This window comes from Carlito syrichta, unplaced genomic scaffold, assembly GCF_000164805.1.
Source record: "Carlito syrichta isolate Samal-C Ts95f unplaced genomic scaffold, Tarsius_syrichta-2.0.1 Scaffold309193, whole genome shotgun sequence".
In the NCBI taxonomy this organism is placed as follows: domain Eukaryota; kingdom Metazoa; phylum Chordata; class Mammalia; order Primates; family Tarsiidae; genus Carlito; species Carlito syrichta.
In genome coordinates, this window is record NW_007253289.1 from 97,742 (window position 1) to 169,830 (window position 72,089).

Here is a 72,089-nt window from a genome sequence, read left to right on the forward strand (position 1 = left end):
CCTACTTTGACCATGTCCCAGTACTGCCAATCCTTTTCTTACAGTATTACAATAAATGTTCAGGGTCTGCTTATGAGTGAGTAAGTGCCATACTCAGATTTTTGTTTCTGTGATAAATCACTGAGTATTATTGACTCTAATTCCATTCAAGTTGCTGTGAAGTCCATAATTTTGTTTTACTTATGGCTGTGTAATATTCAATCACGTATATGTGCCACATTTTCTTTATCCAGTCCATTTTTGATGGGTAGCAAGATTGGTTCGATGTTTTTGCTATTGTGAATAATGCTGCAGTAAACATTCCTGTGCAAGTATCTTTTTCATAGAGTGATTTGAGTTGCTTTGGGTATATTCCCAGAAGGGGGATTGCTAGGTCATATGGAAGGTCAATTTTTAGATTTTTTAGAGTTTGCCAAACTGTTTTCCACAGAAGTTGTATTAGTTTACACTCCCACCAACAATGTAGAAGTGTTCCCTTTTCCCCACATCCTCTCCAGTATCTGTTGCTTTTTTGAGTTATTTATGATGGCCATCCTGACTGAAGTTAGGTGATTATCTCAGTGTAGATGTAATTTGTATTTCTTTGATGATTAATGAGGCTGAGCATTTTTTCATATATCTGTGTCCATATGTCTTCTTTTTGAGAAGTGTTTATGCATATGTTTTGCCCACTTTTTTAAAAGGGTCGTTAGATTTTTTTTTTCCAGCACGTTTGTGTTCCTTGTAGATCCTGAATGTTAAGCCTTTGTCAGATATACAGTTGGCAAATACCTTTTCCCATTCTGTGATCTGACTCTCCACTCTCTTGATGGTTTCTTTTGCTTTGCAGAAGCTGTTCAGTTTGATGAGATTGCACTTGTCTGTCTTATGTCTTATGGCATGGGCATTTGGGGTTTTGATAAGGAATTGGTTGCCTATTCCAATTTCTGTAAAGGTGTCTACTGAGTTTTCTAAGATTCTTATACTTTGAGGATTTACATTTAGGTCTTTGATCCATTTAGAGTTGATTTAGATTTGGTCAACCAGTTTTCCCAGCACCATTTATTCCTCTCCCCAGTCATTGTTGTTGGAGTCTTTGTCAAAGATTAGTTGGTTGAGAAATTGAGGTTTTGCTCCCAGAATCTCTTTCTTGTTCCATCGGTTTATATGTCTATTGTTGTACCAATACCAGACTGTTTTGATTATTGTAACTTTATAGTAGAGTTTGAGGTCTAAAAGTGTGATACCTCTCACTTTGTTTCTTTTGTTAAGGATAGTTTTGGCTATTTGTGTTCTTTTATGTTTCCATATGAATTTCTGTATTGTCATTTCCTGGTCGGAAAAGAATGAAACTGATAATTTAATGGGTACTGCAAAACATTTTAAAAATCATTTTGCTCCCTGTCACACCTCTTAAGTGCAGATATTTCTTTTTGTTCTCATGTCAGTCCCTCTATTCACTTCACTATGTTCTATCTTTGAGTGGCCCCTCGTTCTTTTATGTAGTTTCTACCATTTACATATGATTACCTCTGTGCTAAAGTTGAATAAATGTTTAATTACAGACACTATATCACTTATGGAATTAAATCTTAAATGTCTCCAGACAAGTGTTTCACAGTCATCTCAACTCACAATGCTCCTCTTGCTACTCTGAATATGCTCTTCTTTCTATAGTACCCTTTACTCTATATGCATGCATACATTTACATATAATTTTATGCATGTATGCATGCACACATTTATTTATTCATTTGAGATAACATTTCATACTTTTCTTTACTTAAATTTATCTATCCTTAGTATATTTTCTTCTCACTCTGAATGTGTTCAAAAACTGATGAGTCTTACATCTATATATACAACTAAAATTGCTAATAAGCAAAATAAAAATATGGAGTTGTCAAATGTACTTTGCCTTTTGTCTTCCTATTCTTATTTCAGACTCGGTACTACTTCCATATCTCTATTAAATTTTTTGACATATTCAATAGAATTTTAACAATTATTTTAATGACCTTAATTCTTAATAATAATAATACCTATGTCAGGTCTGGATATCTTTCTATTGATTTTTATCTTTGTTGTGTCATATTTTCCTGCATCTGTGCACATATTATTTTATTGCATGGCATGCATTGTTAATGTCACCTTGTTGGGTATATATATATTTTGTTTGTTTGCTTGTTTTTTGTTTTTAAATTGGAGTCTAACACTGTTGCCCAGGCTGGAATGCAGTGGCATGCTCATGGTCACTGCAGCCTCGACCTGCTGGGCTCAGGTGATCCTTCTGCCTCAGCCTTCCAAGTACTTAGAACTACAGGCATGCACCACCACACCCGGTTAATTTTTTGATTTATTGTAGAGATGAGGTCTCACCAAGTTGCCCAGGCTGGTCTTGAACCTGTGGGTTCAGGAAATTCTCTCACCTTGGCCTCCCAAATTGCTGGGATTATAGGCATGAACCACCACACCCGGCCCTAGAGGTATAATTTTTAACTTACCATAAATTATTCCTAAAAACAATTATTTATAAACCTATAAATATCTTTTTTCTTTCCTTCATATTTTTAATTGGCAAATAATAATTGAATATATTTATTTGCTACAAACTTTTTAGTGTATATACATTTATATAGTATGTATATATAAATATATGGTAGAAAGATTAAATATAACAATTATATGCATCGCATCTCCTATTTGTCATTTTATTGTGGTTAAGACATTTAAAATCAATACTTCAAGCATTTTTGAAATACACTGTCCTTTAATTTTAACTATGATTATCAAATTGCGATCACTAAAACTTATTCCTCCTGTCTAACTGAAACTTTATACTCTGACCAACTGCTTTCCTTTCCCTACTCCTTAGATATTCTTTACCTTTGTTCTGGTATTGCATTTAAATTGCCTCTAAGCAGTTTGATCGTTAAGGTCTTGCTTTTAAGATTGATTGGACATGGCCAGAGAACATGTAGTTTAGGACTAATTGTCCCACTACTAGGACCTGATTTTTCTATGTACTCTCCAATACTCTGTGACCAATGAGTTATTCCAGACTAGCTAGGAAGAGACACTTATTCAACCCTTGCTCAATAATAGACCTGTTTCCTCTAATAATTTGGAGTGGTTGTTTCCTTTACCTCAGGTAGTTTTCTTTCACACATGCAGCAATCAATACTCTGACGAATATTTAATGATCTTTTTTTCAGATATTCAAGGTTCTCTCTTGTACATTTCCTTCTTTTCCTGTCTCATGAACTTTAGATAACTTGATTTTGGATTTTCAACAATGATTCTTCAACTTAGGGAGTTTGTAAGCTCTGTCTGACTTTCCTATCCGTTTATCATGGCCTAGAAACTCTTTCAAAGTGAGCTGCCACAAATTTATGACTTACCTTGTTTACTTTTCTGTCTCTCAGGTATCACAGTCCTTTTTTTCTAGATATTCACTGTCTTAGAAACACTTGTTTCATATATTTTGTCTATTTATTTTGGTTGTTTCAGGTAAGAAGGTAAATCCAAACCTTCTGACTTCATTTTGGCAGAAAGTACATTCATTTTTCCTTGAGCAAGTATATGTTAAATACCTTTTAAATACAAAGCACTATCTTAGGCATTTGGGATAAAATAGGGAAAAAAGATAAAACATTAAAAGGAGAGCAAAAGTGATAACCCTGAGAAAGACACAATAAAATTGTGAAAAGAGTGAAAAACTTACAACCAACAGCTTTATAGGAAGAAATGAAAACTTTTAATGAAGTTACACTAACTCAGATAACATAGATGACACTACCCCTCTCAAAACTACATCACAATGTTATAAAACAATATATTAATAACGAGCAATTATAACAACAGTAATGATAAAGTTTCCAACCTTCAACTTCTCAAAAAAAAAAGAGAGAGAGAGAGAATTACATTTCAAAAGGATTTACCTCAAAAATGACCTAAACCAAGTATTAGGAAAAACCATGCTAAAGATTACATCACATGTTAGTGATTGACAGTAGAGGTACGACTTATTTCATGCTTGAAAGTGTGATTAACTAAAAAGACTCTTGGGTATTGAGTTTGGCATGGCCTTGGTTTTGTGTAATTATTTTTGTGGCATCTCATGTGATGCATACTGAAACTACTATCTCATGAGAATATTTTGCTAGCTTCTGTCTGGCCACCTCCCTGCTGTGATTCCTTGTTGCAACAAATCACTTTGATGCTATAAGAATCCATCAATTCCCTACAATGCCAAAGAGAGTGAGACTGTGAGAGCAGGGCTGTGCTGTTGAATTTACTTGTGAGCTCTTTGAGTGGGTGCCCTTTTATGGTGAGTAGATCACACAGTATATAAAAATAACTGGTTAACTTATTTCTACTAAAATAACAGAGGTGGGGCATTGCTTTCCAAAGATGTGTAACTGAAGTTTTCCTTGTATTCAAAATGAAAAATCATGGAAGCTCAGAGTCCTTTAGAGAGGAAAGTAAAAGAAGTTTTGGGAAAAGATGACAGAAGACGGAAACCTAACTGAGGAGACAAGAAGAGCTTTTCAGGAGCTAAAGTTTAACTGGTGGGGAGTCATAGTACTGTTTTTGACTCTGGAGAATGATGAGAGAAATTATATGTCTTAAAATGATTTTTTAGGGAAGTTGGAAGTGAGATATACTTGATTGGAGCAATTAAATATCTTTCGTTTCTCCAGGAATAGTCAGTGGAATATCATTCTGGCTAGGAGGGGCAACCTACCAAGAGATTAATGGAAATCCAAGCCAAAGTACTTGGAAACTGAGCCAGTTGACAAACGCTAGAATTAATATTCGTATAGTATGATATACCTCTCTTCTTTCACTTTCAAGTTAATAGCATCTACTCTTCAGGGCTACATGATCCCCAATGGGATATATGACCCCCAAACATTTTGTACATCAAAGTTTAAAATGGATCCTAGACTACCAGTAAATTTTATGTCTTTGATAAGCATTAGCAAGCAGCATAGGCTGCAATAGGTATCTCTAAAGTATTTATTTCCTTTTTGGGGAGACAAGGTCTCTCTCTGTTGCCCAAGCTGGAGTGGAGTGGCACAGTCATAGCTCACTGCAGCCTCAAATGCCTGAACTCAAGCAATCCTTTCACCTCAGCCTCCCAAGTAACTGGGACTACAAGTGTGTGTCACCATGGCTGACTACTTTGTTATTTTATCTATCTATCTATCTATCTATCTATCTATCTATCTATCTATCTACCTATCTATCTATCTATTTGTTGTAGAGATAGGATATTGCTATGTTGCCCAGGCTGGTCTCAAAATCCTAGCCTCAAGTGATCCTCCCAGCTTGGTGTCCAAATGTGCTTGGATTACAGACATGAACCAAGATATCTGACCTAGTTTATTTCTTTAAACAAAATTTACTATGCACCTTCTATATCCAAATAGAGCTGAACTGCCCTTACAAAGATATATAAAAGGCACAATTCCAATTTTTAAGGCATTTAAAGTCAAACTGAATTAGGCAAGCACATGCAGAAAACAGTTGAAAGATAACATTAAATCATATGTGGTCCATGTCAAATATAGGAACAGAATAGTACATTCAGTGGGAATCAAGGGCTGGGGAAATTCTTGTAATGTAAAAGATTCATGGAATTATTTTCAAGGAAGGCTGAATATGAAGGAGCTTCTAATTAGTGCATTTAATTACATTTGTTTGAGATAAAGCATGATCACATTTGAGAATATATTCAGAGCACATATGCATATTTTGATGTGCAAATGAGTAAGTTATATCTAAAGAAATGAAGCAATGAATATAACTAGATTAAAGAGTGTCTGGAAACTAATAAAATTAGTTGAACCAAAATACATTCTTATTTTAAAAATAACAGAAATATAGGAATAATAAATATGTTTAAAATGAACCAGGCAGCAATATGGACTAAGTATATGCTTGAGTTTTACGCTAGTTGTTGCAGGGTTGTTTTTTTTTTAATAGTGGTCTTGATGTTGGTAGTGGTTGTCTCAACTGTGTCAGTGATAAAAAAACAGAAAGGAGAAATGAATATAAAGAAGAGAATGAATTCTAAGATATTCTGAAAGAATGTTGAAACCAAGGAAGACAGGATTATGCATGTGTGTATATATATACACATATATATATGAACATGTAGTATCTATGTACATATGTATGTTTAAAAGAAGAACATAGTGCATTATAATAATTAAGAATTTTGACTTATAAGAAATGTATTTTTTTGTTTGTTTTTTTAGTTGGAGTCTCACTCTGTCACCCAGACTGGAGTGCAGTGGCCACTCCTGGCCACCGCAGCCACGACCTGCTGGGCTCCGGTGATCCTTCCGCCTCAAACTTCCAAGTAGCTGGAACTACAGGCACACGCTACCACGCCCAGCTAATTTTTTATTTATTGTAGAGATGAGGTCTCTCCAAGTTGCCCAGGCGGGTCTCGAACCTGAGGGCTCAGGCAATCCACTCACCTCAGCCTCCCAAAGCGTGGGATTACAGGCTGAGCCACTGAGCCCGACTGTCCTGCCTGTTAAACACTATATGCATTACTTTTGAATCTCCCTTCTCTAAATATATATGTCTTGTAAAAAGGTGACTGAAAATGAAAGTAGATGAGAACATAAATAAAGTAACCAAGAAAAAGGCTCAGTTCTGAAAATAAAATGTTTTAAACATTTGGATACAAAATAAAATTATGACCTTAAAGTTCATTTTTGACTTGTTTCATAATTGGGTATGCTAGGCCAAAGTAATTCTATTAGCTCTTAGGTTTTAAGAGGAGTTATTCATAGCACTAACTCCAGAAAGTTATTCAGTAGGTTTGAAATCCTAATAAGGATGAGTTTCTTCACAAAAATTACCTAGGATAAATACTGTCCTATATGAGTTAGATGTATTTGCTGTTTCTGTCTTAAATTTTATGTTTTATTTTATTTTTTTTCTCCCAGTAGGAACATTTGGAAGCTGATCTGGGCTGGATTTCAAGAAATTTTCTCATGGGACTTAAAAACAGTAGCTGGTTTCAGCCACCTAGTCTCCTTCTAACGGGCATCTCTGGACTGGAGGCTGTACAAATATGGATCTCTATCCCGCTGTGTGTCATGTACCTCACTGCCCTCCTAGGAAACTGCACCATCCTCTTTGTCATCAAGTCCACCTCCAGCCTCCATGAGCCTCAGTACATCTTCCTGTCTATGCTGGCAGCTACGGATTTGGGTCTGTCTTTGTCAACTCTACCTACAGTACTCAATGTCTTTCTCCTGAATCACAGGGAGATCAGGTTCCACTCCTGCCTGACTCAGATGTTCTTCATCCATACCTTCTCCTGCCTGGAGTCAGCCATCCTGCTGGCCATGGCCTTTGACCGGTTTGTAGCTATTCGCAACCCGCTACACTACACGGTGGTTTTAACTCCGCCTAGGATTATCCAGACGGGGCTTACTGCTGTGGTTAGGGGTGTGGCATTGATGGTGCCCTTGCCAATCCTGCTGAAGCGACTGCCCTTCTGCAAAGATGTTATTTTGTCCCATTGTTATTGCTACCACCCTGATGTGATGAAGCTGGCCTGTGGTCCTGTTAGAGTCAACATGATCTATGGGTTGTCCCTTGTCATCTGCTCCTTTGGAATTGACTTTATGTTCATCGTTGTTTCATACATCCTGATTCTGAAAACAGTTTTGGGTATTGCTTCAAAGGGTGGTCAGCTCAAGGCACTTAATACTTGTGTTTCCCACATCTTTACTCTCTTCATCTTTTATGTGCCTCTCATTGTGCTGGCTCTCATTCATAGGTTTGGTACATTTACATCTCCTCTTCTTCATGTCACCATGGCCAATCTCTTTCTTTTCTTGACTCCTGTCCTTAACCCTTTGGTTTATAGCTTAAAAAACAGACAAATAAGGTCAGCAGTACATATTTTATTCAAGGGTAGGAGGAATTTGCTCAAATAGTCAAGTATGGCTTAGTGAAGAAAGATACTGTGGCCATCTCTTTCTTTTTCATCTATGTTTCTCTCTCGGGAATATGTTGTCGCTTCAAGGTATGATTTTGTGATAATTTAGATTTTCTTCTTCTTGTCTTCCAAGAAGATGATAGTATTTTTGGTTATTGTCTAAGTAGAAAATCTCTAAATGTGTTGCTTTAACACATTGTGAAATGAGACTATTCATGGAGATCAGTGTTCAATATATAATTTTTAATTTTGTTTTTCTTTTTAAAGAAACATAAATATATAAATTTAAAGACTCTAGAAACAAGTCAGGCAGATTCATCTTCTGTAAAACAACAACAACCAAGATTGGTCAACTCACAGGAAAATAAATACCATATACTTACAATTTCGAATTATCCTTCCTAAAATATTATCCGCTGATAAAGAGGAAACATCAAAAAAATTTTAAAAACCCTCTATGCTTTATTCAGTGTTCATTGGACATTGTAAATTAAATGTTTATTATTATATAAAACTTGATCTTTTCATTGAAAGTTGATCTATCATTCAATGCATGAATAATTAAACAAGCTGTGGCGTGTTTGTGTGTGCATGTGTGTATGAGTGTGTATTATTCTGCCATGAAATTAAGTGAATTACTGATAATGCTACAACATACATAATATTAAAGAACATTTTGGTAGGTAAAACAATCAACACAAAAGGCCACATGTTACATGATTAAGTGTATAAAAATATTCATAATAGAAAAATGCATAGAGACAGAAGTTGATTGATAGTTTCCAGAGTCTTTGAGGGAGTGGTATGGTAATTGGTTAATATGTATTAGGTTTTATTTTAGAGTGATGAACATATTTTGTAACTAGATAGAGGTGATGGTTTGTAAAAATTGTATGTGTACTAAGTTCCACTAAATTATTCAGTTCAAAGTAATCATTTTTACATAATATGAATTTTGTTTTAATTTAAAAAGGTCATCAAATGTTTATGATTTAATAAGACTAAAGAAGCAGGACAATTAAATGGAATGTCTGGTTCTAAAATGAATCCTGACTATGGAAAACAGCTCTTTAAGAATATGATTAATCCACTGACAAAACGGGAAAACAGATGGGAGATTATTTTGTGGTTATCTAAGAAAATACATTTATTCTTAAGAAAAAAACATTGAAGTATTGAGGAGTAAATACCAAAATGTATGTAACCTACACTCACATAGCTAAGGAAGAAAAATAACTTGTATGTTAAAAGAAGGTTGGGCAGAGAGAAACAGAGAACTCATGAAAAAGTTCATTCTAGTTCATGAATATAAGTAAGTGCAGCAAAATTTTAACAATAGGTGAGACATGGTAAAGGTTATATGAGTACTCTCTGGATTATGTTTTTACTGTAACTTTCCTGTAAGTTTTAGATTAATCTCAAAGAAATCATAAAATATGGCAACCCCTTCAGGTCCCCTCCCACTGTGGGAGCTTCTCTGTCTTCTCAATAAATACTGCTTAAAAAAAAAGGAAATCATAAAATATCCACATATCCCTTATCTAACTTAATACATATAGCATCATAAATATCATTGAAACACCCTATATGTAAGTAATCTTCCTAGAAATAGTCATTATCCTAAATTTGATGCTTAGATTTCCCAAATATATTTTTATATTTTTGACTCCATATTTTAGATATACACCTAATCAATATATCTGCATAAATAACTCTCCAAATATAATATTAAATAAAGATAGAAAAGCACACAATGATTATATAGTACAAAAATACGTATGCAATATTTAAGACCATGCAAAACACTAGCTATTACATCTCTCCCAAGACACGATATCTATATTTCTTTGTCACAGCTTACTCAGGTCTTCTACATTTGACGACTGGGGAATATACTTTGGGAGGGAGAAATAATTTCGCAGATTGAAATGGGAGTGCTTCTTGCCTATTCAGGCAGATGGGCTGAAAATAGTCTCAGAGAAGACACAATAACTTGCTGTGGAATGAAGAGGGAAAAAATGGACATTTGAAAAAGAAAGGACTATGCATTTGTGTAAAAAAAAATATGGAGAAGATAATCCTGACTAAGCCAGCAGTCTTGGAAAGGGAGTGCCTTGGTATTTATTTCTTTTCTCCATTGATTATGGTGTAAACTCACAATAGTGGTACTTTTTTCCCCCACTTGTTTATAAATATATTCCTGGTGTCTGTATAAGCGCCTGGCACATAAGATATGGGAATGAATATATATTGGCAGATTTTAACAAGTTACATTGTGTCTGTCAAACTACTAGTCTTTTTCCTTTATTTTTTTCTATCTTCTTTATTTCTGTAATTTTTTTTTTTTTTTTGAGTTGGAGTCTCACTCTGTCGCCCAGACTGGAGTGCAGTGGCCGCTCCCGGCCACCGCAACCTCGACCTGCTGGGCTCCGGCGATCCTTCTGCCTCAGCCTTCCGAGTAGCCGGAACTACAGGCGTGCACTACCACACCCGGTTGATTTTTTGATTTATTGTAGAGATGAGGTCACGCTGCCCAGGCGGGTCTCGAACCCGTGGGCTCAGGTAATCCACTCACCTCAGCCTCCCAAAGGCGCGGGATTATAGGCTGAGCCACCGAGCCCTGCTTATTTCTGTAATTTTTTAGAAGCTAAATAATGTTTCACATTTCCTGGATCTCGAACTATAAAAATAATTGAGAAACTTTGGGAAACCAAAGCAAGAGGAATGTCTGAGCTCAAAGGTTTGAGATCAGCCTGGGCAGCTTGACAAGACCTCATCTCTACAATAAATCAGAAAAATTAACTAGGCATGGTGGTGCATGACTGTGGTTCCAGTTACTTGGAAGGCTGAGGTGGAAGGATCATGTGAGCCCAGCAGGTCGAGGCTGTGGTGGCCATGAACAGCGTGCCACTGTGCTGCAGCATGGATGACAGTGAGACTCCAACTCAATAATAATAATAATAATTCCACAAATTACTTTTGAGTCAAGTGGAGTTTATTTGGGGAGGCAAAAAATAAATGGTTGATATATAGTGTATAGCGTGATGGAGAAAAAAATCAGAATTTTATGGACTATATAAAACTAAACCAGGCACTAAGAGTCCAGAAAGGTTTACTGGAATTAAGGATTAGGGTTAGGTTTAGGGATAGGGGTTAGTGGTTAGGGTTAGGGTTAGGGTTAGAGTTAGGGTTAGGGTTAGGGTTAAGGTTAGGTTTAGGGATAGGGGCTAGGGGTTAGGGTTAGGGTTAGGGTTAGGGTTAAAAGCACAACAAACACTATTCAGTTGGGAGAAAGTTGCTTGGACATAGGTAACATTAGAAGCATAAGCTACGACATAAAAGTGAAACAGAGCTCTTTGCTAAAATATAGCACTACTATAAATGACACTTTAAAGCAGCAGTTCTTAACCTTTTTGACATAAGAAGCCAGTTTTTTGGAGGGTAATTTTTCCACAGACCTAGGGGGGCATAGTTTCAAGATTATTCAAGTGCATCACATTGTGTACTTTATTCATACTATTACATAATAAAGAAATAATTGTAATTATACAACTCACCATAATGTAGAATAAGTGGGAGCCCTGAGTCTGTTTTCCTGCAACTACATGGTCCCATCTTGGGATGATTAAAACCAGTGGCATCCAATGTGTGTTGTTTATGTTCAGTCTACTCTGTAATGTTGTTCTGCTGTTGTCAGTGCTGAAAACCCTGTTTCACAAACAGAAAATGTTGTGAATAAAAGCAGGCTTTTCAGTGTTTTTGTGGCAATTGCAGGATATTCTGCCTTAACTTTAATCCAGAATGTATGGAGATTTGAAGTTATCTCATACATACCTTTAAGGCCACCATCATTTGCAATCTCAAAAAGTTGCCCCTTTTCTATTGTGGATAAAGTTGATTCACCTGGTTTCTTCAGAAATGGGTCATGGATCCATTTCTTCTCAGCTTGGGGGACTTTTGTGGTTGGGAAGTAATGCTCAAACTCTTTTGAAAGCTGAGACAGGTGATTATGCACCAGCTGGGAGAAAGAAAGTCCTGGCTCAGTCTCTTTCAAAATCTCTGCTAATGTTTGAAACATGTCAAAAATCCCAATGTTCACACATAGCCCCCATAATTCCATTTTGACTTTAAATGTATGCACTGTATCTGCTGACTTTGAATGTATGACTGTATCTGAGTTTATGTTGACAGCTCAACTCATGAGTTGAGTTCAATGAGCTGGTGGAACTCATGTCAGTAAACAAGTTTTGGAACCCATTCTGTGTCACTGAAATGTGCTGCCAGGGTTGTCTGTTTTTCTAAAAGAATTCTTTGGGGTTGTTCTCATAACTCAAAAACTCTGACCAGTGATCTACCTTTAGAAAGCCATTTCATTTCTGTGTATAAGAGAAGACATTTATGCTCTGTGTCCATCTCCTCACAAAGCTGTGCAAACAGATGTGAATTAAGAGCATGTACTTTATTGTATTTATTTATTTATTTATTTTTGAGTCAGAGTCTCACTCTGTCACCTAGGCAGGAGTGCAGCGGCACACTCATGGTCACCGCAGCCTCAACCTCCTGGGCTCAGGCAATCTTTCCACCTCAGTCTTCCAAGTAGCTGGAACTACAGGCACGAGCCTCCATGCCCGGCTAACTTTTTAAAAAATTTACTGTAGAGTTGAGATCTCACCAAGTTCGTCAGGCTGGTCTTGAACCCCTGGACTCAGGCAATCCTCTCACCTCGGCTTCCCAAAGTGCTGGGATTACAGGCTTGAGCCACTGTGCCTGGCCAATGCCATGTACTTTAATATGGTTGATAATTTTAATCACATCCTGTAAAACAATGGTATTTTTTTCAGCTGGCCAGTATTTCCCTATGTGTGACAAAGCAAGTAGACTCACATTCAGAAGCAGCCTCTTTGACTCGAGTAGTAAAACCAGAAAGCAGTCCAATCATGGCAACTGCTCTGTTAGTGCATACACCCACACAAAATGACCAATTCAGTTTTTCTGATGTGTAATCATTCAAAGACTTGAATAATTCTACAGCTAAGGTATTGGTTGGCAACAAAAGTGCACATAACATAGCCATATACAGGTCCTGCTGAAAACTATGCTGTACAAAACAAGGATTATTGCCTTGTTGTTAACATTGGTAGACTAGTCAACCTGGATTACCCACCATGATGACTCATTAATCTTCTCTAACAATTGTGCCTGAATATCCTCTGCTGTTTATTAATTTGTCTAATTGTGGTGCTAGCCAAAAGAGGAACACATGTCACCCTTTGAATTAAAATTGCTACTAGAGGCAGGATAAACTATTCCCCAAGAGTAAAGGAATTCTTACTTTATCAATGTGACTGGCCACTAAGAAAGATGCTCTCAGTACAGACACATTTGGTGAAGTGAGGGACTTCACTCATCACTTCTGTTCTTCAAGTTTACTTTTTTTTTTAAACCCCAAAGACTTGTTTTTTAAATTCAGGGTTCTTGGTCTCTATGTGGTGAAGCAGCTTTGAAGATTTTATGACATTGTTGGACAGCAGGTCAGCATATATTATGCAAAACAGTTTTGAGAAATGTGAATCATCTCTTATTGCGATAAACCCATACTTTAAGTAGGGTTCTCAGTATTTTCTTTTAAATTAAGCGTTTTTTTGTTTTGTTTTGTTTAGGATTTTGGGGGCAGTTTTAGGGTCTTCTTCTAAATCATCATTGGGTCCTTCCACTTTTCAAAGAAAATGTCCAATAGTATTTTTTTTACTTTGGCTACGGTTAGCTTGTGGGCTTACCAAAACTGTGACTGAGAAAAGTTCACAGTACAGGAAGAAGGTATAGATGGAAGTGGTAAACGACTAATAGGTTGGCCACACATAGACTAAAATAAGTGTTGGATTCTGACTTAAAGCCTACCATCAGATGCAGCTGTACAATCTAAGTACATCAACTCACTTGCCACTCACTGTCAGGTTTTTGATATGAGTCTGCAAGCAATTGATTTGTTATGGTCTCCGTGCAGTCAAAACTCACTGCTAATATGAATCAGTATTTGCAGCTGCTCCCCAGCACTAGCATCACCGTCTCAGCTCTGTCTCCCATCATTAGTCATTAGATTCTCATAAGGAACATGCAACCTAGAACCCTTGCATGTGCAGTTCACAATAAGGTTCATGCTCCTATGAGAATCTAACGCCACCACTGACTGACCTGACAGAAGGCAGAACTGTTTGTAAAGCGAGTGATGGAGAGCAGCTATAAATACAGATGAAGCTTCACTAGCTCATCGACTACTCACCTCCTACTGTGAAACCCAGTTCCTAACAGGTCATGGACTGGTACCACTCCAGAAGACCACCCTAGGGGACCCCTGCTCTAAAGGAAGGGTGACAGAGGACAATGGCAAGGAATGGATATTAGAGTTTTAATCAAGGCTTTACATTTAATTAATTAACATTAATTTGTATATTGATTAATCTTCTATTAGCCAATTATATATTTTTTCAGGGCAATGAAATATTCTATTGCAATAGGCTGATGCCCACTATCTTAATACTACTCTTACAATAGCCAGGGCCACCCTGATAATCTGTTAGAAAATCATTTTGCATAAATCTTTTGAAATTACTGAGTGATCAGCTATTGTTAGTATTTTTTAATTTTCAATCTGCCAAATGGAGATTATCTTATTTTGTCATTTTTAATATTTAATAAATTATTCTCTCCTCTTTATCTCACACACATGCATGCTCACGTACACACATGCACACTCACTAAAAATATAGAAAGAAAATAATCAAAGTGATTCTTCCAGTTCTCAGTCACTCAATCTATAACAGAACACTATTGATGGCAAAAAGAATTTTTAAAAATTTCTCAACATGATTATATAAAATGCAACAAGGGAAAAAAAAAGGCAGTAAGTAATCAGACAATAATATAATTTATGAAAACTAAAGTAATAATGTTTTATGTAGAATAAAATTTTTAAACATTGGTGGGAGTATAGAAAGAGTTTTCTTGTATATGTCTCAAGAATAAAAAAATAATGCATGCTCTTTAATTTGGAATAAATAGAAGATAAAATCAATTTTTGTTCTTATGAAGACATTGGTGCAGGAGAGAAGGGAGACAGTTAAACAAATCTCCAATAAAGAAACTAATATCTCACCTAAAGGAATGAGAGAAAATAATGCTAGCAGAAGAAAATAAATAACCAAAAATCAGAGCAGAAGTAAAAAGATTTGAGACAAAAATAAATACATAAATCATACCAAGAACCAACAGATAAAAAAAGCTGGTTATAAGCAATATTAATAGACTACTGACTAGAGTAATAAAAAATGAAGAGGAAGAAGATGAAGGAGGAGGAGGAGGAAAGAGGAAGGGGGAAGGAGAAGGAGAAGGAAGAGGAGGAAGAAGAAGGAGAAAGAGGAAGAGGAGGAGGAGTAAAACAGAAAAAAAAGAGACAGAAAGTACAATAAATACAATCAGAAATTTAAAAGTTGACTTATAAGGAAATACAAAAGAGTCTCAGAGATTACTATAAGCATCTCCTGTGCACATAAGCTAGAAAAACCCGAGGAAATGAATAAATTCTTGGAAGCATACAACCTTCCAAGATTGAAACAGAAAGAAAGTAAACCTTGATCAGACCAATAATGAGCAAGAAAAATTGAGTCAGTAAAAAAAAAAACTTACCAATTAAAATAAAAAATAGTTCTGGACTGGATGGACTAGATAGATTCAGAGTTGAATTCTACCAGTTGTACAAGAGAGAATATCAATTCAACTGAAGCTATCCCAAATAATTGAGAAGGAGGTACTTCTCCCTAACTAATTTTATTCAGTCAATGTCTTAAAATTTAACTTTTATTTTTATTAAAAGCAAGCAATATAAAACTGAAGAAAACCACCAAAATTAAATTATTTAAAATGTTTAATGAATTGAAGAAAAATAAAAAATAACAATAGAATAAAGAAAATATTAAATCTGCTAGCTAGATAAGACTAATATCAATATACTTATATTAAATATAAATGCCTAGAATGCTAACATAGAGTAAAAGATTTTGAGATTAGGTTAGAAAGGCAGATCAAACAAAATTCTGATTGAAAAATAATAATTTAACTGCTGCTACTACTATAATAGTTATTCATAATAATAAATATAAGGTATAATTAAGATAAAATTTAGAGAATGGAAAATAAATGACTTGAAGGTACTCACCAAAAGGTAGCTGGAAAGTACATCACACAAAGTAGAAAATTCACAGCCAGTAATATTATTAGGGTTAACAACCAATATTACATCATTATAAAAGTATCAATTCTCAAGGAGATATACAATCCTAAGTGTATATGAATCTAACCACACAGCTTCAGATTGCATAAATTTGAAGCAATATAAAACAATAAAACAAACTCAAAGGAGAAATATAATAATTTACATTATAATTGAAGACCTCCACACTTCTCTGACAGTAGTAGACAGAATGAGAAAAGAAAAATAAATGAAGAATGAAGATCTCTGAGACACAATAAATAATAAAATGAAACCTCTCTGGCTTACTGCATTAAGGAATTTACGAGAGCACATAACAGAAATAGGAAACTGAAAGGAAGAATAATTCACTCTGAATGATGAGAAGACAACCAGTGTATATAGAAACATAAAATTATCTAGCAGCTATCAAAGTAAATTTCACAATATCTGACATTCAATAAAAAATAGCATGCATGCATAAAGTAATGAATGCCATTTAATACAGAGTAAAATCAATGTATTCCAGTCCAAAATTGGCATTAATGTTAAAAATAGCAGATGAAAACCCACATTTTAACTAAAGTGGTATTTTTTATACCCACATATTTAAGTAAAGACCTGAAAGACATAAAAAAGACCTAATTATTGCTTCTAGAAATGAAAACTAAAATGTGTTAGATGAAATATACATTAAATAATATTAAAAGCAGATTAGACAGTGTAAAAAAGATCAATGAACATTTATATAACAATAAAAATCAAATTGAAACAAAAAAAGACAAAATTACCAGTTAAATATATGGTAAGAAGAATAAAGGAAATAACTAATGTCAGAGCAGGCACAAGCTAAATAGAATACAAAAAATAACACAGCAATATCAATGAAAATTTTTTAGAATTAGAATACCAATAGAATTTACTTCAGATTGTGCTAATATTAAAAAAATAATAATGAAATATTGTGAGCAATCTTTTGTCAATAAATTTTTGCACCTTAAAAGAACTGAAGAAGTTTAATAATAGATATAAACTGCTTTTAAGAATAAATAGATAACAATTATAACTAAATCTATTAAAGTCATTAAATGTTGAGTTATAAATTCTCTCACAAAGGAATCTCCAGGTACTGTTTTTGCTTCACTTGTGATTCTCACCAAAAATTGGAGAAGAAAGTCATATCAATTCTGCACAAAATCTCCCAGAAAAATAGATGTATGTGGAAAATTACAACTCATTCTATAAGGGTATCTTCAAAGTCAGGCGACTGCTTTAAAATAAAATTAAAATGCAGATAAATATTCCTCAAGATGATAGTTGCTAAAAATATAAAATAAATAGCTCAGGAAAAACAATCCACCTGTTTTAACCTAAAAACATCAATGTAACACGCCACACAAAGAGATTGAAGACAAAAAGTACTACTGTAATTTTGTAGTTGCAGGAAAAAATAAATAAGTACTCTTTACTGAATTTGATTTTCAAGCCCAATGGCACACATATTTTCCCCTATATTTTCTTAGTGATTTACATTTAGGTCTATGATCCACTTTGGAAATGATGTTTCATCTGTTTGTATATTCAAAATTTACTGCAGACAAAAGGCATATGGAATGGCACAGAGGACATTAAAGACTCAGAAGGATGGCGTGAGAAAGGGGAAAGGGATGAAAAATTACCTATTAGGTACAAAGTGCTTCAGTGAGGGTGACTGGTATACTAACAGTCCAGACATTTTCACCACTATACAAAGCAGTCATGTAACCAACATTCATTAGTAACCTTCAGTCTAGTAAAATAAAGTTAATTATTTTATTTATTTATGTATTTATTTTTACCTCACCCCAGCCCAAGAGAATTATTTTTTAAAACAAAAGATAAAATCTAGATTGAAATACCAAAAACATTACTGTATATGGATGCCCAATAACCCAGTAGCATGTTTTAGCTTTATTGGGGTTATAATTAATAAACAAAACAATTATATAAGTTTAAGGTATACATGTGTTGTTTTAATATAAATATATTGTATGTAATAATTTTCACAATTGAGCTAATCAACATATCCTTCACTTTATATAGTAACCATTTGTGTGTGGGGGGGAAGCTTTAGAACTACTGCTTTAACAAATGTCAGTAATAAAATACATTCTTATTAGCTATGGTTACCAGATTGTAAATTAGATACCTAGAATGTATTCACCTTTAATTGAAAATTTTATCCTTTGACCAACATTTCCCCATTTTCTTTGCTTCTCAGTCCCTGGCAGCTACCATTCAACAGTCTGTTTCTCAAAGTTTGACCTTTTTAGTTTCTACATGTAAGCAATATCATGAAACATTTGTATTTCTTTGTCTGGCCTATTTCACTTAGTATAAGGTTCCTGTTTCATTCATGTTGTCGCAAATGGCAGGATTTTTCTTCTTTGTTAAGATGAATAATACTCCATTGTATAAATATACTAAATTTTCTTCAGCTATTAATCTGTCAATGAACATATGTAGTTTTTATAGCTTGACCATGGTGAATAATGCTACAGTGAAGTGAGAGTGCAAATCTCTCTTTGAGATTCATATTTCATTTCTGTTAAATATGAATTCAGAAGTGCAATTAATGAGTAATACTGTGGCTATATTTTTAATTTTATGAGAAATCTCTATACTTGACTTCAGAGACATGTGTGGAAACAATTAATTTAAAGAAGTGGCATGCGATGATTTATACACTTACGAAGATTTCTAACCCAGAACATATAATATACCTATCAAAACAAATTATTATAGGAGAGACCATGGAATTCACAATAACTAATGTATGCCTCTGTTCAGTGAACATGTACTATCTACTTATGTCAAGCACCATATTTAGATGCATATAAGTATAAAATATCTTTCAACCACATTTCACAAAATAGCAAGGAGACACACATTAAAAAAGAGTTGAACAATTATGACATTTATTTTATTGTATTTTATTATTTTTTCGTCAAGTTCTCATTCTTTGCCCAGGCAGGAGTGGAGTGACATAATTATAGCTCACCATAGCCTTGAACACCTGGGCTCAAGAAATCCTCGAACTTCAACCTCCCAAGTAGTTGGGACAAGTGTGTGCCACCATGCCCAGCAAATTTGTGTGCGTGTGTGTGTGTGTGTGTGTGTGTGTGTGTGTGTGTGTGTGTGTGTGCAGTCACACACATACAGATAAGGTTTTGCTCTTGTGCCTACATTGGTCTCCAACTCTTGGGCTCAAATGATCCTCCCACCTCAGCCTTCCCCACCATGCTCAATTATATTTTGTTTCACTTTTTGTAGAGAGGATATCTCACTATATTGTTCAGGTTGATCTTAAACTTCTGACCTCAAGCAATCCTCCCGCCTCAGCCTCCTAAAGTGCTGGGATTATACGTGGAAGCCACCACACCTGGCTCTATGTAATTAATTCTATGTTAGAAAAATAAGTAAATTATCTTGGAAAGAAAGAATTCATCCTGCCCTTAGAGGCCAGGAATAGATTCATAGAAATGTTTACTTTGACTGACTCCCTATCAAGTAAAAATAGTATACCTTGAATGTAATTTCAGTTCAATGTCATTTTTATATTTATTAGATTTATTAACTCCCCTTTTCCAAGGCTATTATTTACAATCTCAGCTGTATACTAAGGAAAATGTCTAGGCACTCATATAAATTAGTTTTATTATATTGATACATTTATCATTATTTGAAAAGAAAATCACTCCCTCCTAGAAATAGTTCTCAATTACCCAACTACAGAAATCATTTTAGTAGCCTTCTGTAAAACTCCATTTGTATTCTGATATCCTCTATTTATTCATAAAATCTCATAACCAAAGGACCTTACATCATATTGCTTTTTCTATTTAATATGGGAGAGATGCTGAAAGTATTGGGTAGTAGACAGAGAGCTACAGGAGTCTAGGCTTAGATAGACTACTTTATTACTATTTGGTTATTATAAAAATGTGGTAAGCATGCATAACTGATTTTATTCTCCAGGTAAGAGCTAACATTGTCATAGATAAAGTGAATAGTATCAAATATTTGTTTAGTAATTCTTCATTTAAAATACATGCCAGTTATGGTTATCTTATGTATGAAAGACATAAGAAATAACATATTGTGAGATTCAGAAAAATAGAAATTATGAAGTGTAGGATAAAAAGATAACAATAGAAATTACTGTATAAAAAGATGCATGAAAATAGAAAAGAAAATAAAGTCCAATTTTTAATGGGTGAATAATTTAGGGAGATGATAAACAATGTGCAATGTGCAAAAATGTCCTGATTCCACTTAGCTTTTATTGTTTCTCTTGACAAATTTTTGTGTTTTGCAAAGTTTGGTTACTTTTAGCCAGTCCCTTTTTGAGGGAAACTTAGGATCCTTTGGAGGAAGTGAAAGAAACAGCTACAGTAGCCAATAAAAATGATCTAATATCCCATCCTCCTGAGAGTAATGCCAGATATGCAGCAGTACACATCTGAAATTATACATTTTTCTCCTTTTGGGATGAACAGAGAGTCCCAGCAGTCTGGTCTGAGACCTAAATCCCATATGACCATTAGCAGTATTGTTTCTGCATAAAAGTTTCTACTCTTCTGTCACCCCTAGCCACTAGCACTGGAAATTATATGTCTAGACAACCTGTTTTTTCTCTAAAGGACAAAGAACCAGATCTCTATTTTAATGAATGTATGCCACTCATGGAAATTGTATTATATTTTATTTTCTTTCCCAAAGCAGATCGATATCACTAGATATTAGAGGATTACTAACCTATGAAACTTATATTTTTCTAGAAATATTTTTGATCCCTTTTTAATGTCTCATTTCTCTATCACAGACTTCAATAGTTCCAGATTTGTTCTCACTGGTTTTCCTGGCCTAGAAATTCACTATCTCTGGCTCTCTATCCCCTTCTTCTCTATCTATGCTATGGTCTTTCTGGGAAACTGCATGGTGCTTCATGTGATACGGACTGAGTCAAGCCTACATCAGCCTATGTTCTATTTTCTGGCCATGCTGGCCCTCACCGACTTGTGCATGGGGTTGTCCACCGTGCACACGGTGCTGGGGATCCTGTGGGGGCTCATTCGGGAGATCAGCCTGGATTCCTGCATTGCCCAGTCCTACTTCATCCATGGTCTGTCCTTCATGGAGTCCTCTGTCCTCCTCGCTATGGCCTTTGACCGCTACATTGCAATTTGCAACCCACTTCGTTACTCTGCCATCCTAACTAATGATAGAATTGTGAGAATTGGGGTGGCAATCTTATGTAGGAGTTCCTTACTCATACCTCCAGTCATTATCCGCCTGAAGTTCTTGAATTATTGCCGTCCTCACATCCTTTCTCACTCTTTCTGCCTGCACCAAGACTTAATTCGAATGGCCTGTTCAAACATTCGCTTCAACAGCATTTACGGGCTGGCCCTGGTGATCAGCAACCTATTATTGGATGCAGTGCTCATACTTATCTCTTATATCATGATCTTACATACAGTCTTAGCCATTGCATCCCGGGAGGAGAGACTCAAGTCCTTGCAGACCTGTGTATCTCACATCTGTGCTGTTTTGGTTTTCTACATCCCAATCATTGGTCTGACCATGGTGCATCGCTTTGGAAAACACCTTTCACCACTGGTTCATGTCCTCATGGGCAACATCTATATCCTTTTTCCACCCATGATGAACCCTATTATTTATAGTATCAAGACACAACAGATACGAAGGAGAGTCCAGAGATTGTTCTGCTTGGAAGGAGCCTAATTTCAGATCAATGTGAATTTATTTAGACAAGTAAAGTTAAAAGGAATCGAAGTCAGTAAGTATATAAAAGTAGATCTAATGATGTCTATTTTAATAATACTTTCATATTGCAAATACTTTTGTTTCTATTTTGTCACATGATTATTAGTCGGTGAAATTGACGTGTTATATTGTGATCAATTTTATAAATCAGAAAGTACATGTACAGTGGACTGACAATTATATTAATGTCTGAGGCAGATTAGCAATTAAAATGTATGCCTTAAGATGGCTAGTTGATTGAGGATATTTTTGAATCTACTCATTATGGAAAAAGTAAAATTTGCTGACTAAAGTTCTTCAAGTAACTACTAAAAGATCAACCATTTTGGTAGTCCATTTTTTACTCTAAGCAACATTCTTATTTATTGTTTATTTATAACTCTTGCTAGTTTAACATCATGGCCAAAGTGATGTGAATATCATAGAGAGACTGAACTATTTGGATTGCTTAAAAAGTAATAAAACAAACATGAAAAAAGTAATCTTGATGCTACGTTTTCCACCAGCCAAACAATATTTCCTCTATCAATTTGGAAATGTTACGAATCATTTTTAAATGTTTATATTGAGTCTATACTTTCATATGTTCTTATCACACTTAAATCCTTTGCCTTAGATTTTAAAAAAATAGTCTAGATTGTTACTATTACCATGAAATGTAAATATATATCTAATTTAATCTTTCTGTCAAGGCTTTGAGGGAGATGTTATTTTGGTAGATGGCATGACTCCCATGATCCACACTCCCTATTCACCTGACCTTACCCCGAGGTATTTTTTTAGTTTCCCAAGATGGAAAAAAAGTCCTCAGAGGGAATCATTTTGTCAGTGTGGGAGAGGGGAAAAGGTAGTATGTAATAGGATTTGGATATATTCTTTGTTTTAGTTTCAAATCTCATGACAGCCGTCCTTTCTATCATTCTTCCGTACTTCTTTTCAGTATGAAGTTTTTAAATGGTTATACAACATCATAAAATATGTATATAAAAACTAATAGTAGAAAACATACCAGAATAACTTGTTAATAATGATAAACTGCACATATCTGGACTCTTGTTGGTATGTGTAAATATCTTCAATATATCATTTTCACAATGATATGTATATAATTTATTTAATATTTTGAGGTATATTTTCAAGCATAACTACAAACATTAATGCATTCCTATTATATATACAAGTGGGACCCCAAAAAACCTGGAATTGTCTTTTGGAGAATAGGTCCCCAGCTAGGTAAGTATTCTAGGAACCCATTGGCATCAGTGTACCAGTTAGTATTGTTGTGAGAGGTTGTATTCGGCTTCAGTGAATTTTTTTTTTTTAGATTCTTTCAAGCGTTTGCCCATTTCGTGATGAGTGATTTATCAGTACACCTGTCTACACTGAGTTGAGTGTTCAGTAGTTTTTGACTAAAAACAGCATGACTCTCATGGCCCACCCTCCCTATTAACCTGATCTTACCTTGAGGTATTTTTTTAATTTCCCGAGATGGAAAAAAAGTCCTCAGAGGTTAACGTTTTGCCAATGTGGGAGAGGGGAAACAAAAAAGACAGAAGTAATAAAAAGCATCAAAACTGATGAGTTCAAAAACTGTTTTGAGCAGTGGAAAAAGCGTCTCAACAGGTGTATTGTATCAAATGGAGGGTTCTTTAAAGATGACTGAAGTTTAAACATGAAAGAATAAATACATATTTTTTAATAAATAAATTCTGGATGTTTTTTGAGTCTTTCCCCCTTATGGGCACAATTTTATGAACTTTAAACAATACTTATAGTTATGAAACCACCACTACAATCCAGATATAGAATATTTTTACCACCTTCAAAAGCGTCTTTATAAGTGTTTTTGGTCAATATCATATCACAATACCAAATTACTGGTAGCCACTAATCTGATTTCTGTCATAAAGTTTTGCCTTTAAGAGAAGATTATGTAAATCAAATCATAAATAATGTTGTGTTTTCTGTCCAGATTGTATCACTTCCAATTATGCTTTTGAGATAATTTCTTATTGACTGTATCTGTAGTTAATTTATTTTTATTGTTGAATACTATTTTGTTGTTTCGAATAATCCAAATTATTTATTCATTAGTTAATCAGCATTTTACTGTTTTGTAGTTCTCATTTTGAATGAAGCTGTTATAAACATGCATATTATAGGATTATAAAAGATTTTTCTAAAATTGATAGTTTATTTTTAATGTTGATATATTTATTATTAATAATACAGTAATCACCACTGAAATAATAATAGTAGTCATTAAAATAATACTTAGTTTATATTTATCAGATGCCTGATATATGCCAGTACCTTGGAAGCCTTAGGTAGTGATTCTCACTGTTAGTCCTCAGAGCAACTCCATAGGAGAAATCACAATCATTTAATTTTGCAGATGAGAAAATTGAGATAAGAATTTTAAATAATGAGAAAATAATGATGGGGCAATTTGTTTTCACAATTAGCATTTTTACCAGGGCTATTATTGTTTCATTTTATGTTATAGTTATTTCTTCATTGTTCTATTTGTTTATTGCTGTTGGTGTTCTTGGTGTGAGGTAAGAATTTTAAATTATATATTGATGTAAATATATGTTATTTTACTTCAAGGGGCCCTATTTATATTAATGATTGTTTCAACCAGCTTTCCACTTAAAGGTCAATTAATCCTTCTGAGTTTGAAAAATATCTTTGCTGCATTGTACTTTAATCTATTCAAATGACTTTTTGTCAATTGGAAGCTGATTATGGGGGGGCCAGCCCCCCAAAAGAGATTTAGAGGGTCCCTGGAAGGTGGGGCAGCGTCGGTGAATATTCTGAAGAAATAGAAGGGAAGAAAGAGACTGGACTCTGTCTAGTGCAGAAGCCGATTCTGTAGTAGGGATAGATATTAAAAGAAAGCAAGATGGAGGTATAGATATAAGGAGGAAGAAAGAGAAAGAAAGAAAGTGGACAACTGTTCAGTGAAATGAGCAGAAGCCGCTTATTGGGACCAGCCGTGAGTCTTTTATCCCAAACTTTCACATGTTAAATCACAAGACTTTCACATGAGCACAAGGCCAGGTGGGTGAGGCACATCCCCCACCCACCAGGCGTTTTCCCAAGCATGAGGAAGGACAATCCCAAAGTTATCTCACTGTTCCTCATGCTTGGTTTATATTCCTCAAAAGCAATATAACTGACTAAAATCCTAATACCTTTCTTATCTGTGCTAATTTTACCTGTACTATAAACAACTCTTAAGTATGGCTTAAACCAGTTCCTAAAGAATGTGGCCCAGCCCAAAGTTTGTGCTGGGCCATTTCTGGTAACCCTAGATAATAATCTATACCATCTAACGCTGGAAACAGCCTTCTAAATGTATATACTAATTTTATAAATATATTTTTAAATCTTATAAAGAAGCTTGTATTATGTATAAGGCTCCCAAATGTGATCTGAGTTTGAACTGTGTTAAGTTTAAAGCCGAAACCACAGTCTGTGAGAAACGGGAACATTGGATCTCTAGAGTCAGTCATGCCTGTCATATTCTCAAAACTTAGATCATAAAAGTCCCTGCCAGTGGGTAACGCTAAACAACAAAGAAAGGAGAAGGGAATGGGCCTTCAGCTCCTGAACCAGCCTGGTGGTCTCAGGGTCCGCAACCCGCCTGGATCCCTAATGCTCAGGCAGGCCTCCACGGCCGGCTCCCAACAGCTAATATTTTCTGCTAGATAAATTCTTTTCTCTGCAGGTCTCTGCCCACTCATTCCTATGTCATTTTTTTATCACCTGCATTAAGGAGGAAGCTGACATCTCCCTCTGAGGATTGGGTGAGCACACTGGGGGGGCCTTTGGCCTAAATGCTGTTACTTGACTGACTCAGGTTGGAAAATTTTATCTTACCTCCTCAATCTGTGTGGAACTCCTTTCTTTCTGCATCTTTTGCTGAATATTAACTGGTTATTTCTCTTGGATTCAATTAGCAACCCACTCATAACCTTGTCTCTTACTTAACAAGTCCTAAACTTTTACTCATGTTCTCTTCTCTTACCCTAACATTTGTTTTTATGATCTTCGGCTATAGTCATTTGTCCCTAGTCAAGATAACTCCTTTACTTCCCTAGCAAGCAATCTCCATACTTGGTATGTTCCCTATAGGACTGTAAATAATTCCTAAATCCCTTTGTGCCTTATGAAAAAGGACAGAATAAGAGAGTGCTCTTCTTCTCTGACTAAACATGCCACATGGTCACTTTTACACCAATACTGCACTTTCATGTTATCATGAGATATTATGCGAGGAAATCTTCCCCAGATGTTCAAGCAGGAAATAGTGTATAGGTATTAATGTCTCCTTGTTTGTAACTTCCCTCTCTAAACACATCGAGTTTCTATTTTTCATACCCTGACACTTTGAACAAGGGCTAGAGAATGTGCAGCTGGAATTGGGACCCCCATGATTATAATTTTCCTGTTCTCATTTCCCATCTGTATCTTACCCATCTCATGCTAAAAGGATTACCACTGCTCCTCTTCTGTATATTTAAGAAATTTCCTCTTCATTCAGACTTCATCTCTAACTGTTTTGTTGAGTACCCTGTGGCAGAAGTAATTAATAACAGTAGGAGTCTAGAGGAAGAAAACGAAAATCAGGAATATCTAAAGGCAAAATGTATTTGTATTTTAAAAATATATTTTACAAGAAATATATATACATTCTTTGTTTTTATATTTATATATCCATATATTTATATAAATACTTTGTTTACAGCTATCTCTATTCCTAAGGTAATATATTCCAATTTTGGAAAACATCTTGCAAAATAATGTTAATTAATCTTTGACAAAAGAGACTTTTTTTACTGTAACACTTTTAAAATAACTGTCAACTTAAAATAATTTTGAAATTGTGCAAACTAAATTTTGTTACTATACTTAAAAATGATTATTAACATTTTACTGAACATGTCTTATGTTTCAGATACTATTTTAAGTACATTATATATATTTCCTCAATTAAAATACATGAGCACATGGATAAAATAACTTCCCAAAGACTTTGTAACTAGAAGTAATGTAGCAGATTTTTTTTTTTCCGAGTGGGAGTTTCACTGTTTTTTCAGGCTGGAGTGCAATGGCGTGATCCATCATGGCTCATCACAATGCCTGGTAATTTTTATTTTTTGTGGTGACAAGGTTTCACCTGTTGCCCGGCCTGGTTTCAGACTTTTGAGTGTAAGCAATCCTCCCACTTGAGTCTCCCAAAGTTTTGGGGTTATAGGCATGAGCCACTGCACCTGGCCTGGAACAAGATGTGATTACTAGCAGTCTAACTTCACAGATTGCATTTTTTAAAAAAAAAAATTTAATCCTCATGATGATTTTATTTTATTTTTTTCCCTTTTAATTTTTATTTAAAATTGTGGGGTACAATTCAGGGCTAGGTATACAAATATTCACTGTGCAGTTACCCTTATCCATGAGGTGTGCCACCTCCTTCCCCAGGTAGATATTGACTACTGTCAGTCCCACCTCCCCACCTCCCTACACCCCTCCCCACAGTTTCCCACCACTTTCAATCCTTTTCTTATAGTTATACGGTAGGTTGCACTTTTATTCATAAGCTTACATTGTGTCCTAATGCCTAAAGCATATATTCCCTGATTAAGCATATAAAAATGATTGCACTTGATAAAATTATTTAAAGTCTAATACCTTTTCATTTTAAGTTTTACTATACTCCTCTATATTCTTGGCACAGATTTTGTCTTGTAATTTCCAATAACAATTAGATTTCCCTAACTTCTCTAATAACAGTTCCTTTTCTGGAATACATTTCCCCAATTTCCTCCTGATATTTTGGTGAACATTCTAAAGTACATATCAAGTAATATGAAAATTCAGGTATCCCGAGCATTGTAATGGAATGTTGTTTTGAGACTCCATGCAAGGAGAAGAGATGATTCGGAGTCATTTAAGTCCTAAAACAACCCTTACATAGATCCAGGACAAATGAACAGTTCTTGAAAGAACTCCATTATTTTTCTGAATCTCTGCTGACTTTTCTAGGGCTGGTATTTCCTCTTGGAATGAAAAACTTGATAAATCCACTGTAGCTAGGACCTGGCTGATTCTCTCATTCATTCACTGGCTCTCACAGTTCTCCCTGTGTCTATGGTTACACAACTTGCCTCTTACTATGCCAATTTTATTGTTCAAAGTTATACAATTGGATCTTGGACCATCTTAAAAATTATTGCCTTTGTAGCTAGCAGTTTGTTTCTTTAAACTGGACCTCTCACTTTAACAAAAGTATCTTTACTTCCATTTTCTGGTTATTGTCTTTTCTGTGTATTAGCTTATTTTTAGTTTTGCTGTTGTCTTGTGGGGTTTTTTGTTGTTTTTGTTGTTTGTCCCTCTACAAACCTAGAGGATCATTGAATAGTCATTTTTGAATTATATGAAATTAGAAATAACATCAAGATAGTTCACACTGTGCCTGATTGATAAAGTATTTGACAGTGATCCATGCTTTATTAATTTAACTTGATCAAGAATAGTGACATCGATAAGATTCTAGGTCTGGGCGTTAAGACGTTGAGATACAGGAAATCTTGAATCTGCTGACAGTGGCTCCTGGTAAAAAGGAAACTTCCTGTAACTTTTCTTCTGCCATGTAGGTCAATGTTGCAGCATCCAACCAAAATTGTAACTTAAACTGACCCACAGCTTTTAGAGGTCTGTGCTTGCTAATGGTATTTGTGTTCAATGAGTATGGCTGCCATCTTTGCTAGATGTTAAAAGGAATATGTAAAGAGTTGATTAGAACTCATAAGGTCCCTATCTCTACAAAAAGACACTTCCAAGAATTTGAAAGATGAAAATTTCCAAGATAGTGATCTGCAAAGCTCCCAGTATTATTTTCATCTCAAATATAGAGTTAAGGAAAATAACTGCCATATGTGGAGAGAGGGAAGGGTTTTGTTTGTGAAAGATATTGCTAACCGTTTTCTTACTTTATAATGATACAGTTTCAAATTTAAATCAACATTAAAACCTTGCTGATGTTTGACAGTGATCTGGTAATAAGTATTCATAAGCAGGCATAACACTATTCTTGGGTAACCCTCCAACAAAAACATCGTAAAATAACCTTCATATGAATGATAGAAAAATTAGAGACAGTCATAAAACACCCTTCAAAGAACTCTTTCTTAGCTCAAAAGAGTATGGTCTGGTCAGGTGGTCAGACATGTCCATAGATACCAAATATCCTTTCACAAGCCAGAGAAATGCCTCCAACCCCCAGTCTTGGATCTGCTTAACTCATTACCCTGGACAGGTGCTGTAACATGGGCAGGCATAGCAGGAAAAAAATCACAGTTTCTCTCTTCTGAACCAGGAGTGTGCTTAACCTGAAACTTGAAACTCAAGGTTCACTTCATGAACATAGCAGTCACCTACTGTTTAGTACAGAATGTAGGTACTTTCTACCTCCTCTACTCTGCAACTGGAGACATACATAGGCTCTGCTAGATGGGTTGTCTCTCCTTGGTTTAGGTCCCAGCATTAGCCCTGTTGCTAGCTGTATAGCTTTCGCTATGCCAGGAACTCTAAAACTAGGAAGGACTGGGGAATCCAGGAAAATGTGGTCTTCTGAGTTCTTGATTCTTTTACTAAACTGAGAAAAGACCCATGATTAAATAGGTGTGTAGGAAGAACATCTTTCTGAGGCAATCCTGGAGATTTAACAGCTCTTGTCGGTGGCATCAACCCCCAAGAAGACTGCTCTGACAAACACAAACACATCAAAGGAAAATGGAATGTTGTGTTTTTCACTTACTAAGTGTAAGAATTTTTGTGAAAATGTGATTCAAGGAGCAGGAGAGTCTATTTTTTTATGTTGATAGAGACAAACTTCTTAGGAATTTATTACCTCTTGAAAAATAGCACATCATTCATACAGGAAAAAAATAACAGAAAAAATTGTCAAATATTTGTAAAACCATGTTTTTCTGCATTAAATCTGAGTTGACTACAGGTATATAAAGAAATACACAACTCTCAATCCCTGCTTGTACTCTAGTATAGGAAGACAGATATATAAATAGCAAAAAAAAAATCTCCTTTATTATCTCCTTTTTATCAATTCCCATTGCAACAAACTTCCCAACAGCAAGACATATATTCTGATGTATCAGTTATATAAATCCATAAATATCCAAAATATTAATGTTTTCCCTTGTGTAGCTGAGAATATTGAAGGCCAGAAACTTACACTTTGCTCAACTGCATAAATAACAAGTAACAAAGCTGACAATTAAATTCAGGTCTCCCCTTGCCAAATCTCATGTTTTTTTCAAGACAATTCTTTGTTATTAATAAAAATTTAGAGTGATCAAGTAAAATAAGAAATAATTCTTCAACATAATAATAAAATCATTCATTTGACTTTAGAAAATGTTCAGTGTAACCTATTATTTTCTGTATGCAAGACAATATGTAAATAGTATTGAATTATATGGGTTATTCTAATAGATTATACTTACAGTGGATGATCAAGATCCAACATTTTGAAACGTACATACTCACCTTATCCAGAATTGCAACATTAAAAAGAAGAGACTCCATTTGGAATGAGTAAGATAGTTAAGTGTGAAATACAGTTATTTGTTTGTATACCTTATATAGTATATTTATAGACATAGATAATCCTTTATTCTTTTAATCACACAAACATTACAAATGTTATTATTTTTCCACTGGGTGATGATATAATGCAAATACCTGGGTGCAACATAATTTAAATTATTGGCATTTCTGAACGATGTGTCAAGTATTATATAAGGTAAAATGTAATTAAATTATTAGAAAAAGACCAAGATCATAGAATACAAATACAATGCAAAGGAGAATGAACCAAGACCACAACATAAAGACTGTTAATTTCTAGGACCTACATATGAACTTCAGAGATTATAAATCTGGCCATCTCTGCCTAATATCATTAAAACTTTGCAGGTTAAAGTAACTTACATTTATCTGAAAACATTAAATGAAAGATTTTCCCCACCCATATTTTTATGTCGTGCAGGTTTCTTAACTGTGGAAAATGCTTTGATGGAAGGATTCTCTGGAAGTGATCAAAGTGATATTTTATTTACACTCATATTCTTGTAGCCTAGGAGACACTGAGATAGGTTCTTAGAAATTAATGCCTTCTAGCTATGCTAACAAACCATTGTTTGGACTTAAAAACTCTAGAAGTATACTTTAGAACTACTTCTCTGAGTGAAAATGTCCAAAGGAAGATTTTACCTATAACTTAATGTTCCTTCACCTGTCAACACATTTTTTGAAGGTTAAAACTTTAGACAGTTACAGGAACACTTATTTGAGAAGAATTTAAGTTTAGAAAAAAAATAGGCAAAGAGACAGACTTAATAATGTATGAGATGGCTTTCTGTATTACTTCACATCTGACCAGTTGCCATCTTCTACTCCAGACACTGCTGCAACAACTAGCTCTGCTGAAGTTTTCATCAGTTTCACTCAGATGTTATTAGATAGATGTATCTTTCTTGTACCTGTAATTCTGATCCTGGTTTTTTCTGATGCCCACATGTAGTTTGCACTCAGAAATCCAATCTACTCCAGCAACACAACTGATGATTCAGGATTAAAACTGTTAAGGGAATCAATGTTAAATAGTGGTTTTAGGGGACTGAAGAGGCAATAAGACACATAGTGCATCAATACCAAGAAATTTTTTAAAAGTCATGACATTACAAGTTCAAGTTGTGTTGCTATGTGTTCTTTTTCTCATGTGAGAAGAAATCAGCCAGAAATATTACATATCATAATAAAGAACACAAATACATTTCTTGAATCTGAACTGTAAAAGTTGAAACTTAAATATTGTGAAGACTCTTCACATGTACCAATTTGGATAATAAACTATATATAAATATCTTTTTTTCTACCTATTATTAGAAGTTGTTAGTGATAAAATGCTATACCTCATGTAAACCCATGAGTTTTGTGGTACATTTTTAAATCAAATTGTTTATGATGACAGAGCCCCTCCCAAATAGAATATATTCTTCTAGGTCCTTTTATACTTTATGAGTGGGCCTGCTGGGGACCATTGTTATGGGGTTCATATTAACTTCTAGTGAGAAACTGGCACTACTTAGGATAATTCTTCTGAATAGAAAAGGCCAAAGACATCAGTATAATCTGCCTGGCTCCCCTGTTGGCACAGACCACTGTCAGAAATAGGATAAAGCTATTACAAAGCCAGATTAAGCTTTTATTATGGGTATAGAAGCCTGAAATCTCCAGTGCCTTATCTCTTTATTTATTGCCTTTTTGTCTTTATTTTGTTATTATTTTATTTTAGATTCTGGAGGTACATGTGCAGGTTGGTTACATAGACATTTTGCATAATGGTGAAGTTTGAGCTTCTAGTGAACCCATCATCCACATAGTGAATATTATATCTAGTAGGTAAGTTTTCAACCCTCACCATTCTCTGATCCTCCTCAATTTGGAGTTCCAGTGTCTATTATTTCCATCTTTATGTCCATGTGTACCTATTGGTCAAATCCCACTTATAAGTGAAAGCATGCAGCATTTGTTTCTGTTTCTGACTTTTTTTACTTAAAATAATGGCCTCCAGTTCCATCCATGTTTCTGCGAGGGACATGAAATTATTTTTAATGGCTGCATAGTATTCTATGGTGACTATATATCACATTGTCTTTCACCAATCTACTATTGATGGACACTTAGGTTGATTCTATGACTTTGTTGTGAATAGAGCTACGATACACATGTAAGTGCAAGTGTCTTTTTGGCAAACAATATATTTTCCTTTGAGTAGGTTCTCAGTGTTGGGATTGTTGGGTTGAAAAATACTTCACTTTCTGTTCTTTTAAATTCTCCATGCTAATATTATGCAGTCATAAAGAAGGACAAACATATGGACTTCGCAGCAACTTGGATGGATTTAGAGTCTATCATATTCAGTGATCTATCACAGAAACAAAGAACAGAGTACCATTTGTTCTCACTCATAAGCAGATATTGAACAATTATCATAATACAAGAAAGGGATTGGCATTAGTGGGAAACTGCCAGGGGAGGAAAGGGCACACCTCATCAACAAGGATTCCTGCATAATGAACAGTTGTATACCTAACCCTGAACTGTACCCCACATCTTTAAAAGAAAAGAAAAGAAAAAAATTTTTGTAATCTCTATGCTGCTTTCCTTACATGTTGAACTAATTTACATTCCAACTAGCAGTATATGTGTTCCTTTTTCTCTTCACATCCTTATCCACATCTGTTATTTTTTTGTCTTTTTAATAATAACCATTCTGACTAGTGTGAGATGGTATCTCATTGTGGTGTTCATTTGCTTTTATCTGGTGATTAAGGTTAAGCATTTTTTCAATGACAGTTATCCACTTGTGTGTCTTCTCTTAAGAAGTGTCTGTTAATGTCCTTTGCCCCACTTTTCAATGGGTTTATTTGCTTTGTTGTTGTTGTTATTGATGAAGTGTTGGAGTTCTTTACAGATTATGAATATTAAACCTTTTTCAGATGCATAGTTTGCAAATTTTTATTCTTATTCTGCCAGTTGTCTATTTACTTTGTTGATTGTGTCATTGACTGTGTAGAAGCTCCCTAGTTTAATTAAATCTCATTTCTCAATTTTTTGTTGTTGCTGTTGTTGCATTTGCTTCTGAGGTCTGAGTCATAAAATATGATTGACAAATAAGTCCAAAGCTCCCTTTAAATTTTTTTTCAGTTTTTGGGATCAATATAATTTTGATGAAGCACAAAAAACACCAGAATGCCTTCCTGACAGAATGGGGACCTCATATTAAATTTCAAAAGTCCAAAGAGACTTCTCAGCGAATAGTCTTTCTAGGTATGTTAAGCTTTCAAAGATGTGGGACAAACACTAAGAAGAAAACACTTTTGAATTATTGGTTTATTTTTTTGAGAGGGTGTGCAATGATTTGTCCTCTTGTGGAGTGCAATGTAGTAGACAAAATTTCCAGGTCAGGGTATGATAGAAACATTTATTTAAAAGCAGTGTTCAATGCCAGCGAGAAATGTATGTCAAGATAAGAAGGATATTGGCTTTAAAAGTGAGATCTAATAGCTGGAGCACCAAAACTGAACCTTTGTAGAGATCATTAGTGGGTCTCGGTAAAGCTTCAGAAAACTGAGGTAAAGAATGAGCCAATGACATCAATCATGTTTCATTATGTTTTGGTAGGAAACATAAGCTATACATAATTCAGCAGTGAGTGTATTTTATGATTCAAGGAAGCCTCAGACAGCAAAGACAACATTTTGTGTTGGCTTTTCATTTCAACATAATGAGTTTAGATAGAAAATATGTCAATATACGGATTCAATTTTTAGTTGATTGAATGTATTCATACTAAGATTGTGTAAGGCAAACAGACTTTTTCTTAACTCAAAGAACATGATTTGCCCTTAAGTGGGAGATTATTTCATAGATACCCCTACTAACCACTACTTATATATGTGCTACCATCAACAGTGATAATGTTGAGAACTGCAGAATTCCAAAAAAAGTTCCTTGCTTTTATTTTAGATATAGTTGAACATTTTTCACCTTGTTAAATATAAGACTTAAGATTCTGATGCAAGTGTTTTTATGTTCTTAAGTAATTTGTTAAATTGGTAAACTCATTTTAAAATACTTGTGTATAAATTAAGATTTCAAATTAGCAAAAATGAGAATTAGGTGCAATTACATTGTCACGACAAACCTAAGGAACTAGAACATAATAACTATTACTGCTAGTTTTAAAGCAAGAATGTTTAGATTAATAGTTACCTACTATACTTTATTAATATGTTACTTAACATTTGTGTTCCTCAAGTATCTGTAAAGTAGAAATGACACTAGTGGCAACTAATTAAAGTAAAATGGAAAAATATGCAAAAGGTCATAACAGTGTTTGACATATAGGAAGCATCTATTAATTTTTGTAATCAATATAAATAAAAGTTTTTACCATAAAAGTTAACTATAAAAATTAATGGGCTGTATTGGAGTATAATTTTATAATGATCCGAAACCCCCTTCACTTCCTGATTTAAATCCAGAAGCCTTAAATTTTAAAACATCATAAATTTTGTTACTAAAGGTATGTAAGAAAGATTATACTTGGCTCAAGGCCACATAAAAACAAAATATTATAATTTTAAGGATTGATTTACAGAATATAAAAACAATATATCTGGACAATGATGAATTCATTACCATACTTCATAAAGTGATTCTTCAAATCAAAATCAACCTCATAGATAAATAGACAGAAATATTAAACACGAATGATATAACGTACACTAGGTTGATTGGTCATTTTCCTATTTTTCTTCTCTTGTTTCTCTTCACTCTCCACCCCTCTTTTTTTTACATTTCCATTCTGAATGGTTTGGTCCTAAAAACCAATGATTGGAGTGCAACAATGTAGACATCTATGCTGGTATCTATGGGTTTGGAAAGTGGATATCACCAATGGACCAGATGTGGGAACTTGACAATTATGAGAAGGGTTGCCCTTGCAAGGGGCATCCCAGCATGGCATGTCAAAGCAAGACAGCAAGTAAAGAATGTCCCATGGGAGTGGAGGTAGGGTGTCAGTCTGGCATGGAGGATGGATTCTAAATGTACAAATAATAGACAGGAGGTAAAATGAGGACAACCAGAGCTTAAGAAGGGTAGGGAAGGCATCTAGATACATGTGTATGGTGTGGAGAAGAGATGTGGCCCAAAGCAGAGTGTCAGAAACTGTGTGAGGTGAGGTGTTATCCCATGGTGGGATGGCAACCTGACATGGAGTGCTGTAACCCAAGTAGGATGAGGTGTCATCCATATATAGTGGGAGGAAGCCTTGTGCTGGATATCAAAGAGCTATTCGAGAAGGAGGAAATTAGTGCTGAGGGTTGACAGTGGTAATGCTAGTTTGGTCACATGTGAAAAAAATTATTAGACAAGGAAAGTTATTAAACCGAATTGTTGCCAGGGTTTTCACTGACAGATAAGGAATTTACAAAATTTTTAAAAGGAGACAATTACAATCCTTTGGTGTTGGATTAGACTAGGTTGTACTTGTACACTCATAATTTACAATAGTATGAATATATATATTAATGTAGAGGGGAATATGTATGAAAGTGTCTATATCTATTTATCTATATCTATCTATCATCTCTATCATCATCCATTTATCTATCTTCAAGCTTTGTTCATAGAGAGGTTTTGAGAGTAGTTACACTTCAATAGTAGTGAGCTCACCTAGCACCCAGATTTCGTTTCTAAGTATTAGTCTTGTCTAAAAATGAGTAGGACTCTTTTAAGAAATGGTTGATTTCAGACTTAGTCTATGAAAAGTGTAAGACATTCATGAAACCTTGTGTCAGAAAGCAAGGAATTATACAAATAATGGTGGGGCATGTCGAAAAATGGGGAAACCAACTTGAGGGGCACAATTTGCCAAATCTGGATTCAGTTGATGACCTAAATATTTAATGTAATAATGATATTATTGATTACAAACCACTGAACAAAATTGGGCAGTGTAACATTTATATAATTGTTTTATTGTGATTGGGAAAAAAATATATCCTTTACAAGATCAATCTTTCACTTGTGTTTTTTTTAATGGTTTCTCTCCTAATTTTTTAAAAGATCTTTCTTTCAACCATTTGCTGATATACCTTTTTCTTTTTGAGTTGGTATCTCACTTGGTTGCCCAGGCTGGCATGCAGTAGCACCATTATGACTCACCATAGCCTGGACCTCCTAGGTTCAAATAATTTTTCCACCTCAGTCCCCGGAACAGCTGGAATTACAAGCACACATCCCTTATGAGACTAATTTTTAAAATTTTTTTATGGAGTTGAGGACTTGCTATGTTTCCCAGACTGGTCTCAAATTCCTGAGCTCAAACAATCCTCCTACCTTGGCCTACCAAGGTGCTGGGATTACAGACCTTAGCTCCTGTATCTAATTGATACACAATTCTTTCTTTTGTGTTCTGACTTCTTCCTCTATCACATTCCTTGTATAGGTTCAACTTTTTAGAAATTAATTTCCCTTTACAATAGCTACAAATTTTCTTCCATGCACTTTATACAACTACTTTCTGGATTGTAAAATCTGATGCTTTGAATTTTTAAAAATTCTTTTTGCCCTCTTAGTTTAACCCTTGTTGAAAACATCTTTCAATGGCAATATAATAGTCTTGTTATGTCAACAATAGGAAATCTTTCTTAACACAATTTTTTTTTTTTGAGTTAGTGTCTCACTCTGTCACGCAGACTGGAGTGTAATGGCACAGTCATGATTACAGCAGCCTCGACCTGATGGGCTCAGGTGATCCTTATGTCTCAGCCTTCCAATTAGCTGGAACTACAGGCACACACCACCATGCCCAGCTAATTTGTTGTTGTTTTTGCCATGTTGCCCAGGCTGGTCTCGAACTCCTGGGCACAGGCAATCCTTTCGCCTCTGCCTCCCAAAGTGCTGGGATTGCAGATGTGAGTCACCACTCCTAGTCAGTGCAATTGTTAACGCATTTTTCTCTTTGTTGTGTCTCTTAAGTGCAGACATTTCTCTTTGTTCTAACAACAGTTCCTTACTCACTTCACCATACCTTTGAGTGATCTCTTGTTCTCTAATGCAATTTTGATCATTCATACACTAGGACCTCTGTGTTAATGATAAAGAAATATTTAATTGCTGACATGATATCTCTTATAGGATTATGTCTTAAATATCTCCAGGTAAATATTTCCCAGAAACTTCAGTTCAGGATGTTCCTCTTTCCACTCTGAATATGCCCTCCTCCTATAGTCTCCTTTATTGAATATGCATACATACATACATACATATGCATGTACATATGCATACATATATACACATATACATATGTGCATGCATGTTCATTCCCTTAAGATTATATTTCCTACTTCGTTTTTATTTAAACATATCTATGCTTGGTACACTTTCTTTTACTTAAAGCATTTATGGGCTCTGTTTGGGTTTCCTTTCCACTTTTGCATGACCCAGAAACACTCCCAAAACAGTGAGCTGCAACAATTTTAGGACTTACCTTGTTTGTTTTTCTGTCTCTCGGGGATCACAGTCGTTACTGCCAGATAATCAGTCTCAAAAACACTTGCTTCATACATTTTGCCTAATTATTTGCATTGTTTTAGTTGGGAAGGTAAATCCTGCTTCTCATTACCCAATTTTGGCAGTAAGTGGAAGTTCCTGTTATTCATTCTTCATTGATCACGTGCATATTGACTGCCTTCTATATACTAGGCCTTGTCTTAGGCATTTGGAATTCAGTATGAAATAAAAATTAAGCATTAAAAAGAGAGAAAAGTTGTGATCCCAAGAAAGACATAACATGTTTAAAAAGAGGAGCAAAATACAACCAAGGGGTCCACAGAAAGAGAAGAAAACGAAAATTTATAATGAAAATGTTGACTAACATTTATGACACTGTACGTCTCAATAGCCTACAGCATTGCAATATTGTAAAACAATATAATAATAATAATGAGCTTTCTTAACAGAGGTAATGAAAGAGATGGTTTTCAACACTCATCTTCTCGGAAAAAAAAAAGTAGACAATAACATTACAATATGATTTACCTCAGAAAAAACTCAAAACAAGTATCAGGGAAATCATTGCAAAACAAGAGCTCATCATATGCTTGCAATGGACTGTAGAGATACTAATGATTTTATGCTTGAAAGTATGATGCATTATAAGGACTCTGGGGTATTGAGACAAGTGAGTTCAGCATGACTTTGCTTCCAAATAATTGGTTTTGCAGCATCTCATGTAAAGCATATTGAAATCACTATCTCATGGGAATATTTTGATAACCTCCCTCCTGCCATCTTCCATCTAGGATTTTCTATTTTTTGCAATACTTAACTCTGGTGCCCAGCAGATGCCTCTATCAGAGGCTTCTAGCATCTCATAAGAATACATCAACTCCCTGTCAATGTCAAGAAGGGTGAGACTAAAAGAGGAGAACTGTGCTGCTGGATTCACTTGTCTACCCTGTCAGAGGGTGCTGACTTCATGGTGAGGAGATCACACTATATGTACTAATGATTGTTTGGTTTATTTCCACTAAAATTAAAAAAGTGAACATTTTCTTCAGGACACATTTAACTGAAGTTTTTCTTTTATACAAAATAAAATGTCTTAGAAGCTCAGAGTCTGTAGAGAAAGAAAAATGGGAAAAAGGTAAAATAATAGAAACCTAACTGAGAAGCCAAGAAGAGCATTTCAGGAGCTAACGTTTAACTGAAGGGAAGTCATAGTCCATAAGTTCATATATAGTTATGCATAGGTGTTGTTTTGGGCTCTGGAGAGAAACTAAGAATTATACATCTTTAAAGAAACTATGGGGGAGGTTGGAAGTGGGCTATACTTAATTGGAGCAGTTAAATTTCTTTTGTTTTTCCAGAAATTGTCTATGGAGTATATTTCTGGCAAGGATGGGTAATCTACCATACTGTTCCAGAACAAAGTACCTGGAAACTGAGCCAGTGGACAAAAGTTATAATTAATATTTTCTGTAGGATGAGCTATTTCTCTTCCTTCACTTTCAAGTTTATGGCATCTACTCTTCAGTTCTAAATGATATGGCCCCCCAAAACATTTTTTATATCAAAGTTGAAAATAGATCCTGGATTACTGGTAACTTGTTTTGTCTTTTCTAGGCATTAGCAAGCATCTGCTGCAGTAAGAATTTCTAAGTCATTAATATATTTATTTAAACAAAATATTCTATGTATTTTCTATGTCCCAATAGACCTGGACTATTTCTACTGAGACAGGCAAAGGGTGCAGTTTCAATCTTGAAATCATATAAAGTCAATTTGGATAAGGAAAATGCATGTAGGAAACAGTTGAAAGGTAACATAAAATCATATATAGTGTCAATTATAGAAACAAAGCAGTATATTTGGTAAAGATATTCTTGTTATACGAAGTAGTCATGGGGATATTGTATAGAATGTTGAATTTAAGCTTCCCTTTAAACAATGGATTTAACTACTGTTTTTTGTTTTTTGAGTCGGAGTCTCACTCTGTTGTCCAGGTCGTGTGCTGGGGTGCAGTGACCTGAACATGGTTCACCACAGTCTTGACTTCCAGTCTCAGGGAATGCTTCTGCCTCAGCCTCCTGAGTAGCTGGTGCTGCAGACAAGCACCACCACACCTGGTTAATCTTTTTAAAAATTTATGTAAAGATGAGGTCATGCTAAGTTGTCTAGGCTGGACTCAAACTCCTGGAGTCAAGCAATCCTCTTGTCCTGACTTCCCAAACAGCTAAGATTACAGGCATGAGCCACCACACCTGGCTGATTTAATTATTAGTTGAAATGAAACATGATCACATTTGAGAATATGATTAGAAGATATACACACATTTTGATGTGGAAATAAGCAAGTCATATCTAGTAGAAATAAACAAGCAATATTACTAGATTAGAGAGTAACTAGAAAAAAAATTAATTAGTTAAGACCAAAGGCATTGCCTTTGAAAAGGACCAGGAATATAGGCAAAATAGCAAAAAAAGAAAGAGAAAGAAAGAAAGAAAGAAAGAAAGAAAGAAAGAAAGAAAGAAAGAAAGTGAGAGAGAGAGAGAGAGAGAGAGAGAGAGAGAAAGAGAAAGAAAGAAAAAGAAAGAATATGGATTAAGCATATACTTGAGTTTTACTATAGTTGCTGTAGTCTTGTTGGTGGTGATCTTGATTCTGTTAGTGGTTGTAGCAATTGAATCAGTGTTTAATACAAAAGGAAAAATTAGTATGAAGGGGAGTGAGACATAATTCCCACCATTACACAATATATCCTTGTAGCAAACACACTCTTGTACCTTCTGATTCTAAATTAATTTTTAAAATAATGAGTAATGTGTGTAGGTATGAACTTATAATACATGTATGCATGTATGCTTTAAAAAGGTACATGGTGTATTGTGATGGATACGAAATTTATATTTCTAAGAGAGTTATTATTCTTAGTGTTGCAGGAAGCATTGTGTTGAGTGACTTAGTGTAGGTTGTGTTTGTGGTATGGTTGGATTCCCTAGTCTATGGTGCACAATGACTTTCTTCTTTTTATTATTATTTTTTTCTTTTGTTCAACATGAGTGATTCTGATATTCCACATGTCCAGCTAAAAAGCTTGTATAAAACTATTCTTGCCTTTCATATTCTAAGTCCCTGAGAGGTTGGCCTCTTTCTTCAGGGAACTGGATGCTACTGGTGGATCTCCTCCCCTAAAAAATACATGATTTGCAAAACTCTCTTTACTAGGTATATCATGAAAGAAAGCAGTAAGATACAGAAAACATTCAGTGTTGAAAATCTATGAATTGAAGACTGAGCAAACATAGGTCTACACATCAATAGATGGAAATATGCAAATTGTAATTCACCTGAGAACTACTTTTCAAAATATATTAGCACCTATAAAAATATTTTTTATTTAAATAATTTTAAAATGGAAGTTGCACTTTTAGATGAGAGCTATAAAAGAATAATCTCTTTTCCTTGTCCTCCCTGTCTCTCACCCTTTTCCTAATAAATAATCTTTCATGACTTTTTGTTCAAGTTTCCTCATTTTGGGGCTGCAGTTATATTTTAAAATGTTATGATTTTATGGAAGACGTTGTGTTTGGATTTCTTGCTATTTGAGAAAAAATATATAGCTTAGTTTTACTACCATTCTTTCTATTAATATCCCATATTCAAATGTAGCTGAGGCAGTATTTTCTGTTTCTGCATGGCAAATTGCAATTTAAAAAAAAAAACACGTAAATCTAAATGTATTTGACCAATAATAGACAATATTTCTTTGTACCTTATTTATAAGATAAAAATGTAATCTAACACCATTTCTTCTAGTCATGCCATTTTAAAGACATTTACCAAAAGAAATGTCCCCACATATTTTATTTATATTGTGAAATGGAGATATTTAAAATTTCTTCAGTAAATCATTTATTGATATTTGACACTATCTTAGAATCATCTGAGGAGTAACAGCAATATTCACTTGAATAAATTTATTGTTGCCTATTTTTTTCTTTGAAAAATAAGTACATCGTTAAAAAAGAAAATCTTAACAACCTAGAAATTCATTGTAAGAATGATTGAAATCTTATGAAGCTGAAAAAATGACCTGGTGCTTGTGTGGGTTTCTTAAATAGCATATATTTTATTTCTGCAGCTAGAAATACCAGAAAAACGTGTAAGTCTTCAGATGCCTGAATATTTATAGGTATGATGCTGATGTGGGAGAAAGTGTAGGACCTTCTTTTAGAGTTTCTCTAATGATTTAAAATGAAAGTAAATGAGAACATAATTAAATAATATAACCAAGAAAGATAGTGTTCTGAAAATAAAATGTTTTAGACATTTAGATACAAAATAAAATCATGACTTTGAAGTTCATTTTCACTTAGTCAATGATTGAGTGTCCTAGGCCAAAGTAATTCTACTAGCTCTTAGATTTTAATAGCAGTTATCCATAGCACTAACTCCAGAAAGTTATTCAATAGGTTTGAAAACCTTCTAAGAATGAGTTTCTTCATAAAAAATTACCTAGGATTAATGCTGCCCTATATGAGTTAGATGTGTTAGCTGTTTCTGTCTTAAATTTTATGCTTTTTTTTTTTTTCTCCCAGTAGGACCATTTGGAAGCTAATCTGGGTTGGATTTCAAGAAATATCCTCATGGGGCTTATAAACAGTAGCTGGTTTCAGCCACCTAGTCTTCTTCTAACAGGCATCCCTGGACTGGAGGCTGTACAAATATGGATCTCTATCCCGCTGTGTGTCATGTACCTCATCGCCCTCCTAGGAAACTGCACCATCCTCTTTGTCATCAAGTCCACCTCCAGCCTCCATGAGCCTCAGTACATCTTCCTGTCTATGCTGGCAGCTACGGATTTGGGTCTGTCTTTGTCAACTCTACCTACAGTACTCAATGTCTTTCTCCTGAATCACAGGGAGATCAGGTTCCACTCCTGCCTGACTCAGATGTTCTTCATCCATACCTTCTCCTGCCTGGTGTCAGCCATCCTGCTGGCCATGGCCTTTGACCGGTTTGTAGCTATTCGCAACCCGCTACACTACACGGTGGTTTTAACTCCGCCTAGGATTATCCAGACGGGGCTTACTGCTGTGATTAGGGGTGTGGCATTGATGGTGCCCTTGCCAATCCTGCTGAAGCGACTGCCCTTCTGCAAAGATGTTATTTTGTCCCATTGTTATTGCTACCACCCTGATGTGATGAAGCTGGCCTGTGGTTCTGTTAGAGTCAACATGATCTATGGGTTGTCCCTTGTCATCTGCTCCTTTGGAATTGACTTTATGTTTATTGTTGTTTCATACATCCTGATTCTGAAAACAGTTTTGGGTATTGCTTCAAAAGGTGGTCGGCTCAAGGCACTTAATACTTGTGTTTCCCACATCTTTACTGTCTTCATCTTTTATGTGCCTCTCATTGTGCTGACCTTAATTCATAGATTTGGTACTTTCACATCTCCTCTTCTCCATGTCACTATAGCTAATCTCTTCCTCTTCTTGACTCCTGTCCTTAACCCCTTGGTTTACAGTCTAAAAACCAAACAGATACGGTCAGCAGTACTTAAGGTTATCAAGAATAGGGCAAGTCTGATCAGGTAAGCAAATATGCCCTTAGTGAAAAAAATACTCTGACTCTCTCTTTTCCTTTCTTCTTCCTGCTTATTCATGGGGAATAAATATGTCATTGCTTCAAGGTATGGTTTTTTGAGAATTAAGTCTTTTTTTTTTTTTAATTTTTGTTTTCCAGGAAGATGATGGTATTTTGTTTATTGTCTTGATCTAATTCATTATTCACAGTGCTGCATGTTGGATCTTACTGAAAATTTTTTGAAGTCTCTCCCTATTCAAATATGTAAATTTGAATGATTAAATATTTTACAATTAGCTATAGAATAGAGGTCAACTTATTAAAATATTTTAGAAAGTTTTATGTTTTCTCATGTGTCTCCTACTTGCCAGCCTCAACTCCAACTACTCAAAGTCAGTTCTCCTCAGACCAGATGATTCAATATGTTTTCACACGTTATACCAGCCTTCATGTAACTTTAAGCTTTTACCAATTGCTTGGTGTCACCAATTTCAACACCAACTTTAGACAACACCTTTTGTATTTAAAATGTTTCTAATATTTTAGTAGAATTAACAGTTATCTTTTTCCCTCAGTGTACCCTTTAAATAATTTTAATACTCAAAGCACAATTTTAGTTGCCTCTTTATACCTACCTTCTCAATTAATTATGCATTGTTGCAGAAAGACACTGCTTTGCTTTATTCTGTATCCATGAGTAGCTATCTTACTATGTGGCAAAGAACATTTCCATTCTTTCCTTTCATAAGTGAATAAATGTTCATGGGCAAAGATAACTGCACTTGACATCGCCACTTGTCACCTATTATAATGACTACTGTCTAACAACTCTTTCCTTCTAAACAATCAGGCACCCTGTCTATTGTCTCTGCCAATGAATCTTCAGTATCTATCAAAATATCATTACTATTGTACATAAATGCATTATTAATTAATAAATGAATAAACTGATAAATACATCAACTAAGAGATATAATTGGTAATGTGTTGCCCTGGTAAAAGTGTGATTTTTGTGATTTTTTGCAGTGTCTTTGCTATAACGTGGGGTAATACCTTCCTTAGGAGGGGCTGTGGAAGGGCAGGAGGAGCACAGTGCAAGTGCCTCGAGACCAGCTGGCATAGACTGTGCAAGCCAGGACTTTAGAACTGTTTTCTCAAAGGTTGTGTGAGGCTCAGGACCTTGATTCCTGGGCATTCACTCCATTGTCTGGGGGAGGGGAGAGGCCTTTCTGTTGGGAGCCGGCCACGGAGGCCCACTGAGCGTTAAGGGATCAGGAAGGGCCATTGACCCCGCGACCACTAGGATGCACTCGGGAGCTATTGACCCCATTTCCTCCCCCTTTCTACTCAGCAATAACCAGATTAAGCTCCTGTGAGCTCAAGACATAAAAACTCTGAGACCGGGATGAACACAAGCTAACTTTAGAAGCTCATTGCTCCCATTCTTCCGCAAACTGCAATTCTGGCTTTCACCCAACTTATAATTCAAACTCATGTCACATCTAAGAGCTTTAGTATTGGTCACAGGCTTCTGAGTCATGATCTTAGGATTTATTGAAGGTGTAAATTGTAGAATATAGTTTTAGAAGACAGCCATTTTGTTGAAAGAATGCGGTTGGGTTACTTGCAGGTAGCCCACTGTGAATTTTGGACTGGGCCACATTTCAAACATTCCGGGATGGGCCACTTTCATTTGTAAAGTAAATACTTAAGCTTCTATAGAATTGTTTAACTTGGCATAAATCAATCAGCTTAGGATGAAAAAGGTTTATAGAATATGTCAGTCACGGATTAGGTTATTCTTTGTTATGGGATTTTAAGATTATCATATGAAAAGGGTTTAAAGGCAATCATTGATTAAGTTTTCATGGATTAAGGTTTTTGGTGGGTGGGAGACACCCCTCCCACATCTGACTTTGTGTATAAAAGACCAGTTGTAATTCCCAATAACACACATCTTCTGCTTCTGCACTAGACCGGAGTCCAGTCTCTTTCTCTCTCTCTCTCTCTCTCTCTCTCTCTCTCTTTCTCTCTTCTTCCCCCCAATTGCCAACACCATCTCCACCTTTGGGGTACCCTGAACCCGGCTGGACCTGGTCTCTGGCATCTTTCCTCCCACAAATAAAAGGATGTTGATTTTAGTGGCTGAAAGATGATTACACTGGGTTTGTTTATGTAAATGCCTACCACCCCAGAGTTAGATGATTCAACAATTGCATACCTACTGCTGGGGGTGCATTTAGGAACATCCTACTTGTTGCCTCTGTCTTTACCTCTAGACCTACAGATATGAACATGTGCGTGTTAATGTCATATTTGCTGTTTATTTTCACAAGTATGTCTACACACTGGTCATAATTTTAATAATAAATGATAATGCAATCAAAAAGTTATTTCAAATGTAATACAAAGCAAGTGAGAGACACCTTTTAAACCCCTTTTTTTTTTTGAGTTGGCGTTTCACTCTGTCACCCAGACAAGAGTGCAGTGGCACACTCCCAGCCACCACAGCCTTTACCTGCTTTACTCCAGCGATCCTTCCGCCTCAGCCTTCCAAGTAGCTGGAACTACAGGCGCGGGCTACCATGCCGGACTAATTTTTTTTTTATTTATTGTAGAGATGAGGTCTTGCCAAGTTGCCCGGGCAAGTCTCGAACCATTGGGGTCAGGCAATCCACTCACCTCAACTTCCCAAAGCGCTGGGATTACAGGCTGAGCCACCGAGCTCAGCAAAACACTTTGCTCTTAAAAGGAAGAAATTGACTTATTGAGTCCGGCTCAGTGGCTCAGCTTATAATTCTGCACTTTGGGAGGCCGAGGTGAGGGGATTGCCTGAGCCCACGGGTTTGAGACCCTCCTGCGCAACTTGGCAAGACCTCATCTCTACAATAAATCAAAAAATTAGCTTGGCGTGGTAGTGTGCACCTGTAGTTCCAGCTACTTGGAAGGCTGAGGCGGAAGGATCCCCGGAGCCCAGCAGGTCGAACTCCACTGCACTTCAGGAGCGGCCGCTACACTCCAGTCTGGGCGACAGAGTGAGACTCCAACTCAAAAAAAAAAAAAAAAAAGAAAGAAATTGACTTATTGAATTCTACCTTTGCTTTAAACTTTATTTATGTTCCTAAAGTATTATTTCTTGAAATAAATAAGATGAGTTTTATTAGCTTCATTTTAAATGTTAGGAGACAAAAGTTAAAAGTTACTAAATAATTTGTCACTGTCACCCGAATTAAAACTTGGACTCAGTATTAAAAACAACCACATACTAGAAATAATATTACATTAATTATAGTAAAATATGCTTTTTTGATTTTTGTTTGCTTGTTTTGCCCCATATGCAAACACATGGGTAACATCGGACCTCATTTATTTAGTTACTGATTATCACATTGACCTAATTTTGTTTTTCCTCATGTTCACTTAGATAAGACACACTATCAATCCCTTGATTTCAACAGGGAACATTTGTCTTATTCAAAGATGTAATATATTGACTATCCATTTATGTATACATGAGGCATACAATGTTCCCAGAAATAAGCTAGTAATAGAACTAGAATTTAAACTCACATGTGTACTGATTAAATGGTCATATTCTTTTTTAAAATTAACAAAACTAAATTGTATATATTTATGGTGTACAATTCGGTGCTTTGAAATAATTATACATTGTAGAATGGGCAAATCAAAGTAATTAATATATGTATTACATCATGTACTTTCTAATTATTTATAGTGAAAACACTTAAAATCTATACTTGTAGTGATTTTAAAATATATAATACACTGTTTTTAACTATAGTATCCATGATAGACAATAGATCTCTTGAACTTATTCCTCCTGCCTAACTGAAATTGTGCATCCTTTGATCAATTTATACCTACTGCCCTCTTCTACCAGTTCCTGGTAACCACCATACTACTCTATGCTTCTATGGGTTCACATTTTTTGGATTAACATATAAGTAGGATCATACAATATTTGTGTTCCTGTTTTCTAACTTATTTCTCTTAACACAATGTCCTCCAAGCTCATTAATGTGTTGAGAATTTCAAGATTTTTTTTTGAAGGCTGAGCAATAATTATGTATATATGTCACATTTTTGTACCTATTCATCTATTCAGGAACACTAGGGTTGAGACCATATCTTGGTTACTGTGAATAGTCTTACAATGAAAATAGCAGTGCAAATATATCTTCAGCATACTGATTTCTTTCAATTGGATATATATCCAGTAGTGAGATATCTGAGTGATATGATGCTTCTATTTTTAGTTTTTTGAAGAACTTCTATACTGTTTTTCCTAAGAGTTGTATTTATTTATATTTCTACCAACAATATGAATATAATGGGAATGAGTGTACACATTTTTCCACATCTTCACTAAAACTTCTTATCTTTTGCTTTTTTGATAGTAGTCATTCTGACAGGCAAGTGATTTTAATTTGTAAGGCATTGTGATTTTAATTTGTACTATACTGATCATTAGTGATGATTAGTAATATATCTGTTGACCATTTAGATGTTTTCTTTTAAGAAATATATATTTGGATCTTTGCCCATTTTAAAATCACAATTCTTTTTTCCTATTAAATTGAGTCCCTAATATGATTTTTATATAGAACCTATATTAAATGTACAGTTTGTAAATATTTTATCTCATTTTGTAGGCTATTTCACTCTGTTGATTTCTTCCTTAGTGAACCACAATTTTAAAATAAAATAGATGCAATGAAACATGGAAAAAAGTATAAAGATAGATAATGCGGGTGAGAGACTTGCTGAACTTTCTGAACTATTCACAAAGTTGTTGAATTACAACTTTCATTTTAAAAAATGAATAGATATAGATAATGGACAGATATATGTCTTATAGCAAAGAGTTATCAAGAATATTCTAGCCATGGATCTTTCATCTGTCTCAATTTTGTTCTCAAACTATCTCAAACCACATGTTAAGAAAAATGGCACAGCAAAGAAAATAATATGATTATAAAAGTGTATATCTTTATTCATAAAAACCATGATTTACATTTCATGTTCTAGTCACATCTATGTCTATCCTATATCAAAGATTACCACAATTACCACAATTCTTACATTTGTATGGAATTGATATTATTTTTTTCTCACCTAAACCACCATTAACTTATCTAATTCTTCAACTTCTCCAGATTGGAAAAGTTTTACTCATGGCAGCACGGATCTGCTTGGTCTTCAGACTGTACACAATTGGGTTGAGCATCGGAGGCATAAAGAGGTAAATATTTCCCAGGACTGCATGTGCTAATGGGGAACTTCTGTGACTGACTCTATGCATTATGGTTATTGCCAAATGAGGTCCATAGTAAATAAGGACAATAAAGATGTGAGACAAACAGGTGTTGAGTGCCTTCATCTGACCTTCTCTGGAAGCAATACCCAGTACTGCTTGGAATATCAGTGCATAAGAAATGACTATCAGCAGAAAGTCAGCCCCAAAAGAAAAGATTACCAAAACCAGTCCATATAAAATATTGATTTTTACTTGGCCACAAGCTAACTTCATGACATTTGGGTGGAGACAGTAGGAATAGGAGAGTGTTTGGCCCTTGCAGAAAGGCAGCCTCTTGAGCAGGATAGGCAATGGAGTCATGAGTGCTACACCTCTCAGCAAGGCTGCCATCCCCATTTTTATGACTCGTGAGTTAGTGAGTATGGTGGTATATTGCAGGGGGTGACTGATGGCCACAAAGCGGTCAAAAGCCATGGCCAACAGGATTCCTGAACCCATGGAAGAGAACGTGTGAATGAAGAAGAGTTGAGTGAGGCAACTATCAAATGCAATTTCATAGAGGCCAAGGATGAAGACCTTGAGCACAGAGAAGAGTGTTGAGATAGACAAGACAATATCAGCTCCAGCCAGCATGGACAAGAAATAGTACTGAGGCTCCTGTAAACTATGCTCATTCTTCACCAAGTATATCACTGTACAGTTCCCTGCCATTGTAGTGATGTACATCAGGCTCAGAAGTGGTCCCAGCCATAGGCGGGCTCCTACCAGACCTCGGAGGCCAGTGAGGGTGAAGACAGAAGGTTGAAATGTAATATTAAACACTGACATGGAAAACTGTGAGAAGCTCTGCTTATAACAATCTCCCAGACATAGATCCTAAGGAGGAAGAAAAAAAGGAATATCAAATGTAGGCAACTACTCATTTGGCAAAATACTTCCAATAAGTGCTAAAGGCTAAAAATTAGGAACTTATCAAGAAAAAAATGACATTACTCATTCTCATGCCTAGAAATAAAATTTATTTTTTTCTTCTGAAATTTGGTGGGATCAGGAAATCCCTTTATTAGGAATTTCTAAAAATGACAACTTGAACTCTAAGAGGAAAAGAACTTAAAGCCTGAGGTGAAAATGATTACTGTACTTTGTATCAAGTATATTCTTCAAAAGTCAAGTTCTAAATCCTAGAATGAGAATTATACAATAGTAAAAGCAAGTAGCTCTGGTTAAAACATATAGTCGTCCTAAGACTCTCTTCAGAAAAAAAAAAAACACAGAATAAATGATCTTGGAAAGCAGGCTAATTCATGTAGATGAATTGTTGGTCATTGTAAGGGAGATGTTCTGAACTGGAAACAGACATTTAATATAATTCTCTCTGTGTGCCTGTCTCTCTCTATATATATCTCTCTCTGTCTCTGTCACTCTCTGTCTCTGTCTCTCTCTCTCTCTCTCTCTCCGTGTGTGTGTGTGTGTGTGTGTGTGTGTGTGTGTGTGTGTGTGTCTTTCAGAAGGGGACACTTCCTTTTTTTTTGAGTCAGATTCTCACTCTGTCGCCCAGGGTGGAGGGCAGTGGCACACTCGTGGTCACCACAGCCTCCACCTGCTGGGATCAGGCTATCCTTCTGCCTCAGCCTTCCAAGTAGCTGGAACTACAGAGGCACCTCACCATGCCCAGCTAATTTTTAAAAAAATTTATTATAGAGACAAGGTCTTGCCAAGTTGCCCAGGCTGGTCTCGAACCCATGGGTTCAGGCAATCCTCTTGCTTGTGCCCTCCAAAGTGCTGGGATCACAGATGGGAGCAACCACGCCCAGCACTTTCTTTTTTTAAAAAAATTTTATTATAGAGATGTGGAATACAAGTCAGGATCAACTATGCTAGTAGACTGGGGAGTTTTCAGCGACTGTTCATCCCTCCCTTGTGTTAAAGTGATTGCTGTTCAGGTCCCACTAATGTGTGAGAACATGTGATATTCAGTTCTTTGTTACTGTGATAGATCTCTAAGTATGATGGTTTCCATTTCCATTCAATTTGTTGCAAAGTCCATGATTTTGTTCTTCTTTATAGTTGCGTGATATTGTATCGTGTATATGTACCACATTTTCTTTATCCAGTCCACTTATGGCTGAATAATTGACAATAGCAAAAACATGGAACCAACCCTGCTGCCCTGTTGAAAGTAGACTGGAGAAGGAAACACTTTCAATCCAAGTCAACACATCTAATTGTCACTGCCAAGTGTATTCCTATTTCAAACTAAAACGATAGCCTTACTGTTATTTAAGATAATCATCTCTTCCTCATTTCAGACAATGCTAAAATATTACCCCTTTGATCATTTCGTATTTTTTTATAAATTCAACTTCTCTGTCAACTGATTCCTCACATCTGTGATATAAAATGCTCAAATTATAGTCATGTTAATAAATGAACCAGTCCCCAATCCAAATGCATTTTGATTCTCCAATTCATATATGGTACTCTTACAATTATATATATGTGCTTATCTATATTTAGAGAAAATTTTACATGTATGATATACAATAAAAACATTATTATATTTATATATTAAATTATAGATAAAAGTTAATATCCGTATACACGTGTAAATATATAATCACTTCAAATGTTCCCTTTATCCTCCATATTTTTTTCCTGTTACTGTGATGATATATTTTTCAAACAGGCTCATACTTTTAGTAAAAAGGAGTAGTTACAATTATTTACAAAATAAGAATAAATTCTTATCTGGGCAAACTCTTATTTGGCAAACCAAGAAGTATGATCATCTAGCTATAAGGTTTATGTGATTCAATGTTATAATTAATGTTTTTGAGCTTTGGCAGTATTAGACCATGCCTTACTTTATTTTACATTAGCTCGTGGGTGTGCAGATGACACAAAAATCATAGCACCAGCGTCTGCTTCTGGTCAGGAACTCTGGAAGCTCTCAATCATGATAGAAATGGAAAAGGAAAGGGGAGGAGGCATGTCACACAGAGAGAGAGGGAGAGAGAAGTGGGAGGTTCCATGATTTTTTTTAAACCAGCGCTTGTGTGAACTAATAGAGGGAGAACACACTATTACGAAGAAAGTTTCAGGCTATACATGAGGGATCCTCTTCTTCACCCAAACTTCTCCCACTAGGCCCCATCTGCCACTCTGTGTATCACATTTCAGCATGAAATTTTGGAGGGAACAAATATCTAGATTATTTCAAATTATCTCAATTATTTTGTTTATGGAAAACTATCTTTCCTGACAACCATAAATTTAAACTTTCTTAATTATTCTCTTATATTAATAAATAGTTATTAAATATCTTTTAAATTTTATTACTCTTTATACATTAATATATATTAGCATTATGATGCTTTCCATTTCTGTTTTTCATAATATATTCCATTTTTTCTTTTCATTTTATTTAGTTTTAAATGTATATTGTCTTTCCTGTTCTCTAATCTTAAATTAATGTTCCTCAAATTTTGCATTTTCTTTTTTTAAAATTAATTAATTATTTTTGACTATAAAGATGTGGGGTGCAATTCAAGATTAGGTATACAAACATTGATTATGCAGGTACCCTTATTAATGAAGTATGTCCCTCCCTCCCCTAGCAGTTTCCCTCAACTATCAATCTCACCCCACATCCCCTGAAAGTTCCCCACTACTGCCAATCTTTTTCTTATAGTATTATAATTGTTCAAGGTCCACTTATAAGTGAGAACATATGATACTCTGTTCTTTGTTTCTGTGATAGATCACTGAGTATGATAGGCTCTAAATCCATCCAAGTTGCTGCAAAGTCTATATGTTTGTCCCTCTTTAAGGCTGCATCGTATTCCATTGTGTATATGTACCACTTTTTTTTATTCAGTCCAGCTTTGATGGGCAATATGGTTGGTTCCATGTTTTTGCTATTTGGAACAGAGCTGCAACAAACATACATGTGCAGGCATCTTCTTTGTAGAATGATTTGAGTTCCTCCAGGTATATTCCCAATAGAGGAATTGCTGGGTCATATGGCAGGTCAATTTCTATTTCTTCCATAAATCACTACACTGTCTTCCAAAGAGATTGCACTAGTTTGCATTCCCAACAGCAGTGCAGAAGCGTTTCTTTTTCTCCACATCCTCACCTGCATCTGTTGCTGTTTGTTTTATAAATGATGGTGTTTCTTATTGGGGTTAGGTGGTAGCTCAATGTAGTTTTGATTGGCATTTCTCTGATGAGTGAAGTTGAGCACTTTTTCATGTGTCTGTTGGCTGCCCATGTATCTTCTTTTGAGAAGTGTCTATTCATGTATTTTGCCCACTTTTTAAGGGGACTATTTGGTTTTTTTCCTTTTGGTGCATTTAAGTTCCTTGTAGCTCCTAGATGTCTCCCTGATCTCTTGATGGTTTCTTTTGCTTTGCAGAAGCTCGTTAGTTTGATGAGGTCCCAATTGTCTATCTTATTTCTTAAGGTATGGGCATTTAGGGTTCTGAATAGGAATTGATTGTCAGTTCCAATTTCCATAAGAGTGTCTCCAGTGTTTTCTAAGATTCTTATAGTTTGAGGCTTTACATTTAGGTCTTTGATCCATTTAGAAATAATTTTTGTGTATGGTGATAGGTAGGGATCTTGCTTCAATCTTCTGCATGTGATCAGCCAGTTTTCCCAGCACTATTTACTGCATAGGTTCTCCTCTCCCCAGTAGTTGTTGTTGGAGGCTTTGTCAAAGATGAGTTGGTTGAGAAATTGAGGCTTTGCTTCTGGAATCTCTATCTTGTTCGATTGGTCTGTGTTTCCGTTCTTGTACCAATACCAGGTTGTTTTGATTACTGTAGTCTTATAGTAAAGCTTGAAATCTGGAAGTGTGATACCTCCTGCTTTGTTTCTTTTGCTAAGGATTGTTTTGGCTTAGTCCTCTATTCTTCCTTGATCCAGGTTCTGGGTTTGTTTTATTCCCTATTTCATTTTGTTTGGGAAACTTTGCTGTCTCTTGTAGTTTTTGAAATTCAAATAAAGTAGGGAAGGGAGCGCTAGGATTCAGAAACTACTTGCATATTAAAATGTTCCCTTATTGTGGTATGTGTTCCCTGAGACCCACTCCCCACCACCACTCTATATGATGAAAACCAATGCAAAAAACAATTGAACACACATACACACAGAGACATATGCCCCAAAACAAACTAGAATAACAACAAAGTGAAACAAAACAAACAACAACACAAAAAAACAAGAAAACTAAACACACACACACATGCCTAGCACAAAGTGAATAGAGAAGAAAAACAGAAAGATCAGTGGGGGGGAGGGAGGAATTCAGGTCGAACCCTCACACATATATTGACACACATCTTAAACTATAAAAAATGAAAATAAAAAAAAGAAGAACCAAAGAGCAAAAATAAACCAAAACAACAACAAAATTGAAAGATGAACACCCAGAAACAGAAAATGACAAATAAAAGAAGATAGAAAGAAAAAGAAAAGAAAAAAAATCTGGGGGGATGCAGATCAAACCCTCACACAAATTCTTGCACAAAGGAAAAATATTTTAATAATAGATAACCTAGCAAACAGTCAAAATTTGTTTAAATTTTTAAAAAATTAAAAAAAAAAAAACAACCTGTCCTCTTGTGGCAAGCTCTGTAATTGTTCCTTTAATCAAGTCTCTTCTGCAGAACCAACTTTTTCACTCTCTCTTTAGTGTCTGAAGCAGGGAAGGAGGAGGGGTAATGTCGGTGAGTGGGGCTGCAGTCCTCCCTCCCACTCTCCTATGGTCAGGGAGATCTCCTCTGGTGGGGAGGTGTATGATTGTCTCTTCCCCAGGTATATATTCGCAGAGGGTGCCCCAGTCAGGCCTATCCTGGAATGGAGTTCTCTTATTGCAACTGATATCCAGGCTCTACTGGGATTTGTCCCTCTCAGTCATGGCCTACCTGTGTGGGTCTGACATTCAGAGGATTGCTGGGGAGGAGGGGGTTTGGGTCAGCCCCAGACTCACCACTAATCTCTTTGAAGTTCTTCCTCGTCCTTTTCTGGCCACACCCTTTTTCCCAGGCTGGATCAAGGTTGGGGGTGGGGTGCCTTGAACGCAGCACCAGTCAGGTCCCTCCAAAGTTTGTGCTTTGAGGATATTCGCTCTTTGTCATGATCAATCCCTGTGTAGTTGATCCACGAGTCACAGAGATCGGGTCTGTTGCTCTTCGGTGAGTGAGTCGGAGCACTTTGCTGCCCTGCCTTCAAGATGGTGGTGGGGTGCCTCTCTTGTCCTCTTTCATGAGACTTTGCCTCTGGACTCCCTCTGCAGCCCCTACTACCAGTGCCCTGCCAGGTGCTGAAGTGGTGAGGCAAAGCCAGGAGCTGGCAGTCTCTCTCTTGCTGCAATGGTGAGGGAGATACTGGGGTGATGGTTTCTCCCTGCTGCTTTTTCACAGAAAAACTTTTGTCAGCTTTTAAAAATTAATAGCACTCATCTTCTGTGACCTCAGAAGAGCCAGGAACAAAGCAGAGAAGCTGCAGTGCCAGCTGTTGCACCAGGGGCTTGGTCACTTGCTCACGAGCCCCCACATAGATAGTCTCTCCCAGCATTTTGTTCCCAGGGAAAGTTTGTTGATTTAAAAAAAAAGACAAGAAAAGAAAATGGCACTCAACGTCTGTGTCTTGGGAATTGCTAGGGTCCAAGCCCAGCAGCTGTGGCATCAGTCACTGCACCAGGAGAGCCCTTATCACTAGCTCCCTAGCCCTCACTCAGTCAGCCACTTACATGCCCACTCACTCACCAGCACGTACACAAATTTTCCGTACACTCACTTACTCACATGGGGACTCGCATTGTCCAGCTGGCTTGGCTGCCATCTTCCCGACCATCGAAACTTCACATTTTCAAAAGTAAAGTCACTTTCCATTAGATGACTACAATTAGATGACTTAAATACCCCTGTTATGTATGTATCAAATAATCTCTGTGTACTGTTCTGAGTAAATTATCATACCTCGCCTAGATTAATTAAATGCATTACTATAGACCTCCATCCCTTTAGCTGATGAGAACATGTGTGTGTAGTTTAAATTTACATACATATTAATCCTGAATTTTAGCTTTACTTTTTTATCAAAAAATAAGTGCATGAATTTTTTTTTAAATTATGGTTTTAGTAAAGAGATAATCCAGTTGCCCAAAAATATGAACTCGTTTGAATAAAACTTTCATACCTTTAAATACCAGAAGACTAAAAATTTTAAAAGAAATGAGTTTGTAGAGAATGCCAATTTTTAAAAAAACTGTCTGTTTACAAGTTTTTATTTCTTTTTTTCCTCCTTAACTGCTTCTTTTCCTCTCAAGTTTCCAATAAAATGAAAATTATTAAACATGCATTAAAAAGTTGAATAAATGGATAAAATACTTTCATTGGAAGAATAAGATACAATTTTCAAGAGCAAAAGGGATTGAAAGCTGTTAAGAGATAAAAATGTACAATGAACATTTTTAAATATGCATGAGAAGAATGTTATTAAAAGATAAAATATCTATCCCATAGAATCTAAGAGAGTACCCAAGTTCAGATTGGGGTGCATAAAGATTGATGGGAACAAGAAAAAAAAATAGACTTAGAGGATGGTAGTATTTTTCATTTTCTTTACTAAATATGTTTACCAATTGACATATCAGGTTGATTTCCATTTCACTCTCTTACCAAATCCACTTCCCATCAATTACCTAGAAAAACATTTTCCTAAAGACAGAAAGAGTGCTGAGATCTCTTCCTTAAAGATATTAAAGAACTAACTAAAGGAGATAAATAACATTATTGTCTGTACTAATCTTGCATTTATGTAAAATATCTACTCATAATGGATTATGATCTAAAGCCGGGTTCTACTCAAAGCAACCTGAAATTGTTGACCAGATCAACTCTAACAACAGAGTATTCTCAATCTGAATTAGACCTTCTTAAAAAGATTAAAAATATGAAGAACAGGAAAAGAAAATAGTTTTAATAGTAAATGGAAAGTCAAAATTGGCAGTTAGAATCTGGGTTGTGATAAAGGAAATTTATGTTTCTTCTTCATCAAGAAAAAAAGTTTTTCATTAGAAGTTTCACACAACATAATTTTTAAAATACAGATAAAGTTATTTTCCAAATATAAAGCAAACTAAAATAAGGCATACTTTTAAGTTACTCTTGCAGTGCTAGAAAGAATGATTTTATCCATACTTTAGACATTTTCAAATGACACAATGATTGTTACTCTAGAACCTTACAGAAGAAAACATATCCCTAATCATAAGGTTTGAGTTCATCTAAAAGTAATAATAGTTTTAAATGTTAGGCTCAGTCTATAGACAATGCAGACTGTTTAAAAACTATTTATAAAACAATATGAATATTAACATTGGCAGTACAAAACTAAATAAATAATATGGAACGAGAAAGAGGGGGAGAACAGAAAAATGGAGGGAATTTTAGGAGTAGAAACTTGCATTTTAGGGGTAATATCTAAAATGTTAAAAAGTAAAAATGTACTGTTACATAATTAGAACCAGAAAGAATGGATTACATACAATATTTAAATACATAAGCAAATCAAGACAAAATAATAATATAGAAAATGTAAGAATATATGTTGAAGAGGCAAAAGGGAAGGAAACCTTGTCTTCTGTTACCAAATTGAAAATTCTTACATTTTAATTATTTTATTATATTCACTATTTTTTCAATAGGTTAATACTGTATGTGGTAAAAAATGTTCCATTCTGGTTCGTAAACAGGGGAGCCAAAAAAAGTTAAACTGTTAATCTTGATGTAAACGTTTAAAAAATTTTTGCCTCCCTAATTCTACTTGTTCAGAAATAAAAGACTTGTACTCCTCCTAATATCCCCTGTTCTATAAAAAGTAGGTTCTCCTATAACCTGATGTACCCTGTGTAATCTCTTTGCTTAACCTATGTTTGTTCTTTTTCATTTGGAATTAATTTATTATTACAGTCACTCATTAAACATTTATTGGACATACTATATACAAGAAATTACTGTACTCTCTGAGAAAAGGTTGAAAAAGTATTCTTTGCTTCCAGCTTAGTACTATTTTGAAAAATACCCCTTTAATTTCATTTTATCAAGTCATTATTACAGTCAAAATTTTATATTAAAATATGGAAGTGTGATGTATATATATTTCTAAAACATAAGCCAAATTATCCTTTCTGAAACTTATCTTAAAAAGTTTGAAATTATCTGAAGAGAAAACAAAATTCATAAGGTTTTTATGCATCATGCAATCATTGTCAGTAGAAGAGAACATTTGTGGCTATACATATATTATTATTGTCTTAAAGCACACTTAAAGTTAAAAGATAAATTTTAAAATATACAGTTACTATTTGGCTTATTTTAATAATTTTCAGGAGAAATCCACTTTTTCAATTTATTCAGTAATTCTTGATTTCAATATTCTACTAACCTAATAAATTATAGGGCTTCAGTGCTTCTTTTTACTTCTCAACAGGTCTGGATTTCAGAAAAAGAAATACCAGTAGTCATTTTTAAGTCATTAATTATGTGTTGTCCCAAACACAGCCCAAGCATTATATAAACACAGAGAGGTTGATACAAGTGTGTGCAATGAAAATCATGAATAAAAGCTGGTTAAGTGTGGTGGCTCTCTTCCGTAATCCCAGTGTTCTGGAAGGTCCAAGCAGGAGAATCACTTAAGGTCAGGAGTTGTGAGACCAGCGTGGGCAACATTAGAATAATCTGACTATACAAAAAACAAACAAACAAAATTATCAAGTGTGGTGGCATAGATCTGTACTCCTGGCTACTTAAAAGGCTTAGGTGAGAGGATTGCTTGAGACAGGAGTTTGAGGTTACAGTGAGCTATGATTGGACCAATGCACTTCAGCCTTGCCTGGGAAACAAAACAAGGTTCGGCCTCAAAAAAACCAAACCAAACCAAAACAAAACAAAAACATAAATCAGACTGACTTCTGATTTATGTGTGAGAGAGGAACTAAAAGAAAAATCTGGGTTCTGAAATACAGAATGTGAATAGACTAGTGGTAAAGTGAGACTGAATATATTTTTCAAGGGTCAGGTTGTGAAGAAAACTAGAAAGCCACCAAAGGTTTTTAAATGAGTGATAATATTGCCACATTTCTATTTTAGAAAATACACTCTGGCTACAGTGTGGACAATGACTTCAAAGGAGCTTAATGAAAAAATACATTTTGAGCCTATTTTAGTTTTCCAGGGAAAATTCTGGGTCAAGGTGTGTTTAACTATATGAATAAAAGAAAATAGGCTCAAGCTCTATTTTGGAAGATCATCACTATATTTTTTTAAAATCACTCATACATCACTAAATCTCCCTGATATTTTTAAACTTTATATCCAAGGAATGTATAAGTCATGTCAGGGAAAAATTGCCTCTCAATATAGGCATTGTGATCTGGTGTGTGGGTAGATGAATGCTATCCAGCAATAGACTGAGACAACATAAATAATGTTTATGTCTTAACACCAAAGAATTTGTCAGTGCTTACAAAAAGAAAAATAATTTCTGACCATTATATTCCTATTAGCTGTCTTTTTAAATAATCATTTATTCTCCATCCATATCTTATGTAGATTCCCAAGCACCCAAATATTTAGGTTTACCTCAACTTCTGTGGCTGGAAAATTTGCGTGAAGCTGGCACACCAGTTCCAGTTTCTAAATTCTGATGGGAATATTTATTGCTTTGGCTGATAGTCCCAGTGGCGTTGGGTGAAATCAGTCTCTCTCGCTCTTTCTCTCTCTCTCTGTGGCTCATTTTTTCGTAAAATGTGCAAACATAAAGATTTTTGATGAAACAATTCCCTGGCCATATCCCGGAATCTCTGGGCCACTCAAATTAGATAAGTTGTTTAGGAAAATTTAATGACAAGATTATCAAGTAAAAAGCAATCCAACTGAATAGTCTGAGACCAGCGCAGCCAGATAAATTCAGTTATCAGAAACATCTCAGACACAAATAAATTTTAATTTTGTTAAAGAATGGAAGAGAAAAAAAGAAGGCAAAAGCTAACATAATTAGTAAGATAGACTTTGTTTTCTGAGAAAAAGTTTAAATCATTAATAAATGAATAATTAATTTTCTAATAATCTGAAATTTATTAGAAGTACGAAAGAGCTACAGAAGTCAAAAATTTTAATCAAAGTTGAAAAATGTTCAGTATGTAATTTTAAGTCTTATAATGCCATAGTAATCAAGAGAGAGAAATATTAGCATAAGTTTAGTCACATAGATTATTTAATTAGAGAAAATTATCCAGGTACAGATTCACAGACATATAATTAAGTTTTTTCAACTATAGTCTCAAAATAATGTAATAGGTGAAATCTAATATTTTTGAGAAATCTTGTTGATAAAACAAAACATTGATATGAAAAAAGCTTGAATCTTAATTTTATACCATATAAAAAAAATTACAAAACGTCCAAAAAAATTAAAGCTAAAATCAGACTTCTAGCCCAGACATGGTGGCTCATGCCTGTAAGCCAAGCACTTTGGACAGCCAAGATAGGAAGATTGCGGGGGCCCAGGAGTTTGAGATCAGCCTAGGTGACATAGCAGGACCTCATCTCAAAAAAAAAAAAAAAATCAAAAAGTTAGCCATTGGTGGCATGCACCTGTAGTCCCAGCTACCTAAGAGACTGAGGTCAAAGCTGTAGTGAGCAGTGATTGTGCCACTGCACTCCAACCTGGATGACAGAATTAGCTCCTGACTCAAAATAATAATAATAATAATAATAATAATAATAATAATAATAGTAAAGTTAAATCAAACTCCTAAAAGATATATCTAAAACCTTTTTTGTTGAGAAATGACTTCTTGGGACTTAGAAATCATGAATCATAAAGAAAAAAAAATTTTATTTCATCAAATTTTTGAAAAATGTGTACTCTGAACACACAATGGAAAAATAAAGGCAAGTCAAGAAAATATTTCCTTGAAATAAGGCAAAATAAATTCAATTCAGCAAATACAATTTAAAAATGCAATGTCATAACAAAATTGCTGGCATATTATAAGTACTTCATAATATTGTGTAGCCATTTAGTTTTTACTATTGTTATTTTTATGAATTCACTTTCAAAATCAATTGAAACACTAGTTCTATGAACTAAATTCACATTTTTTCTGTTGTTTCTATCTCAAATAATTTTATGTTTTATACCAACACCCAAAAGCTATCTCAAACTGAGTAATTCAAAAACTAAGCTGTTGAAACTAATGTATTTTGAACATCAAAGAAATGTGGTTAAGGGACCTGAGTCACATGACAAACAGCTGCAACATAGGCAGGTGTAACCAAGGCAGTCATAACCATTGTTTCTCTGATTATAGATTAGCCATATTTGCTTACCTATATATATTTTTTTAATTGTGTAAATTAAGGGGTTCAAGAGAGACTCCTTCCTTCTTTTTTTTCTTTTAAAGTTATTATTTCATTTTAAAAATGTGGGCTACAATTCAAGATCCCTTCCTTTTTCACTGTTTACCTTCATATTAGAATGACTTCCCTCTCACTCTTCTTGCACAAAGACTTCATGACTGTCACATTGTCTTAAGATGAAATGTTAAATATACTCTAGTTAATTGAAAAGAAAAAGAAAATCCAGTTATAACAAAAAAAAAATATTTTTTTAAAAACAAGATTTCAGCCTGGCTCCGTGGCTCAGCCTGTAATCCCGCGCCTTTGGGAGGCTGAAGTGAGTGGATTGCCTGAGCCTGCGGGTTTGAGACCCGCCTGGGCAGCGAGACCTCATCTCTACAATAAATAAAAAAATCAGCCGGGTGTGGTAGCGCGCACCTGTAATTCCGGCTACTCAGAAGGCGGAGGCGGAAGGATCGCTGGAGCCCAGCGGCTCGGGGCTGTGGTGGCCGGAAGCGGTCACTGCACTCCAGTCTGGGTGACAGAGTGAGACTCTGACTCAAAAAAAATAAATAAATAAAAAATAAAAACAAGATTTCACTAATTAATTTGTAATTGGCTAAATAAACCTTGTCTGTGTTGTAATCCTGTTAAGTTTGTATTATGTCTATATAAGCAAGAACTTAGCTTTTAACTCTGGAACATTGATCCCATTTCTCTGGAGTCTATGTGTCCTGGAATAATTATTCCTAAACTTTCACTTTTAAAAAATGTTTAAAACTAGGTTCTGACCATTTTGATTATTCCAGGTTGACAGCTGTCGCTTTAAAAATATATCTTATTCATTCAGTAACCTTGACATGTAAGGGATCAAACCCTTGGTGAAAAAGCATTCAAATTTATTTAACATATACATGGGAGCCTTAAGAATGAATACTCAACCTACCAATGAGACACAGAACCTTATATATCATCATAAAGTTACTAAGACAATGGGGTTTGGATTCTGGCAAAACAGGTAATAGGAGGGAAAGAGAAGAAGTATTATGTTAAGGGGCAATAAATTACTACTGGAAAGAATGGATGGGGGACAGAATTTAACTTTTTACCAGTTAGAATTTGAATGAGTATAAGGGACAGACATTATCTCATTAAATAGTCTGTTCAGATGTGGTTACATTCTTAGTCTTCTGCATTAGACAATGAGGCAAGAAACAACAAGTATTCTCTTTAACTGGATCCAGACTTTAGGCAGATAAAGGAACTTGAGAGGACAACTTCATCTTATCCTTTGGAAGAGATGGTTGTTGGGGTAAGAGTCACAGAGACTTTGAGGCTTCCTCAGTTCAACATGTCAGACACCATATTTTGGGTTATTGGTTTTCGATCCCCATTACCTGGGTTAATTAAAGTGCCCTGGGCCTTCAATTATTTGCTTGTCATCTGTGGAGTTTACTAGACTTGCTTTTTCCTCTAGGATATGCTAATTTTCAGATTTTTTTTGTCTTGAAAACAACTCAATCTGATAGTTATTGTGTTAAAATATAATTCTCATATGTTTGTATTGTGCCTATATATGTTAACAAGATAATTAACAAAACAATAGGAAAAGGCAGAAGGGAGAGTCAAAGGACTCATCCCAGAGAGGTGGAAATTGTAAATGGTTATTAATAAATAAGAATAAACAAGAAAGTATTGATAAGAATGAGACTATGAGGGACGAAGAATAATCAAGGGACACATCCCAGCAGGGTGGACATTTTTAGATGGTTATTGAAAAATGGGATAAATAAAATGACTAAAATAGAAATTGATGGAATTTAAACAAAAGTCTTAATACAACACTTTTGAAGGTTGAGTCAGCCAAAGGGAATCATTGCTGGCAACTTATCATTAAGAGGGTTTAAGATAGATTTGCTATGTTTACTTTAGTTTGAATCGAAGAAATTTAAAAAGTGAGAGGACAAAGATCACAATGAAAAATCTGATCTAAAATTGACTGGGACTATAGTCCGGCAAATTAATCAAGACAAAGATAGACAAAAGGGCAAGATCCCTTTGCTCAACCCCCTGCTAGGGACCCAAGGTCTTTTGAACAAGAGATCAATAAAACTGCACACCCAAATGTGCAGTTCTCCTGAGTCCTTCGTTTCCTAGGGCTAGAGAAGATAAATTTCTGGGACTAGGATAAAAAAATATAAAGGTTGGTAGGGTTACTGTTACAGCCTCTGGAGTTTTTATGTCCACTGTACAAAAAAAAAATCTGATACACTGACACAGCAGTTGTTGCAGTAGAGAAAGACTTAATAATCACAAATTAGTTGAGCGAGGAGGATGAGAGGTATTTCTCAAGTCTTCCTTCCTGAGAATTTTAGGCTAGGGTTTTTTAAGGTAGGTTGTTGGGCAGGTGGCTAAAGAATGAGTAATGGTACTGCTGATTGGTTGGCAATGGAGTTATAGCAGTGTCTTAATAGCCTTTGTGTTCAGAACAATTTTCTGAGTGTGTGTAACAGGACATGTGAGTCAGTTCCTTGGTATGTGTCATGAGTTCAGGTAGGACATGTTGGTTCACAAGAAGAAAAGGTCTAAAAAATACATCAAAGACCAGTCTTAGGCTTATATTATCATAAAAGCTATGGGAGAAGTTACAAATCTAGTGAACAATGGATACAGGAGAGCATAGCCCTTGTGATCAACGGTACTCATGCCTTTCTGAAGACTAAACTTCAGAACTCCATCAAGGAAATCTGCTGGCTCATGTTTTAAGGAACCTTAGGCTCATTGTTTAAGGAAAAATATGTTTACCAACCTCATGGGCAGCTCCCCTCTCCCTAGGGGTCAGTACATGAAGATAATAAATTTTTCTCTTTTGAAGTGTCTGTGTAAACCAACAGATTTGTTCATTTCTAATCATAGTTGAACCTTAGCAGGGCTAAGGCCACTTCTACAGTTTTTATCTTGTGGCCTATATTAATTTTGTGTAGGTAGGTTAAGAATTAGAAAGAGAGAGATGATGGTCCTGAATGAAAATTGTAGGGAGATAGGATACTCTAGAATAGGAGTTGGTGAATTATTTCTATAAATGTCCAAATATCAAATATTTTAGACTTTTTAGAACAAAAATAATCTTTGGTTTATATTCTTTTCTTCCTTTATTTTTTGCTTTGATTTTGATAGTGTTAGGGGCACAATGGTTTTTGGTTACATGAATGCATTGTACAGATGTAAAAACTCAGGACTTTAATTGTACTTGTCACTTCCATGGGTGCACATTGTACCTAATAGGTTATTTTTTTATCCCTCCTTCTTCCCAACCTCCACTTTGAGTCTCTGTTTTTTGTTATACAGTTCTACATCTCTTTGCAGACCCTTAGCTTAGCTCCCACTTACAAGTGAGAACATGTGTTATTTGTTTTTCTGTTCCTATGTCACTTCAGTTAGAATGATGGTCTTTAACTTCATCCTAGCTGTTGTAAAATGCATTGTGTCATTTTTTATGCCGGAATTAATATCCATGGTCTCTCTCTCTCTCTCTCTCTCTTTCTCTCTCTCTCTCTCTCTCTGTGTGTGTGTGTGTGTGTGTGTGTGTGTGTGTGTGTGTGTGTGTATGTGTGTGTATACATATGATCACAGTCTCATTATCTATCATTAGTTGATCAGTTGATGGGCATTTAGGTTGTTTTCACATCTTTGCAATTATGAATCGTGCTGCAATAAACATATGAGTGCAGGTGTCTTTTATACATGACAAACTATTTTCCTTTGGGTAGATACAAAGCAGTGGGGTTGCTGGATCAAATGGTAGGACTGCTTTTAATTCTTTGAGAACTCTGGGTACCAAGTTCCGTAGAGATTTTGCTAGTTTACACTCTCACCAATGGTGTATTAGTATTTCCTTATCAGCCCATCCATGACAGCATCTATTACTTTTTGATTTTTTAAAAATGGACAATAAGATGTATCTCATTGTGGTTTTAATTTTGCAACTCCCTCATGATTAGTCATTTTGAACATGTTTTCATATGTCTGTTGACCATTTGTATATCTTCTTTTGAGTGTTATCTGATCATGTCATTTGCTCCCTTTTAATTAGATATTTTTCCTACTGATTTGTTTCAGTTCATTGTAGATTCTGGATATCATTATTTTGTTGGATATATTGTTTGCAAATATCTTCTCTCATTCTGTAGGCTGCCTATTTACTCTGTGGGTGGTTTATTTTGCTATGCTTTTTAGTTAAATTAAGTCTCACTAATTTATTTTCATTTTTGCTGAATTTGCTTTTGAAGTTTTAGCCATTAATTCTTTCCCTAGGTCAATGTCCTGGGTTTTCTCCTAGAATTTTTATGATTTTATGTCTGACATTTGAGTCTGTAGTCTATTGTGAAAGATAGGATTAAGGATTTTTTAAAGGATTCCATTTCATTTTTCTACTTGTATCTATCTAGTTTTACTAGCACCACATGTGAAATAGGCTATTCTTTCTTCAGGGTATTTTTTTTTCTGTTTTGTCAAAGATCAGTTGATTATAGGTATTTAAGTTTACTGCTGGATAATCTATTTTGCTCCATTTGCCCACGTGTCTGCTCTAGTACCAGCACCATACTGTTTTTGGTTACCTTAGTACTGTAGTATAATTTGAATATGAGTAATGTAATGACTCCCACATTGCTCTCTTGGCTTAGGATCACTACGGTTATTCTGGCTATTGTTGTCACTGTTACTGTTGTTGCTTGTGTTGTGCTGTTCCATATAAATTGTATAGTCTTTTTTTAATTCTGCAGAAAAAAAAGAACTTGATAGTTTGATAAGGATTTTGTTGAATCTATAGATTACTTTAGACAGTATGGTCATTTTTAACAGTGTTCATTCTGCCAATTTATGAGCATGGTGCTTGTTCCATTTATTTATGTCCTCTATGATTTCTTTCTTTTTCTTTTTTTTTGAGTTGGGATCTCACTCTGTCTCCCAGACTGGAGTGCAGTGGCCGCTCTCGGCCACTACAGCCTCAACCTGCCGGGCTCTAGCAATCCTTCCGTCTCAGCCTTCCAAGTAAGCTGGAACTACAGGTGCATGCTACCACACCCGGCCAATTTTTGATTTGTTGTAGAAATGAGGTCTCGCCAAGTTGCCCAGGCGGATCTCGAACCCGCGAACTCAGGCAATCCTCACCTCAGTTTCCCAAAGCGCTGGGATTACAGTCTGAGCCACCCAGCCCAGCTCTCTGTGATTTCTTACATCAATTTTTTGTAGTTCTCCTTGTGGAGATCTTTTACTTCTTTGGTTAAATATACTCCTAGATATTTTATTTCTTTGTTGTTGTAAATGGGATTGATTTGACTCTCGATTTGGTCATTATTGATATATAACAGTGCTAATAATTTGTGTGTGTCATTTTTCTAACCTGAGATTTACTGAATTCATTTGTCAATTCCAGAAGTTCTTTGGAAGAGTCTGTATGATTTTCTAGGTCTAAGATCATATAATTGGCAAAGATAGTTTGATTTCTTCTTTTTCAATTTGTATACTCTTTATTTCTTTCTCTTGTCTGATTGTTCTAGTTAGCACTTTCAAACAATGTTGAATAGCAGTAGTGAAATTGGGCTTACTTGCCTTGTTCTAATTCTGAGGGAAAATGCTTTCAACTTTTTCCATTCAGTATGATGTTGGCTATAGATTTATTGTATTTGACTTTTATTATTTTGAGCCATGTTCTTCCTATATTTATTTTTTGAAGGTTTTTATTATTAAAGGATGCTACATTTATCAATTTTTGTGTGTCTATTTAAGTGATCACATTATTTTTGTTTTTAATTCTGTTTGTGTGATATATCATGTGTATTGACTTGTGTATGTTGAACCATCCTTGAATCCTTAGGATAAAACCCACATGATAACTGTGGATTATTTTATTGATGTGCTGATTGGTATGACTTGATAGTTACTGCTTGTTTTTGTTTTTTTTTTTTTTTAGGATTTTTACATCTATGCCTATCAGAGATATTGGTTTGCAATTTTCTTTTTCCTTGTGACTTTTCCTGCCTTTGGTATTCACATGATACTAGTTTTATAGACTGAGTAAGGTAGAATTCTGTCATTTTAATCTTAAATATAGCTTCAGTAATATCAATACCATTTCTTCTTTGAAAGCCTGGCAAAATTCGACTGTGAGTCTGTCAGGTCCTGGACAATTTTGCTGTTGTTATTGGGAGACTTTTAATTGCTGACTCAATCTTGCTACCCATTATGAGTCTATTCAAGGTTTTTATTTTCTCCTTATTCAGGGAAGGGGGGGTTGTATATTTCCAGAAAGCTTTCCATTTCCACTAGATAGTTCAGTTTGTTTGCATAGAGGTATTCATAATAATCTCAGATGTTCTTTTGTATTTCCCTGGTATCAGCTCTAATGGCCCATTTGCATATCTCACTGAGCTAATTGAAATCTTCTTTCCTCTTTTCTTAATCAGTCTAGTTCATGGTCTATCAATTTTGTGAAATTCCATTCTTTTGTCCTCATCTTCCCTTGTCAGGTATAGAATTCTGATTTTTATCAGTCACAATCAAATGTGAAAATAGAGTGTCTCTTCAGCAGCACCATGCAACAAAAGCAAAAATAGACAAATGGCGTTTCATCACATTAGAAAGCTTCTGCACAACACAGGAAACAATCAACAAATGAAGAGAAAACCTACAGAATGGAAAAAAAACCCTGCAAACTATGCATTTGACAAGAGATTAAAATGAGACTGTACAAACAAGTTAAATAACACAATAGCAAAGAAAAAATAATCTGATTAAAATGTGGGCAAAATATCTGAATAGTTATTTCTCAAAATAAGACATACATATGACCAACAGGTATATGAATAAAAAATGGTCAAGCTCACTAACCATCAGGGAAATGAAAATCAAAACCACAATGAGATATCATCTTACCCCAGTTAGTATTGCTTTTATCAAAAAGTCAAAATAAATAACTAAACAAACAAACAGATGCTGGTGAGAATTCATAGAATTAGGAACCCTTATATAATTTCAGTGGGAAGATAAGTTAGTACAGCCACCATGTAAAACCATATGGAGGTTCCTTAACTAAATATCAAATTCTACCATATGATCCACCAATACCACTGCTGGGTTTATATCTATAAGAAAGGAAATCATTTTATCAAAGAGATGTCTGCACTCCCATGTTTACTGAAGCACTATTCACAATAACCAAGATATGGAGTCAAAATAATAGTGCATCAATGGACGAATGGATAAAGTAAATGTGGTATATATACATAATGGAATACTGCTCATCCATAAAAAATGAATCCCTATCTTTTGCTGCAATATAGTTGGAAGAGGAAGTTATTGCATTAAGTGAAATAAGCCAGGTACAGAGAGACAAATATCACGTTACCACTTTTGTGGGAGCCAAAGAAACTGTATATCTCATGGAGGTAGAGGTTACACTAGTGGTTACTGGAATTTGGGAAGGGGAAGGGAGGGGGGTGGATAGTTGTGTGGTTAATGAATACAAAAATACAGTTAGATGGAAACAATAAGACTTAATGTTCAATAGTAGAGTAGGGTGCCTATAGTTAACAATAATTTATTCTGTAGTTCAAGATAGCTAAAAGAAAAGAATCAGAATTTTCCCAACATATAAAAAAGATAAATGTTTGAGATGCTGGATATTCCAATCACCTTGATTTGACCATTATGCATTATATGCATTTATCAAAATGTTGATGTACCCTAAAATTATGAACAACCATCATGTTTAATTTTTTAATCTATAAATTTATTTGATGAAGTTTTATTTTTTCTAATAATAAAAAATATCACATAGTAAAAAAAAAAGGTTATACCTTCATGGTGTTTGTATTGGATCAAGAAATTTACAAATCTTAAAGAAATTTGGAATTTGTAAAGACTTTATTTTACAGGATTATTGTAAAGGGAGGAATGGAACCATTTCAGGGGGTGGAAGAACCTGTGAACATAAAATTTGCAAGTGCCTTAAGGACTAGTCAAAAATGAATTTTTATTTTATAATGAGGGGTAAATAAGTCTAGAAATATCCAGGTATGGGTAAATGGGATAAAAGGGTGGTATGAAGATACAGTAGATCACAGCAAGTTTTACCCTGAGGCCAGCTTGTTCTCTAGAGAGGTTTTCTACTGGCTCAGGCTGAGGAAAAGAAAAATTTTAACTAAATTTGATCTACAAGTCCTAAATGTTCTGACTAACTAGTGGGGACAAATTTCAGCTAATCATTCATGAAGCAAGTAACGGGGATCTGAATGGTTTGTGTCTGGCCTTACCACAGGTAAAAAAAATTTAAAAAAATAAAAACTGCAGTGGATAGGTTTCTGAATCCTATCTAAGTCACAAGGATAGTTTTTTGCAGTAAGTTTTCCAGAACACAAAGAGTAGGAAGAATGTTTAAAATACTTGTTGTTTTTCAGTAACACAGGCCTCAGGTAAAGTTCACCATTGTCAAATACACCATATTATTTACATGTATTAACATATTATTACCCATGAATAACCTATTACTCACAAGTACCTATTGTACAGATAAGCAAAGATAGTGAGTTTAAATACTCTATTTTTTTTTTTTTTTTTGAGTTGGAGTCTCACTCTGTCGCCCAGACTGGAGTGCAATGGCTGCTCCCGGCCACTGCAACCTCGACCTGCTGGGCTCCGGTGATCCTTCCGCCTCAGCCTTCCGAGTAGCCGGAATTACAGGCGCGCACTACCATGCCCAGCTGATTTTTGATTTATTGTAGAGGTGAGGTCTTGCCAAGTTGCCCAGGCAGGTCTTGAACCCGTGGGCTCAAGCCATCCACTCACCTCAGCCTCCCAAGGCGCAGGATTACAGGCTGAGCCACCAAGCCCGGCTAAATACTCTATTTAGGTATACTATAAGTAAATGACTGAGTCCAGCCGAGCTTTGATTCCTGGCAATCAGTCTGACTGCAAAATTCATGCTTTTAAATCCTTGACTCTCAAGATTAAATGTAATCAAAAAACTTAGATGTAATTTCTTAGCTTTACTATAAACATATATAAACCTGGACAGATCATGTCTCTGTTCAGTCTCCCTTAGCTATAAAATTGGGGGTTCTGTACAGTGGTCTCTGCAATCCCTTTTGCTCTAACTTCCTATGCGTATAAGTTCTGAAGAAAGACTCAAAGATAACTTCATTGACATAGTTTTGTTTATTTGTTTGTTTGAGGGAACACTTCTTCAACAGTCTTGTGGTTGTTTTATTGGTGCAAAAACAAAAAACAAAAAAAAATCTATCATGCTTTAACTTTTCCATTAAAATTGATCTGGCTGAACCAAAATCCATATATTCATGTTGTCTTAAATGTGTGGATTCCTTTTATATTAAGAGTAAAATAAGATTATCTTTTTATGGAAAGTACTTGAAAAGCAAAATTTTATCTCAAAATAAATTATAATATCTTGTCCTAATACCCAGCCATTCACAAACACACACACACACACACACACACACACACACACACACACACACACACACGTGCACACACATGCATACACCACAGACTTACACTAACTCAGACACAACACTAAATCCCATTATGCATTTAGCTATTTTCACTGAATACAGTACGTGTTTTGTTAATAATGATTCTGTGTAAGGAGAATAAAGAGACATTTTATTGAGTTGTTTTTCTTACTTTTATTTTCCCAATTATATTCCCTCCAGTATTCTATAATCTCCTTAGACTGCACAAGACCTGGCCACTCCTTAAGGGATATGAAAGCAGCAAATGGCCTTTTAGCTGTCTTTCAGTTTTTCCATCTAGAGAAGGAATAAATCTTATAAGCACTATCTACGGTCCTATAAGATGGTACTATTTTTTATTGGTGCCATGGTCACAAATGCAACCTAGTACTTTTCAAACTAGAATGCTTACATGAAGACATGAAAACAGTAAGTTATTATAGCTAAGAAGTTCATAGGAGAGACGGTATAGACTGGTTGAAGCTAAAAGTAATGACACTTTAGTGGCTAAATTTAAGGTAACCAAACCATTAAGACTGTTTGCTTCTTAGTAGTGATCTTTCTCTCTCTTTTAAAAATCAGGTTTAGTTTTCAGTTTAGTTTTTTTTTCTCCATACCTTGAAGTATTATTTCAAACATTTCCATTTCCACACTCACCATCTTTCTTTCTTTCTTTTTTTTTTTTGCAAACATTTTTAAATTCCTGAAATTAGTTCCTTACCATGGCAGACACTGAATTAATTTTTTTCTGAATTATTTGAACATTAAATGTAACACAGATCATTTGCAATAGTACCATTTATCCTCTCTAATGACCGTGTAAAAGAATCTTACATTTTTTATTTTGCAGAGATACTTGAGGAAAACATACGGCATGAGAATCAGTAGGTAATTTAGTCATATTGCCCTTATCCCTGATCCATGACATTTTTCCCCTTCTAAAAACAACCAGTAAAGACCTTCACCCCAACACTATGCACCCAAGAGTAATTCAGAGGGACCATTGCTTCACAGTCCTACGTTTCTAAATTGATTTGTGAAAAATTATGATTCTATATTTAAACATCTTCTTTTTAGTCAGACTCC

The 72,089-nt window shown here is 35.1% G+C and overlaps 4 protein-coding genes across 4 annotated transcripts; 3 read left to right on the forward strand and 1 right to left on the reverse strand.

The window, feature by feature from the left end:
• Positions 1 to 6,995: 6,995 nt before the first annotated feature.
• On the forward strand, positions 6,996 to 7,949 carry LOC103269315 (olfactory receptor 51A4-like). Its single transcript, XM_008066892.1, has one exon. The coding sequence runs from the start codon at positions 6,996 to 6,998 to the stop codon at positions 7,947 to 7,949; it is 954 nt and encodes a 317-aa protein (XP_008065083.1).
• Positions 7,950 to 21,038: 13,089 nt separating this feature from the next.
• LOC103269320 (olfactory receptor 51V1-like) lies at positions 21,039 to 21,983 on the forward strand. The gene has a single exon (XM_008066896.1). It carries the CDS (start codon positions 21,039 to 21,041, stop codon positions 21,981 to 21,983), a length of 945 nt encoding a protein of 314 aa, XP_008065087.1.
• Positions 21,984 to 42,839: 20,856 nt separating this feature from the next.
• On the forward strand, positions 42,840 to 43,793 carry LOC103269316 (olfactory receptor 51A4-like). The gene has a single exon (XM_008066893.1). It carries the CDS (start codon positions 42,840 to 42,842, stop codon positions 43,791 to 43,793), a length of 954 nt encoding a protein of 317 aa, XP_008065084.1.
• A 5,153-nt stretch (positions 43,794 to 48,946) lies between these two features.
• On the reverse strand, positions 48,947 to 49,888 carry LOC103269321 (olfactory receptor 51I1-like). Its single transcript, XM_008066897.1, has one exon. It carries the CDS (start codon positions 49,886 to 49,888, stop codon positions 48,947 to 48,949), a length of 942 nt encoding a protein of 313 aa, XP_008065088.1.
• Positions 49,889 to 72,089: the final 22,201 nt, after the last annotated feature.

Excerpts from the sequence above, each read along its gene's own strand:
- LOC103269315 (XM_008066892.1), top strand. The coding sequence starts at position 6,996 with ATGGGACTTAAAAACAGTAGCTGGTTTCAGCCACCTAGTCTCCTTCTA.
- LOC103269320 (XM_008066896.1), top strand. The coding sequence starts at position 21,039 with ATGTCTCATTTCTCTATCACAGACTTCAATAGTTCCAGATTTGTTCTC.
- LOC103269316 (XM_008066893.1), top strand. The coding sequence starts at position 42,840 with ATGGGGCTTATAAACAGTAGCTGGTTTCAGCCACCTAGTCTTCTTCTA.
- LOC103269321 (XM_008066897.1), bottom strand. The coding sequence starts at position 49,888 with ATGTCAGTGTTTAATATTACATTTCAACCTTCTGTCTTCACCCTCACT.